The sequence below is a fragment of the Pseudochaenichthys georgianus genome, chromosome 4 (genome assembly GCF_902827115.2).
Source record: "Pseudochaenichthys georgianus chromosome 4, fPseGeo1.2, whole genome shotgun sequence".
NCBI lineage: Eukaryota > Metazoa > Chordata > Actinopteri > Perciformes > Channichthyidae > Pseudochaenichthys > Pseudochaenichthys georgianus.
Genome location: NC_047506.1, coordinates 36,738,903 through 36,810,032, shown reverse-complemented (window position 1 = coordinate 36,810,032; position 71,130 = coordinate 36,738,903). Strand labels below are relative to the sequence as shown.

The following is a 71,130-nucleotide window of genomic DNA, read 5'->3' as shown; positions in this document are numbered from 1 at the left end:
GCTCTCCCCTTCCCCCTCTTCCCCGGACGGGGGAGACGGGGTCGGAGCGAGAGTCAGAGGTGGCTGCCGAGCACGTGGTCCCCTTCTCCGTGTCCATGGCGCTACCGGCGTTGGGTGGCATTATGCTGGAGCTGCCGGAGATAATCGGCAAAGCAGCAACATGCAGAGGCCTCCCCGTTCCCCGAGGACGGGAGAGGGTGGCTCTGGATGACATGGCCGGAGTATTTTCCCAGGTTCAGACGGGCAGGAGTGACCCGATCTGGCCGCGCTTCCCCGGCATTAGGCGTTACCAGGTAGGGGCAGCGGCGAACCCGAGGACCTTAAGGGCTCCGGTGGCCACCTTTGTTCCCTTCACTAAGGTGGAGGGGTTCACGGACGAGGTTTTTCCAACCACACCCGCTCTGGAACCGAGCTTAACGGCGTTTTTCGGGGTTAGACAGGCCAACTTGGTCGCCAGACGGCGCCCTATGTTGGCCACCCCCAAAGACCAGAATGTCGCCCGCCAGGCTGACCGGGCGCACCAGTGTGCGTTCCAGGCGTCGGCAGCAGCGAACAACATCGCGTTGCTGACCAACTCGGTGGTGACGTTGGTCGAACGGTCCACCACCGTAGCTCCAGAGGAGGCAGAGGAGATCGCTAAGGCGGCGAGCACGGCACTCACGCTGTGCGCAGCCGTGGCAGTCTCTCAGGCTAGAATCACGGCCTGGATGACTCAGATCCAGCGCCACCTTTGGTTGCAGCAGGCAGCGGTTACAGAGCCAGCCAGGAAGGTTCTGCTGGACGCTCCGATCAGCTCGGACGGGCTGTTCGGACCTCAGTTCCTGGCCATGGTCGAGTCCATGAGGTTGGCATCGGAGCAAGCGGAGGACATCCGCCAGCACGTCAGCTGGCTCCAGCCAGCGGTGAAGCCGCAACGGCTCCAGCGGCAGCAGCAGCAGCCAACCCAGCCACAGCGGCAGACGGACAGACACGCACAGCAGCAACAGCCGAGGCGTCAGACTCGTCCGTCAGCGGCGGCGGGGGCACCGGCTTTTTCGATCAAAAATGTTCGGGATCGGTCAGGGGGTACTTGGCTGAGAAAATGTTTCAAAGGGGGTACATTATTGAAAAAAGTTTGAGAAGCACTGCTGTAGAAGATATACCACTTTGTTTTTGGTTACTAAAATATTCTTAAAAGCAGAAAAGTCACATAATGACAACAACAGTATTTGGCAATAAGGATATCAAATTGTAGCGTGGCATTCAGCCCAACATGAGATTAAATTTCACCATCACTTCCGTTCCTAAGAGGCGTGCTCTGGCTGTTATTTCACACTTGGTGCACCTGACATTGTGAGAGTTATTAAAAACTATTTTCTCAGACTGTAACTGTAGTGTGTGCGTGCGTGTGCGTGTGCGTGTGTGTGTGTGTGTGTGTGTGTGTGTGTGTGTGTGTGTGTGTGTGTGTGTGTGTGTGTGTGTGTGTGTGTGTGTGTGTGTGTGTGTGTGTGTGTGTGTGACACACCAGCCACCATGGGGGCGGTCTTCGGCATGGCGACTTGCCTCAGTGCTCAGGCTCGTGACGCTCCAGATGACCCTTTCAACTACTTCATCGGGGGGTGTGTCTCTGGGATCTTCATTGGAGCCAGAAGTAAGTGAAATCCTGACGCTTATTTAAACAGTTCTACCGATCCAGCAGCTCACCTAGCATTAGCATCACTGCAGCTACCTGTAGTTGACTATTAACATGACCCTGACAATCTGTTTCCATGCTGATCAATGTCCAAATCAGAATTTAAATGCAGCGTTTCATTTTGTCTTTGAAATAGCCAATACATTAAGGGATAGTTATCAGGATTTAGGGAAAGACAAGTGCACTGGGCGACATAATTATGGAAAACTACAATTTCCCATGGATGGACTACAAAAAGCACATATATATATACTTCGAGCCGTGCGTGGTTATGATCTTGTTTCATGCAGGCTATTAAGGTGGATAACTGTGAGAATATATTACTCCATTACCGAGGTTTGAATACAAATATAAGTGAAACTCAATGGTTACTTGCGCTCACCCTCTTTGTCAGCTTATTTATTGAAATGAATACCAATTAGTGTTATTGTATAAAACACCATTGAAACATGTTCGATTAAGGAACAAAGCTTAAGAAACACCACTCGACTCAGGAAACACCTTGAAAGGTTGACTTATTTGATCATTTTATTGTATTTGGCGTTATGTTCCTATTTCGCCTTCTGGTTTAATAAACTATTGAAAGTTCAAAACATATAAGCTCTTTGGCAGGTTATGGCATAGGATGCAAAATGTTTCATAAGCACCGTAACGTATAAGTCTGTTGGCTCTTATCATGGCAGCCACTCGGGTTCTTTTGGGTCATTTCAATCATACAAGCAAAATAGACAATTCGACTGCAACCCAGTTATTGGAGTTATATGTTGGTTTTGGCTACACTCTATTTATTTGTTAATTCATTTGTTTATCACCCTATATCCAGCACGTACCAAGCATGATGTAAGGTATCTCAAACTAATTGTCAGGATTCTCATGTTTTGTCACGTTTGTAGTTTTGTATGTCTGGTTATGGGTATTTTCCTCCTTGTATATTGTCTGGTCTTTTTCCCTGTGTTTTTCCTCCCGTCGTTAGTTTCCCTGGTGTGTCTAGTTGTCTGATTGTTTTCACCTGTCACTCCTTGTGTGTCTCCTGTGCTCATCAGTGTTGGCCCCGCCCCTGATTGTTCCCACCTGTGTCTAGTTATAATAATATAATTATTTTTACTTTAATCTGCATTTGGGTCCTACCTGCTTCACACATCGTAACATTACGAACCGACCAAAGATGGACCAAGCGGATTCAGATTTGTTGATGCCACAGGCGGCTGCTAAGAGAAGGAGGCGCAAAGCCAAGCTAGCAGCCATGCCTCAATGCTCCAGTACCGGCCCACGCAGCTTTGCGTCCATACTGGATTACCTGGCTTACACAGCCAGGGTCCAGGCTTCCGCTCCGGACCTTACAGCCAGGTTTATGGCCCCAGCTGCCACAGTCCCATCTCAAGTTTCCTCTCGAGTCCCCTCTCCAGTTTCCTCTCGAGTCCCCTCTGGAGTCCCCTCTGGAGTTCCCTCTGGAGTTCCCTCTCCAGTCCCCTCTGGAGTCCCCTCTGGAGTCCCCTCTCCAGTCCCCTCTGGAGTCCCCTCTCGAGTCCCCTCTCCAGTCCCCTCTCGAGTCCCCTCTCCAGTCCCCTCTCCAGTCCCCTCTCGAGTTCCCTCCTCTAGTCCCTCCTTTAGTCCCTCCTTTAGTCCCTCCTCTAGTCCCTCCTTTAGTCCCTGCTCTAGTCCCTGCTCTAGTCCCAGCTCTAGTCCCTCCTCTCGTCCCTCCTCTAGGTCCCCTCGCGAGTCCCCTCTCCCTTCTCTAGTCCCATCTCTAGTCCCTCCTCTAGTCACTTCTCGAGTCCCCTCTCGAGTCCCCTCTCCAGTTCCCTCTCGAGTTCCCTCCTCTAGTCCCTCCTTTAGTCCCTGCTCTAGTCCCTCCTTTAGTCCCTCCTCTCGTCCCTCTTCTCGTCCCTCCTCTAGTTCCCCTCGCGAGTCCCCTCTCGAGTTCCCTTCTCTAGTTACTCCTCTAGTCCCTCCTCTAGTCCCTCCTCTAGTCCCCTCTCTAGTTCCCCTCTCGAGTCTCCTCTCGAGTCTCCACTCGAGTCCCCTCTCGAGTCCCCTCTCGAGTTCCCCCTTGGTTCCCCTCTCGAGTCTCCTCTCGAGTCTCCTCTCGGGTCCCTACTCCGGGTCCTGTCCCGTTGGGGGCTCCGTTGACTACTCCTCTGCCGGAGGTCCTGCCAATCGTATGTCTGTCCCGTTGGAGGCCCCGCCGACTACTCTCCTGCCGGGGGTCCTGCCAACCCTTTGTCCTGTCCCGTTGGAGGTCCCGCCGTCTACTCTCCTGCCGGGGGTCCTGCCAGCTCCATGTCCTGTCCCGTTGGAGGTCCCGCGGTCTACTCTCCTGCCGGGGGGCCTGCCAGCTCCTTCTCCTTTCTCGTTGGAGGTCCCGCCGTCCACTCCCCTGCCGGGGGTCCTGCCAACCCTAGGTCCGGTCTCGTTGGAGGTCCCGCCGTCTACTCCCCTGCCGGGGGTCCTGCCAACCCTATATCCTGTCCCGTTGGAGGTCCCGCAGACTACTCCTCTGCCGGGGGTCCTGCCAACCCTTTCTCGTTGGAGGTCCCGCCGTCCACTCCCCTGCCGGGGGTCCTGCCAACCCTAGGTCCGGTCTCGTTGGAGGTCCCGCCATCCGCTCCCCTGCCGGGGGTCCTGCCAACCCTTTCTCCTGTCTCGTTGGAGGTCCCGCCGTCCCGCCGTCCTGCCAACCCTATATCCCGTGCCGTTGGAGGTTCTACCAGGGGCCCTGCCAGCCCCATATCCATCACCTGTCTCGCCGGGGTTCCTGCCAACTCCTGGTCCACTTCCGTGGGGGATCCTGCCGAAGCCTGTCCGACCGGCTCCGGTTTCTGTCCGGCCGACACCGGGTCCTGCCCGGTCTCCGGAGCTGTCCCATCAGCACTTTCCTGCCCGGCCTACGGATCCGGTCCGGTCGACACCGGTTCCTGCCCGGCCTCCGGAGCTGTCCGGTCTTCGCCCTCGAGCCCGGCCCTCTGAGAGCCGGAGTCTTCACCTTCAATCCCGGTCCCCTGAGAGCCACGGCCTTCACCCTCGATCCCGGGCGCCTGAGAGTCACGGCCTTCGCCCTCGAGCCCGGCCCCCTGACTTTCCCGGCCGCGGTGGCCTTCGCCCCTCCATAACCCCCACCTTGGACTCTGTCTTGCCCCCGGGCCGTCCGCCCGAGTCCCCCTTCTCGGCTTCTACCTTACCCCCGGGCCGTCTGCCCGAGACCCGTTCCTGGTCCTCTGCCTTGCCCCCGGGTCGTCCGCCCGAATCCCCCTTTTTGGACTCTGCCTAACCCCTGGGCCGTCCGCCCGAGACCCCTTCCTGGTCCTCTGCCGTGCCCCTGGGAGGTCAGTTCAGTCCCGTCCTCCAGACCCCCTCCACCCCCTGTGTGTGTGTGTGTGTGTGTGTGTGTGTGTGTGTGTGTGTGTGTGTGTGTGTGTGTGTGTGTGTGTGTGTGTGTGTGTGTGTGTGTGTGTGTGTGTGTGTGTGTGTGTGTGTGTGTGTGTGTGTGTGTGTGTGTGTGTGTGTGTGTGTGTGTGTGTGTGTGTGTGTGACACACCAGCCACCATGGGGGTTCTGTCAGGATTCTCATGTTTTGTCACGTTTGTAGTTTTGTATGTCTGGTTATGGGTATTTTCCTCCTTGTATATTGTCTGGTCTTTTTCCCTGTGTTTTTCCTCCCGTCGTTAGTTCCCTGGTGTGTCTAGTTGTCTGATTGTTTTCACCTGTCACTCCTTGTGTGTCTCCTGTGCTCATCAGTGTTGGCCCCCGCCCCTGATTGTTCCCACCTGTGTCTAGTTACCCTGTGTTTAAATCCCCCTGTCTCCCAGTGTTCAGTGTCGGTTCGTCTTGTGATTTGGCTTGTCCTCGGTGAGTGTTCTGTTCTGCCTGTGTATATATAGCCTTGGAATAAAGGAATTATTTTTACTTTAATCTGCATTTGGGTCCTACCTGCTTCACACATCGTAACACTAATGACCTATTTGCAGTGGTGTAAAGTAACATTTACATTTAATAATAATACATCTTATTTCTATAGCGCTTTTCTTGAACCCAAAGACGCTTGACATTTGGAAGGGAGGGTAGACAAACAAAACAAAAACAAAGCCATAAAGAAACAAAACAAAACAGAAAAGCAGTCAGGAGGAAGTTGGTTGAGGGGGGGGGGGGGGCTTATGGATACAGAGTTGAAGAGGTGGGTTTTGAGTCGGGACTAGGAACAGGGTGAGGGACTCAGACTCACGGAGGTATTGGGGGAGGGAGTTCCAGAGCTTCGGGGCTGCCACAGAGAAGGCTCTATCCCCGAAGCTCCGGAGTTTGGCCTTGGAGATGGAAAGCAAACAGGCTGAGGTGGATCTGAGGGACCGGGGTGGTTGGATGAGGAGGTCAGTGAGGTAGGGGGGGGCAGATGGTGGAGGGCTTCGTAAGTGAGGACCAGGAGTTTGTAGTGGATGCGGTGTGAAACGGGGAGCCAGTGGAGTTCTTTGAGGACCGGGTGATGTGATGCCATGATTTGGTGTGGGTGAGGAGTCTGGTGGCTGCGTTCTGGACACGCTGGAGTCTACTGGGGGATGTAGTGCTGATGCCGTAGAGGAGTGAGTTGCAATAGTCAAGGCGGGAGGAGATGAAGGCGTGAATGAGTCGCTCAGCTGCAGGGCGGGTGAGAGAGGGACGGACTTTGGCAATATTGCGGAGGTGGAAAAATGAGGGTTTTTTTAATTAATTTTTTAATTTACTCAAGTACTGTACTTAAATGTGACTTAAATCAGATTTTTGTTCCACCTGGAGTAAATCCACAAGCTACCCTGCAGTATACAAAGTCATTCAAACTAGCTGCACCTTTACCAGCTTTGATAACACTTTAATGATCAATCATTATAAAACATATACAATTTATATTATTCTGAAATGGACCAATCTGCACAATGACTACTTTTACTGTCGCTACTTTCACTATATTTTGATGAGAATACTTTTATACTTTTACTTGAGTAACATTTTGAATGCAGGACGTTTACTGTAACATAGTATTCCTACACTCTGGTACTTCTATTTGACTTAAGTGCAAGATCTGAGTACTTCTTCCCCCCTGGTAATTCAACCAGTTTTAAAACTGTCATTACTGAATTGAAGTCTATAAAACAAACCAGTCTCCTCTGCTCTTCTTCTGTGTGTGGACCTTAACCCCCCCTCTGTGTGTTTCCAGCCCACAGTGCTATGACCGGGACGTCAGCCTGTCTGGGTCTCGGTGTGTTGGCCTTCTACACTAAAGTGGGCAAGATGGAGGGATGGAAGCTGGCAGGAGCTCCCGTACGATGAGCGGAAGATGCTACGTTTAACCCTGTTGTAAAAATTGTTTATGTAATAAAGTACTTCTGAATTGACCAGTTATTGATGTTAGTCGTATTACAGTAATATTCTACATTACACGTAGATTAAAACATAGAGGTATATGTAGAGTGACATGCAGTCACATGTAGGAGTTTCACATAGTGTGTGGGTATGGAGCCCTGGTCCTGTGTTCTGTAGCCGGCTGTAAAGATGTTCATTCATGCTGTAAAAGTGTGCCTTTTAACATGGATGGCCATGGAGATTCACAGCACACACCTACCCAAAGTGGAGCTAGCAAGAGATGTGTGTACACAGAACCAGTGGGAATACACATGTGTGCAAAACAAATTATCATTACGAAAATGCCCTCGTATGTAACCCTAACCCATCCTTAAATAACTTTTGCGGCAAAATTAACCAAACAAAAAAGTTTTCCAGAGGGAAAAATCAGTTCATCACATTAATTACTTTTTTATTTTCAGCACGTGGACTCGTGGTGAAAGACAGTTTTTCCAGTTTCATCATGATTTTCAGATGTGCAGTTACTTCAACTTCACAACTGAAAATCATGATGAAACGTAGGATAGCTTAAGTTGTGTGACAATGTCAGTCCTTGGAGCTTCACATATATGGAGATAACTTCCTGCCATAACTCCACAAACTAAACATCTTTTACAAATGCCCTTTGATTCACTAAGAAACATCGTGTGGTTTGCAAATACAAACCACCATCCACAAACTAATGCATTTAGTTTTGCATTAGGTATTCTGATTCTGAGTTGCAAATTAAAAATGTACCTATCAAATAAAAACATCACTTTTTTCTAATAAATCATTTCCCAGAAACAAACAGGATTTTCTCACAAATGTCCTGAGTGAGTCTTCACAGCAGCAGAGGGCGCTACTGAGTCATTTAAACGGAGGGGGGTGGGCAGAGCAACGGTTTGTCTCGCGTTCCGATACCAGACTACATTTTACAATATTTGGCCAACAGGTGAGTTTGTTGTTGTTTCCGGTGAAAAATCTAATGTTAAATAAACTAAGTTACTGTTTTATGAGTAGGATGACATGTAGCAGACCGCAGGAGCTAGCTTACACTAAGCTAGGCTAATTTTAATTTATATATATAATTGGTATAATATAACTCCTGCAGCCTGCTTTTATCATCCTACTCATAAGACTTTTTTTTCAGCAAAAGACATTACACTAACACATTATCCCCCAAAGAAGAGATACAGCAAACTTACAATACAAATAAATGAATACTTAAATTAACAAGGGCGTGTGGCGCAGTGGGTAGAGCGTTGGTGTTCGGATCAAGTGAGCACAGGTTCAAACCCCACTGCAGTCAGCATGTCGTTGTGTCCCTGGGCAAGACACTTCACCCCAAATTGCTCGTGTGGGCATTGCCCACAGTATTGAGTATGTAAGTCACTTTGGATAAAAGCGTCTAACAAGTAACATGTAATGTAATAACACACACATATACATGTTGACAGTGTTCGCTGTCAAAATAATTCAGAAGAGAAAACTCAAATCAACATTATTTATTACCAATAATGTAAATGGCAAATTGAAATTGTTAAAAGTAGCTGAACAAGCAGGTAGACGAGAAGCTACATCAAATTCAATTCAATCATATCTAGCATATAAATTGACAAGGTTACATCCAGTTCCTCTGCGTCAGGCTTTCCCTTTAAAGCAAGGTAAGCAAAGGTTAATTTCTCTAAGGCCAGACAATGAGAGATATTTAACATTGTAAAATGTAGTCTGGATTAGTGTAAAGTAATTAAAATTAGCTGCACCTTTACCAGCTGTGATAACACTTTAATACATCAATATTCATTATCAAAACATAATATATATTATTCTGAAATGGGCCAATCTGCATTATGTATTCTTTTACTTTTGATGCTTTAAGTATATTTTGTTGCTTGTACTTTTTTACTTTTAGTCGAGTAATATTTGATTGCAGGACATGTACTTGTAACAGAGTATTCCTACACTGGGGTAAGATCGGAACATCTACCAGCTCTGACCTTTGCAAAAATGCAAAAAATGGCTTACTTACTAATGTCAGCTTATAATTATTTAAACCACGTGCAATTACACACAATTGTTTGCAATTATGGAGCTTTTGGATTTGACAGTGAATGTATTGATATTAGTCTGTTACAATATCAACTGCACAAATAAAACATGTGTAGACGGATAACTACAGGTTAGGATAAGTGAAGATATAATTCAGCTATTAGGGTGGCTCTGCTCATGATTAATTGTTTTGAGTGAAAGGAATAAACCAAGATATTCAAGATCGAAAATGTGTCCTCTGCTCAGAGATGTTATTGATAGGAAAACGTGCCTTTCATTTAGCATATTCAGGCAGTAGCCTACCCCAACAATAAAACACATAAGCACATGCTACAGTTTAAAAAAGCAGAAATAAAATCTGATCTGACAGAAAATGCTCTGTTTTAGTTTAACATACCCACGCAGCTCACACACACTATTTTATTAACATATAGATTCACCTACTGAATTAAAAAAATAACAAATAAACCAAAGAAATGGAAACCATAAAGCAGTTTCAGGGCGTTTAGATTCACACTTAAAGTATTAGCCTACAGCGCAGTACAGTTTACAGATAAGAAATTAATACTGACCCTTTTACACTATATGCTCCTTACCAAACCAGGTGTCCACCTAAACTGTAGAACAAAGAAAACCACATGAGACACCCAGGCTCAGGAGAAACTGCATTTCCCACAAGCCCTCTGAATTCCTGATCCCTCCCCTTCTGCTGGAACCTTATCGGATGGAAGTGATTTGTGTGTTGGCCACCGCCCTTGGGAACTCTGCAGTGCAGTCTAAAGGCCATTAGAGGCAGACCGTTTTGCTGATAACAGTTTGCTTATAAATATTGTATGATAATTATATTGTGAGACACATGTAAGTTCCTCACAACAGATTGTGTTAATACCTTCAACACATACACAATCAAGTCCCATAGATACAGTGGATGGAACAGTATGGTGGTACTGATGCAGCCTTCAGTAACGCCTTAATATTAAGCTACTGTTGTATTTTTGTAACATGATAATCTGTGTAAGCAGGGTGGGTCTTCATCGTGGACTCCCCCTCCCCATTCTTACATGCTCAGTACACTGTTGGGCTGTGGCTGCGCACAGCCTGCTGGGGGCTGTCTGGCTACATCAGCATCAAAAGGACTTCCTGCTGAACTCTCTGGAGAGCAGCCAACCACACACAGCCCTCTTAAAGACACATGACGCGGTGAAAGATGGGGGAAATCAATGTCGGGCTGCATTTCTTCCTGTGTGTTATTAAAGCAAATGTACAGTGTTTTGCTAAAACTCCACATATAAATGTATCTTGTGAAATATAGCATATTCATGCTCCACCCATGTAATACAGTAGATTCAGTACAGGTTTGTTATGTTAATGTAAATGTACGGTTCTCAATGGGAGGCTCTCATTTCTTATTCATATATTCCGCCCAAAGGCGTAGACCTACAGTTCACCAGCAGTGAGGTAAGAGGCAGGCTGGTAGATGGGTGGCCATGCCTGATTCTTATTGTTTAAGGATGATCATTTCACCCAGAAATCCCACATAATATTAATGTAGATACTTTGCATTAAGAGTATTATGTGTGAATGGGTGAATGCTGACTTGTATCTGTCAAAGCACTTTGAGAGATGGCATGCCCTGGAAAGGAGCTGCAGTATATAAATGCAGTCCCTGTAGTATAACAAAGGAAATGGATCAAATGGCATTTTGTGTAGGGGAACACGTCAAAGGCGAAATGACTGTCTTAAATTAATGTTGCGCGATTCTTTTGCTTTGTATGCTATTGGTTAAAATGGAATTGGAGTATTTCATGTATTTCTAAATACTCTCCAAACATTTTTACAAGGCTTCATCTCTGTTTAAAGTATTTCTGTTCTGCTTCTTTCTCAGCTGAGCCCTTGTGTTTTCCAGCATCTTTTACAACACAAGGGTGTGACCCACCAGACACACTTTGATACCGTGTCGATGGCCTCAAGGTGTGGAGGTCTGCAGCAGAATGTGAGCCTGGCTGAATGCTGCGGCAGTCGGTCAGTAACCTGATCTGAGAGTGAATCAGTGTTTCTACATGAGCTCAGCTGCTCCTGTCTACTGGCCCAGCCCCTTTACCCATCCCATAATATCTATATAGGGACAGTCAACTATTCCCACAGCTTATGCATTATTGTTCTTTCAGTGAATGTAAGTGTTAGTTTATAATTGTTATAATTAATTGTTCCATATAATTACACAGTTTGTTATGCCTGTTATTATGGGGGTGACAGAAACATTTGGAACCCACTGGCTACATGTTCAAAATCCCATTTAGATGGAATCTAATAATGATCTAGAGCTAGATTTTGTGGTCCATTTGTTTCATGTTTTGTTGTGTTTTTGTGTTTGAACATTCGGGACAGTTGAACAATTGAGAATCAGCTAAAATGTCATTATATGTTAAATCAAGAGCCACATTTCTTTCCAGAAACATGTCCCACAAAGAGTGAGTTGAGTTTCTGTGTTTTTTCTGTCCAAATGACATCAGTGGATTCAAAGTGATTCGTGGTTAAGCATTAACGTCTTATTGTTCTGTCCGTCCCAGCAGCTTCTGATCCTCCGTGAAATATTGATCTAGCCGCTTTAGGCTGGGTGCTGAATGCTGCAGTGTTTTGAGAGATGCTGAGTCATGGGAGCACTGCTTCAACAGGGCTTCAAAGAAACACAGGGTGGTACCTTTCTGTAAGCACACTGTAGGAGGTGCTTCATCATGAAGTACTGTACTCATACAAAGCATCAAACGGCAACATCTCCTCCCATTACACTGAAACGTTTTTGCATGTATTAAGCTACAGCTGTCACCACAAACCACTCAATGCACTTCATCCCCCTAAAGAAAGAGATCTATGAATTACTAATAAATAATAGCACAAGTCAACAGACTGAAGAGGAACAAAACTGAGTGAGATCAAAGAGTATGCACAAAGTCCTGGGGCTGTCCTTACATCCTGTTTGGCTCAGTCATGAAATATGCCAACATGTTAGTCAAGCTTAGTTAGTTAGTATTAAGTTAAAGCATCTACCTAAAGTGGTGCAGTGCTCGTGCATTTTGTAGGCCAACTCTGAAGTAAGCATCGCAAGGGCTCCTTTGACAAAAAGCAATGTGAGTTTTCCATTGGATCCAGAAAAGAAACAGCTCTGTGGGGCTGTATGACGCGCCAGTCGAATACACTATGCTTACCTAATCTGCAAAGTAAGTGACAAAGCTAACGATTACCAAGCAGGTTTGCTCATTAGCCTACTTTGTAATATGCAATCGTATGCAGAGCCAAGATAACGAAAAAGGGTCAAATCAAAGGCTACAGTAGCTTAACCTTGTTGGTCGGTGTCTACATGTCAAATGGTGAAATGCAGATTGCAAAGAATGGCTACAGAACAAGCCTCTGTTTGTCAGATTACAATGCACACACATGAGCATGAACTATATACTGTATGGTAAGCATAGCATTGGTGTTCCTGTGAATATATCTAGGCCCAATAACTATTCATGCCCTATTGAAAGCCTTTACCAGTCTGTGCAAGAACTAATCTACATACAAATGTATGGCATGCGCATGGATACTGTGCTGAAGGCTAACGATTATATACAGCCCTGAACTAAGGCCCAGAAGTCTGCTAAACTGAGCAGGAAAGCTTATCATCATGGCAACAACAATCTGGTATTGATACTCCCCCAGATGTTAGAAACATGGGCCATGTAGGAGCACCGGCGAATATCCACTTTCTCGCCTGACATTCAGATTAACTATTAAGCCCATCAGCCCTTATTCCACAACTCTGCTTTATAACAGATAATACAGTGCACACACTTAAAAACGTTGTTTCCAGGAATCCTCTGCCTGAGCCAGCCTATGTACATTGTTATGTTAAACTTACCCCAACGTTTTATGTTATAAGTGTATACTATGGCATGGGTCCCCAGCACAACTACAGGATGCGCAATTCGCACAATAAGCATAAGTTGCGTTCATTAAAATGGATGCCATTATAGCCAATGTAAACACAATACCAAAAAAAAGACTTAACTGATAGGGAGAATTCTGGAACGTTTCTGGGGGTTATTGATGATGCTGAATCGATTTCTGGCATTTAACAACATTTCAGTTTCAACCAGAAAGTGGCCGTATATTTACTTTCTGTGGGCTGATTTTGACCATGAGTAGTGTTGCGATTTGCGACCATTGGATATAGAGCATGAGATGAAAATGATTACCTTTACTGTTGACTAATATTTTTCAAATAAATAGGCAATCTATCCAATCAAAATGATCCCCTAAATCTTCAAAATCGAATTAAAATAAATATGGGGGAGTAAAAAGATGTTGACTCTTAAATGTAGCGGAAGTGATAATGAGCAATACAATGAAAATACCCCAACAATTACAAATATCAAAAAGTAGGCTAGATACAATAGTTGATTACATATCGGCTACTCAGTTACTTTCGATAATGACCTCAGTTCGATATTATATTATTTTTGGGATATGAAACAGTTTTTGAAACACTTCGACACGTTTATATCAACGCCGTGAATCGATATTTGCACGTGTGCATAATCGATCTGATTTCTGGTACATCCATGGTAGTAGTGAGTGACTGTGACAATGCCTTCGTCTGCAGGTTACACGTTTATATTATACATCCATGGATTAGACGTTATTCACACGTTTGAGGTGAATGTGATTGACAGGTGGATCCGACCAATCGCGGAGACGCATTGGTAGCTTTGATTGGTTTACATTTCTGTCTGTTAATGACGCGTTCGTAATCAGCCAATAGATATTCGAGTTGAGGAGAGAATGGGCGGGCCTAGTTGTTGTATAAATCCGAGGTAGGAGCCGATGAGCTGCACTCTGCACATAGAGAAAGGCGCAGTCTTACATTCAGACTCTTACCCCACATCGAAAAAAATATGAGGGAAATTGTGCATCTTCAAGCCGGCCAGTGCGGCAACCAGATCGGTGCTAAGGTAAGTCCACTTGTATTCGCCCTGAGTGAGTAATTTACATTCAGAAATATCGTGTTCTCTCCTCTGGGAGCCGGTGCTTTGTGCTCTTTCGGGTGGGGCGCCGCAAGGGGGTGAAACGTTAGGACGATTCTAAGGGCCCGTGACTGACAGGGGCCCAACTATTTTAGAACATTAAGAAAAAAACGTTTAAGTAACCAATGTGATATCTTTTCATGGGGCCCAAAATCCCTGGCGGCGCGCCATGACCACGCCCTTGCAACATCAAATTGGGCCTGCTTGTGAAAATTGCAATTTAGGTTTTTAGCAAACACTTACAATTGTTAAGGGTTACCGTTATAATTACAATTCTTCGTTCAGCAGCGGTTACGCCTACATCAGATGGAGCGTACTTGTGAATATTGCAATTAAATGTTTAATAGAACGAATCAAGGGCGGTAAAATGTCAGCTTCTTGACTAATAAAATGATTTTCGCCATTTGATAAAACATGTTTTGACATAAATATTGATTCTGTCCGTCCGCTTGTTGCTTGCAAACACCGCTTTATCACTAGTGTTCCTTCGGCAGCCGTTACTGCAATGCGTAAAAAGGAAGTGAGTAGGCTACTGAAAAAAAGAAAAGCACTACAAACTAGTAACTTTGTATTAAAACTACAATGACGTTGGTAGTTAAAACGTAATTTTCTTATTTTCTTTTTCTTTTTTACAACAGGCACGTCTAAATCAGGCTCACTGGGTTATGCCATACCGAGCTGCGTCGTGCTTTTGCATGAAGCAGGCTTGGTGGTACAGTGTCGAGTGGAATTTTTCAAATTCATAACCCGTGAGTTGCAGCCAATAAGGGATTAGGGCGCGCGTGTCGAAGTCGGCACAGGTGGGACAAATAGGTTCATCCACGACAATTTATCAACGTTTAGAACAGGCTGATAAATACACAGGTAACTGTAAATAAAATGGACGAATCAGAAACCGGTTTATTGCCAAGTGGGTTAACACATACGAGGAATGTGTCTTGATGTTATGGTGCATACATTTACATGCATGAAAATAAAACAAACATTGGAACTGGGTGTTGAAAGTCATTTTGGTTGGAAGAAATAGCTAACTGTATTTGTTTGTGTCCTATAGTTTTGGGAGGTGATCAGTGATGAACACGGTATTGACCCAACTGGTACATACCACGGTGACAGTGACCTGCAGCTGGACAGGATCAATGTCTACTACAATGAGGCCTCGGGTAGGTTCTAAACAGCCATGCTTTCTTATTGGCTATTATGTAAATAAACACACATGTGAAAGAATCTTAATTTTAGCCATGTTCCCTTACTTCTAACCTGTGGTTTCTAGGTGGTAAATATGTGCCCCGTGCTGTGCTGGTTGATCTTGAGCCAGGCACCATGGACTCAGTAAGGTCTGGACCTTTTGGCCAGATCTTCAGACCAGACAACTTTGTGTTTGGTAAGTGATATTTATTAGGATTGTTCAGAGCATGGCAACTGATTGTTCACACGGAATGCAGCATCTTCATTTATGATTCTTGTCTTGCAGGCCAGAGTGGTGCTGGCAACAACTGGGCCAAAGGTCACTACACAGAGGGTGCAGAGCTGGTGGACTCTGTCCTGGATGTTGTGAGGAAGGAGGCAGAGAGCTGTGACTGCCTTCAGGGCTTCCAGCTTACACACTCCCTGGGTGGTGGTACGGGCTCTGGTATGGGAACCCTGATGATCAGCAAGATCCGTGAAGAGTACCCTGACCGCATCATGAACACTTTCAGCGTGGTGCCTTCCCCCAAAGTATCAGATACTGTTGTTGAGCCCTACAACGCCACACTATCAGTCCACCAGCTTGTAGAAAACACAGATGAGACCTTCTGCATTGACAACGAGGCCCTGTATGACATCTGTTTCCGCACACTCAAGCTCACAACCCCTTCTTACGGTGACCTGAATCACTTGGTCTCTGCAACCATGAGCGGCGTCACCACATGCCTCAGGTTCCCTGGACAGCTCAACGCTGACCTGCGTAAGCTTGCTGTAAACATGGTGCCCTTCCCCCGTCTGCACTTCTTCATGCCAGGCTTCGCCCCCCTCACAAGCAGAGGCAGCCAGCAGTACAGATCCCTTACTGTGCCCGAGCTCACCCAGCAAATGTTTGACTCCAAGAACATGATGGCTGCCTGCGATCCACGTCACGGCCGCTACCTGACAGTGGCTGCCATCTTCCGTGGCCGCATGTCAATGAAGGAGGTTGACGAGCAGATGCTGAACGTGCAGAACAAGAACAGCAGCTACTTCGTTGAATGGATCCCCAACAACGTGAAGACCGCTGTCTGCGACATTCCTCCCCGTGGCCTCAAGATGGCTGCTACCTTTATTGGAAACAGCACTGCCATCCAGGAGCTGTTCAAGCGCATCTCTGAGCAGTTCACAGCTATGTTCAGGAGGAAGGCCTTCCTCCACTGGTACACCGGTGAAGGTATGGATGAGATGGAGTTCACTGAGGCTGAGAGCAACATGAATGACTTGGTGTCAGAGTACCAGCAGTACCAGGATGCCACTGCTGAGGAGGAGGGAGAGTTTGAAGAGGAGGGGGAGGAAGATCTGGCCTAAAATCCCTTTTCAAAAATCTAAATGTAAGATTTGAAGTTCTTGCCACATTCAGTGTTCTGTCTGATAATGTTGGCTTAAGATGGAATGTTGTCTCAGTGTTCTGTCTGCTTTTACGTTTGAATAAAATTTAATGTTCCAAGATCTTTCAGTGTTCTGGCTGCTGTTCCAGTTAATATATTAATCTGCAAGTGTAGCTGCTTACTATTTTCTCCCGAAATTAACAAATGCACTCAAATGTAGGTTCAAAGATATCAACTGTGTATATATGACAATACCATACATGAGCTCATTTTTGTTGTTGTCACAAATATGCTTAATAAAGGAAATGCACAAACGGAACATGACAAGAGAACAATGCCAGATCACATGCTGCAGCATAAACAATGGCTTCCTCGTGACCATTCCAAAGGCTGAAATTATCCTTACACAACGTATCATAGTTGTCAGTAGTCATGTGAATAATACAGATTTCTATAGTTAATTACCGATCCGACACGTTTCTACACACTTTTAAAAGATATATGAAGTCATTTACATATTGCAGGCAGCTCACTCCTGCAGGTAGTGGCAAAGGTCACTAGATGGCAGTGTTGGCTAAGTAGGTTGATGCTGAGGGCCAGCGCCAGCAGAGTCCAGCCGCATCCTTTCTTCACCTGGCCCACCAAGCCCTGCTTCTCTCCAAAGCGTGATATGAAACCATTCTGTCAGAAGCAAAAGAGTAGATGAACGTTTACAATTAAAAGTTTACATTTCACTACAATCTTTACTGTGATATTTAGATTTCCTGTTCAAAGGATACACCATTAGGATCCCATCAAAAACAGTATTTAGGGAGGATTTGCTTCATGGAGTAAGAGAGCAATCACATAACGTTCAGCGTTGCCGTTGGGCGTGAACTTATTTGGATCAGTGTTTCTGTAAAAGTGCAAATGGTGGCTCATTACAAACCACACACAGTGCGTCGATGTCCTCCATCGAACATTATGGAAGTACAGTGGAGGAAATAAGTATTTGATCCCTTGCAGATTTTGTATGTTTGCCCACTTACAAATAAATTAACAGTCCAGAAATTGACATTATATAAAAGATACAAATTGATTTGCATTTAACTGTGGGAAATAAGTATTTGATGCCCTTGCAAAACATGTCTTAGTAGGCTACTTGGTGAAGAAACCCTTGTTGGACAGCACAGAGGTCAGACGCTTCTTGTAGTTGGTCACCAGTTCTGTGCACATCTCAGGAAGGATTTGTGTCCACTCCTCTGAAGAGCCTCTCCAAATCCTGAAGGTTTTGAGCAGGGGCGTCGCCTGGACCTGAAAACATTCGGGGCTTAGTCCACAGTGGCGGCGGCCGCGGCGCTACAGTGGAATTTTCTACTGCAACACTCTCCACACGCACACACACAGTACACCCGCGAATGTTACAATGAAGGCTCGATAATCAGCTCACGGCCAAACCGGTATCACTCCGATACGTGAACATGTGACGCTTTACCATTGCTGGGAGACGTGAAGATGTCACGGTTGGTTTCGTCTTTTCAAAGCGTGACAGCTACACGGTATTGTTAACAGTGGAGAAATAACCGCAAACCCCGACCTAATGATTTATTTTGTAATAGCCACACTCAATTACGCCGATTTTCTTGTTGCCCCAGCTGATCGACACCTCTTTTAGCAGAAACAAAGGCTACATTAATGTATTAAATCAATGTTAATCCATGCGTGGAGATGTAGAACAAACGGACGTGACTTGTGAATAGACGTTGATGATTGGATGGTTATCCGCAATGCATGCTGGGATTTGGTGTTTATGTGATGTGAATTCTGAAAACGTTTTTAAAAAATACAATAATACTTTATTCCGAGTGTACTTGCTTTTCTCTTTGAAAGTCATCATATAACGGCATTGTAATACACGGTTCGGCCATATTTGCAAAATTTGCCTCTGAACCTTGACAAGTGCATGTTTCAGGCTTATAAAGTAATGTAATGTAATGTTATCAATTAACATCAGGGGTCACAAACATAAGACCAGTTGTTAAATAAAGCTCTTCTGACCTTAGCTGGCATGTGTGTATATATATTAATGCTGCCCACATGGGCACAAGCAATTTTCACCCATTTATTAATTATATGTTTTACATTTGAGTGTTTCCTATCCCCTAAACCTCCAGGGATGTACACAGTTTAATACTGGCAACTTCTTATTATGGGAAATACGAAAACGTCTTTTAAAACTACAACTCCCAGTAGAGACATGCCATAGAGAACATGTTGTGAAACACAATAGCCAGCAAAACTGGATTTGAACGCGGTGGACCCGTTCAAATCCAGTTTTGGACAGTCTGCCGTGGTTCCATCCCCCTCGGAGCACACTCTCCAATCACAGAGCTTGAGGACTATCACAGGGTTTGTCAAACAGAGCACATGGTGTAGTCCAAACGATAGCTGGGGATTCTGGGTAGTGTAGTGTCTTCTGCCATCCTTTACTCCGAATAAATATTTGTTTCTCCGAATCGAAGGGGAAAATACAAAAGCATTGCACACAATTTAAACCAATCAATGTTGTGTAATTAACAAGGATAATCTGGTGTTTTTTAGTCGATGAGTAGTGCAGATATCACTGTAAAATCAATCGACAGTAAGGGGAATACTTACTTCCGGGTGTACAATTCTCCGTTATCCAATGAGAATGGACGCTCACATTGCCTTTAAGAGCAGCCGACACAAACGAATGCCGTGCTTCCATGAGCGTCAAATCCCGCCGCAGATGGGAATACATTGCAATCAGTTGAAAGCTATTTGCGTCCCTTTATGAAGCTGAAGGAGCCTAGAAGCGTCACAACTGCACACCACAGACACTGACCAAACGTCGCTCCTAGACGATTATGGAGTGAGAGTGTGTTGCTTGGGTCCCTTAAGGTTATTTTTTTTAATTTAAATGACATACCCAACATGGATATAGCTTCTTTTTTTCACAGCAGTATTGGATCAGTTCAGTTGTGCAGCATTGGATCAAAACAAAATAAAGCTTATCAGTGGTCCACCACAAAATAACCATGTAAACAAATTGAGTGCAGATAGTGCAGTAACAAAACAAAAATAACTCTACTGGAAAGAGGTAGCTTGACTTGCTTCACAAGTTCACATTCAGTCACAAATAATAAAATAAAATAAAATGTGGCTTAGTGCAGAATTCTAGCCTTAAGACTAACTAGTCTAGTAATAATGCAATGAACAACAGCAGCTTAACATAACATGAATAAACAAAGTATTATATTTCCATCTTACTGGAGTAACACAATTCAATAGTAATCAGCAGCGAACCACTTCAACACGTGTGTTTCGGTGTATTCACGGCATTAATTTTGTTATTCTACAGTATTGTTGTTTTATAGTTATTTGTTAATGTAACCCAATTTGTGTTCTTTGAAATTGAAAACGATATCGCATTGTGTTTGTTACTTTCGTTGGAGTTGTATATGTCTTAAGTGTAATTTGTCTTGGCTTCCTATTTGTGGACATGCTTTTATTTTGAAGGAGAGGTAGCGCTGTTGACAGGAAGTTGTTATTACTTTGGAAACAACGTGACGGAGATTAACGGAGAAAAGTAATATCTACAGACGGAGAAAGTAAACGATAACGTTTATGGTTAAGTGTTAGCACCCCTCGAAGAGGCACAAGCTCTTACGTTGATATTGGAGATTTCAATAAATTCAATTTGGAAAAAAAAACGGGGGAAAAAATGAAAAAACAAACAAAACGAATTTCCGAATAACGAAATTGAAACCTGAATAGTACTCCAACGAACGAATATTCGGATATTCGGGTACAGCCCTAGTGTACTCGCCGTGTTGTTGTTGCTGTTTGTTTGAGATGGGTCTGGCTGCAGACCGCAGCAAGGAGGCGGATCCTATAGGGGCGTTTCCTAACTTTTTTTATCCAATAGCAACCTAAGGGATTCCAGCTGCTTTTATAAATCCTCGCAGAAGAAGTCATTGTTCTAGTGATGGGAATTCCGGCTCTTCTTGGTGAGCCGGATCATTTGGCTCCCAAAGGGCTCTTCAGTTTAGAGATACTTATCTCTCTAGGGCTCTGGTCTAATCATAGATATATATATGGTCATTGGAGCGAGGGGCGGGGCGAAACTCACGGAAGTGATTTCAAAACAAAAGCATTCGTTTGTTAAAATCACACTTTGAATCACTACAGTATCCTGCTGAAGGACCTGTGATTATTATAAACAAGGGGAATTTAGCTATCACAACGAAAACGGCCAAGACACATATTGAGCCCAGAAAATGGATGTTATTAAGGGATGTAAATATAATAAGCCTATGTCTAAAATGGACAACATTGTTAGGAGATTTAAACTATACAGCGATTCTGCACTGCGGTCAACTCAGCCGTCTCTCGAGTTTGTTTTTTCAAATCAGCTGCTCTTCATTCCTGCTATATTTGACGAGTGATACAAATATGTTTTACCACAAGTTCTTAAGGAAACTGACACTCTTGGACTCGGTTCTAGTTTGACTTCTACCAGAAATAAAATGAAGTACTTTTGCTGTGTACTTTGTGAGTAATCCTCTGTCAGAGTCCCCTCCTTAGTACATAATGCATGTTTGTATGTCTTTGATGAATGATAACAAATATAATTTTACCATTAGTTCTTAATGAAATTGATACTGTTTGACTTTTTATTAGTTAGCCTACTACTTACAATATGTTGAAGTACTTTTACTGTGTATTTTTTGAGAAATACTCTGTCAAAGTCCCCTGCTGAGAACAAAATCAAGCCACTTCTGCTAAGTTTGATGAGGGAATTCTTTTTTATTGCCATTAGTTCTTCGTGAGATTGATCCTGTTGGACTCAGTACTATTGAAACTACCCCCACAAGTACTATGAAGTACTTACTGTGTACTTTTCCAACAATCCTCTGTCAATGTCCCCTCCTGAGTACAAGAATGCATGTTTCTCTGCAATTTGAATAAGCGTTAAAAAACCTTTCTTCATGAGACTGATATTGTTGGACAGAGTATTTTAAGAGGATGGTAGACTGCACACTGACCCACTCTGTCACTCTTGTTGGCCTCTTGATGATGCTGCTGTCTTTTAATATATGATTATTTCTCAGCCGCTAATTCGTCACAGATTATTCAGTCTCATCAGCCTCATCCTTCCATCAGTCCCAGTCAACGCATCAGCCTCCAGCACAATGTTAATGTTACATCACCCATTATAACAATTTGCTTTCCTTTTTCTCTTCTCTTAACGGAATAGTCCTGTCTTTAAGTATAATACAATGTAAAGTCCTTTTCCTGCACCATTTTAAGGCTTCAAAACAGGCATTTTAACTGTATGTGTTTGGAGAAAAGACACAATCAATGGCCCAGAATTGTACTTTATAAACTCTGAATCTTGTGGTGCTTGAAGAATTACACACTGGTTAACTGGTTATATATGCCTTTTTTGGAGCCCTTTTTTGCAATATTTATTAAAATGTCAGTAGTTATTTAAACAAACCACTATCTGAGGATAATACAAGCAACCATAAAACACCCTTTACTAGAGCCATTGAAGCCCATGAAGAATTTATCCTTTCACAAATCTTTTCAACGTAAGTTAAAATTTTAAATATTCTTCATTTGCAGTATTTTTTTAAAAAAGTGTTCAGAAAGACTGCATCAATTATATATGATTATCAATATTTGTATTAACTAACCAAAGTCAATTTAAATAGCGGGCAAAAATGGGTTAATTGCCATGCATGTGGTGTTTGATATAGTTTTACGTTCAATTTCAACTATTTTAGGCAGAAAAACGTATATTGACTAAACCCTTTTTTAATAATTTACTATAATTTAGAAAGGTTTTTGTGAGAAATCATTTCAAAAGTAAACTTATTTTTCATTTTATATTTAAATTTGAAATGTGTGCACACAACATTATTAATTTATATATTTTTATCAATTTTTAAAATGATGAATCCATTTATTTTAATGTATTTCCTTGAGGCTGGGGAAAATATCCAGCATGTAGTTCAACATGCAAATGTTCTAATGCAAGTAAGTATAAGTATAACATGGAAAAGTAAATAAAATACGTTTCATAGGAGGATGTGGATTTATTTTCTCTCACCTTGTAATTACACTATCAAACAATCTATAATTTAGCTCTGGCCTTCATTCACAAAAAAACATTTTGTTGAATTGGACACATTTTTCGAACGTCTATTGATTGACATGCAATGACTGGGACTGAAGGAAGAATCTGCGAGGAATGAACTAGGAGCAGAGAAATAATCATATATTAAAAGACAGCAGCATCATAAGAGGCAACAAGAGTGACAGGGTGTGTCAGTGTGCTGAAGGACAGACCAGCTATCCAGGCCAGACTCTAAAGACTTTCCAAGGTGTAAAATGCTGCTGCCGGAGTACTGACTGGAAGTATTGCTGATATCATGTCTACCATCCTCTTAAAATACTCTGTCCAACAATATCAGTCTCAGGAAGAAAGTTTTTTTTAACGCTTATTCAAAATAGCAGAGAAACATGCATTATTGTACTCAGGAGGGGACAATGACAGAGGAGTACTGGAACAGTACACAGTAAGTACTTCATAGTACTTGTGGGGGTAGTTTCACTAGTACTGAGTCCAACAGGATCAACCTCACGAAGAACTAATTGCAACAAAAAATAATTCCCTCATCAAACTTAGCAGAAGTGGCTTGATTTTGTTCTCAGCAGGGGACTTTGACAGAGTATTTCTCAAAAAATACACAGTAAAAGTACTTCAATGTATTGTAAGTAGTAGGCTAACTAAAACAAAGTCAAACAGTATCAATTTCATTAAGAACTAATGGTAACATTATATTCTTATCATTCATCAAAGATAGCAGAAAAACATGCATTATGTCGGCTACTAAGGAGGGGACTTTGACAGAGGATTACTCACAAAGTAGGCTACACAGTAAAAGTAGGCTACTTTATTTCTGGTAGAAGTCAAACTAGAACCGAGTCCAACAGTGTCAGTTTCCTTAAGAACTTGTGGTAAAACATATTTGTATCACTCGTCAAATATAGCAGGAATGAAGAGCAGCTGATTTGAAAAAACTCGAGAGGCGGCGGAGTTGACCGCAGTGCAGAATCGCTGTAGCCTATAGTTTAAATCTCCTAACAACGTTGTCCATTTTAGACAGAGGCTTATTATATTTACAACCCTTAATAACATCCATTTTCTGGGCTCAATATGTGTCTTGGCCGTTTTCGTTGTGATCGCTAAATTCACCTTGTTTCCCTTTGTTTATAATATTATCACCGCTTTGTTTTGAAATCACTTCCGTGAGTTTCGCCCCGCCCCTCGCTCCAATGACCATTAGACCATTTAGTAAGGTAAAAAGCAAAAAGGCCTCTCAAACGCTCTTCCGTTTACGTGTTTAATAAAGAAAAACAATTGGACGGTAGATACACGGATTATACAATCATACGTATTGGGATCATTTGTATTTAAATTCCAACTTTGGTCACGAAGAATATGTTTCTCTGTTGTCCACGTTCATAAAGCATAAAACAACAGCATCAGAGCACGGTGCAGAGTCTAGATGAGTTTACAGTAGTCCCTCGTTCTTATTATACATCCATGTTGTACATCAAATACTTATTTCCCACAGTTAAATGCAAATCAATTTGTATCTTTTATATAATGTCAATTTCTGGACTGTTGATTTATTTGTAAGTGGGCAAACATACAAAATCTGCAAGGGATCAAATACTTATTTCCTCCACAGCCTGTCCTCCTACAAAAAACGACCATATAGGTCGATTGTTCAGCAGCTAAATACGACCCAGAGTCACGTTTTAAAGTGTAGCACCTCTAGTGGTCGTGTAAGAAACAACATGCTCCTGTCGATTGCAAACGCTCCGGAGGGTCATTTATTCACAAATAACCCTCTCTGGAAAATCCTAAATTGTGGAATAGTTTGGCCATTAAAATGCTTTTTTATTAGATTTCTAGCGAGAAGTGTATACTGTACTTTTATAATCTACGTCCAGTGGATGTGTAGGATCTACAGTTTGATAGATATACGAAGATGATTTGAGGTCTCGCCAGGAGCATGGGGCAACTTCCATGTAAAGTTAGCGTGGGTGAAAACAGTATTTCCGGTCTCGAAGTTTTCATAATAAAACCGGAAGTATTCCCCACACTGTCAAATGATTACACAGTGATATCTCCATTACTCATCCACTAAAAAACATCAGTTTATCCTTGTTAATTACACAATATTGATTGGTTTAAATTGTGTACAATGCTTTTGTGTTTTTAACCTTCGATTCGGAGAAACAAATTGTTTTTTCGGAGTTTAGACACTACAGAGTTTCCAAAGACACTACACTACCCAGAATCCCCAGCTATCGTTTGGGACTACAACATCCGCCTTGCTTTACAAACCCCGTGATTAGCCCTCAAGCTCTGTGATTGGATATTGGAGTGGCAGTGCGACAAGGTTACGCTGTCAAACAGCTCTTTGAAATGGAATGGAACCACGCCAGACTATCCAAAACTGGATTTGGACGGGTCCAGCCCCCGAGTCCAGCCCGGCCCTCCCCCCCAGAATTACACTTGCTGGCTATTGTGTGTTTCGCAACATGTTCTATGGCACGTCTCTACTGGGAAATGTAGTTTTAAAAGACGTTTTCGTATTTCCCACAATTAGAAGTTGCCAGTATTAAACTGTATACATCCCTGGAGGTTTAGGGGATACGAAACACATTGGTGTTATCAAATTTAAAACATATAATTAATACATGGGTGAAAATTGCTTGTGTCCATAATGGGCAGCATTAATACCACATGACAGCTAAGGTCAGAAGAGCTTTATTTAACAGCTGGTCTTATGTCTGTGACCCCTCCTGTTGTTAATTGATAATCGAAGGGGAAAAATACAAAAACATTGCACACAATTTAAACCAATCAATGTTGTGTAATTAACAAGGATAATCTGGTGTTTTTTAGTCGATGAGTAGTGCAGATATCACTGTAAAATCAATCGACAGTAAGGGGAATACTTACTTCCGGGCGTACAATTCTCCGTTATCCAATGAGAATGGACGCTCACATTGCCTTTAAGGGCAGCCGACACAAACGAATGCCGTGCTTCCATGAGCGTCAAATCCCGCCGCAGATGGGAATACATTGCAATCAGTTGAAAGCTATTTGCGTCCCTTTATGAAGCTGAAGGAGCCTAGGAGCGTCACAACTGCACGCCACGGACACTGACCAAACGTCGCTCCTCGACGATTATGGAGTGAGAGTGTGTTGACCCTGAGAGGGAAGAGGACAGCTCTTCTTCCAATTTATTATGAAACCCAGACTTTGACAGATGCGATACGAGATGTACCGTCTGTAAAGCGACTTCCTCCCTGGAGCGAGCCAGCAAATTGCAGGTCGTCCAGAGGAAACCACACCCTCATCCCTCCTCTGTGTAGCCGCTCCAGCCTTCTCTACACAAAAATGGGAGGAGCCAGAAAATATCCGAACGGCAGACGATTGTCTGGTCTGATATTCCCTGAAATGAGAAAACGCAGGAATTTCCTGTGTTTCGGGATGAGGGGTACGTGGAAGTATGCATCCTTCAGGTGGAAGTGAACCAGTCATCCTGGTGAACACATTCCAGCACCTGTTTGATCGTCAGCATGTGGAATACTGACAGATCGAGGATGTCTCATTACCCCAGTCTTTTTCGGGATTAGAAAAACAACGGGAGTGAAAACCCCTGATTTTCCTCCCTTTGAGGAACCCTGGAAATATCCTCTTTCAACAGGAGTTCCAGCTGCTCAGATTGGAGCGCAAGACATAGCTTCTGGGAGGACAGGAGTGTTTCCTGTATCCCATTGTACTGTGAGGGGGGGGGAGGCGAACTGCAGGGTGTACCCTCTGCTGATCAGCCTGCTCATCCATCTGTCCATCAGACACACGCGCTGCCACTCCGAGAAACACTCTGAGAGCGGGCGCACATGCTCGAGATGTGTTGTGGTCGTCATGACGACGAGCCACGCCAGAGCCCTCGCCGCCGCTGCCCATGAGGCAACCCAAGGTGGGCCTAGAGCAAAAGGGCTGTGAGGATGCCTCCACACGCTGCATTTCACCCCGACTCTCATCATGAGGCGCGTACACGCTCAGAGGATGAGTGGAGGTGTGTGCAGTGACATCCACATGAGGCGTTACCACGGCGCTCATGGGCTTATTGTGACCGTGTGTAGGTGGCGTATCTCGGACAGAGGAATGCCGCGAGGTCTGTGGTTTAATAACCGAAAACTCATAACCACCAGGCTTTTGTAAAGAACCCTGCTGGCTATTAACCGATATAGGTCATAGGCAGCTGATACACCCAGAGTGGGGGATATGTGAAACACATTTGAAACTGATGACTCAGACAACATGTTGGGAAATAAGCTTCTTTTATTTTCCTCACACTCCCTCCCAAACCGTCAAGGTCGGCTCTGTTTCCTCGGCGGCTCTCGTGGAGCAGACGATGAACGGGAGTACCTCACTCCCTTTTGACCCCCCCTCTCTGCTGGTGGGGGGGCGGAGTCGCGGGACGGTGCCCCTGCCGCCGCCGACGGACGAGTTTGACGCCTCGGCTGCGGTTGCCGTGAGCGTCTCTCTGCCTGTCGCTGTGGCCGGGTTGGCCGCTGCTGCTGCCGCTGGTGCCGCTGAGGCTTCGCGAAGCCATATACGAAATAGAACGGGGGAGTCGCCCCGTTGCGGTACAATCAAACATGTGTTGATTTGCACAGACAACAGGCCACGGCTAAGGAAGCAGCCTACCTCAATCGCCAGGGAGGAGTACGATCTGTGCAGCTTCTTAACGCGGCTACTGTTCTGAGCGTGCACACACGTTGCTCTCCATCAGAGCAATGTATATTCCAGGTGAACTTTACAGAGGGGCTCGCAGAACGCAGCAGCCGTTGTATGCGAGGAGTATGGAGACTCAGACCTGTGTCACGCACACTGGCGCCTCAGTGGGATTTGGCTTTGGTGTTACGCGCACTAAAGCAAAGCCCCATTTGAACCTGATCAGGTTCCCCTTAAACTGTATTCAGCCAAAGTAGTACTGCTTTTGGCTCTATCAGAGAAAAGGGTGAGTGATTTTTCTGCTCTCTCTGTGGCTCCGTCAGCTCTCCGGATCCAAGGAGATGGCAGTTCAGCTGTTTTACGCCCTAACCCGGCTTCATGCCTAAGGTCATCACAACTCTTTTAGGTCAAGAGTGATCACCCTGGCTGGCTTCTTTCCCCCTCCTCACAGGTCGGAGGAAGAAGCCACGTCTCATCTCCTCTGTCCTGTGCACGCGCTGTCTTGCTATGTGGCGCGCACGGCGGCCTGGCGCCGTTCTCAGTGCCTGTTTGTGCACTATAGAGAGGACTCGATCGGGCAACCTCGGTCTGCACAACGGTCACACTGATTTTTTCTGGGTGAGTAGATGGGCTGTCCTTCTATCACCCTGCAGTGAGATGAGTCTTGCATCAGGGAGAGATTTCGTTTTATTCTTATCTAAACACAGGGCTGATAGCTCATATATGGGATTTCAAAGGTCTTTTATTTTGAAACTCCACATCAGAATGTCCTGATTTTCTCTGGGTGAGTAGATGGGGTGTCCTTCTATCACCCTGCAGTGAGATGAGTCTTGCATCAGGGAGAGATTTCGTTTTATTCTTATCTAAACACAGGGCTGATAGCTCATATATGGGATTTCAAAGGTCTTTTATTTTGAAACTCCACATCACAATGTCCTGATTTTCTCTGGGTGAGTAGATGGGGTGTCCTTCGATCACCCTGCAGTGAGATGAGTCTTGCATCAGGGAGAGATTTCGTTTTATTCTTATCTAAACACGGGGCTGATAGCTCATATATGGGATTTCAAAGGTCTTTTATTTTGAAACTCCACATCAGAATGTCCTGATTTTTTCTGGGTGAGTAGGTGGGCTGTCCTTCTATCACCCTGCAGTGAGATGAGTCTTGCACCAGGGAGAGATTTCGTTTTATTCTTATCCAAACACAGGGCTGATAGCTCATATATGGGATTTCAAAGGTCTTTTATTTTGAAACTCCACATCAGAATGTCCTGATTTTTTCTGGGTGAGTAGATGGGGTGTCCTTCGATCACCCTGCAGTGAGATGAGTCTTGCATCAGGGAGAGATTTCGTTTTATTATTATCTAAACACGGGGCTGATAGCTCATATATGGGATTTCAAAGGTCTTTTATTTTGAAACTCTACATCAGAATGTCCTGATTTTTTCTGGGTGAGTAGATGGGGTGTCCTTCTATCACCCTGCAGTGAGATGAGTCTTGCATCAGGGAGAGATTTCGTTTTATTCTTATCTAAACACAGGGCTGATAGCTCATATATGAGATTTCAATATGAGATTTCAAAGGACTTTTATTTTGAAACTCCTTACATTTTACATTTACTCGTGGTAGTTATACGTAGTTTGGTTTATTGGTTTATTGGTTTAATTATTGATCACATTATATAGTACATATTTCTTAATTTAATATGTTTGGTTTGTTTTTATAGATGCTTTTGTTATTGACCGAATAAGCGCTGGGATTTTACCGTAATGCTTCTAATATTCGCGCACCCCAATATCACGTGCGGGCTGGCTTGACTGTGTTTTCCCAAGTGGAGGCTGGCTTGACCGCAGTCATATGTCTCCTCTGGGGTGGATCCCCCAGAGAACATCAATGCGCACTCCACCAGAGGAATTTCCTCCTCCACGGCGTTGCACGGAGGAATGTCAGTGGAAGATATTTGCACTGCTGCATCTTGGTCTTCCCCCTGTTCATTTATTCATTTTTATTTGAGGGATGTCTCCCATTCCTCTCTGACACACCCTGTACTGGGTGTCCTGTCGGAGTGAGTGACGTCAGGGATCCAGCTGTGCGCCTCTCTCCTGCCTCTCGGCACGCGGAGAGCGGCCCTTTTCCCCTCTTATGAGATGGATGTTCCTTTTTCCTCTGACACACTTTGTACGGAGTGCCTGGTCAGAGTGAGTGACGTCAGGGATCCAGCTGAGCGCTCTCCTACCTGCCTGACATGCAGAGAGCAGCTGTTCCCCCTCTATGATCGCTGGGCACAGATTACAGGTACTGAGACAACGAAATGCAGTTTAGCTTCTAACCAGGTGCAACAAGCAGTGAAGTGTAAAGTAATGTACACAATCTACAGAATAACATAGAATGAATTGAATGATGAATAAACAGTGGGGTATGAATACACTAGATATCAGCCTGTGAGCAGTATGAACAGTGTGTATGAATATACTAAGATATATAAAGTATGAAAACGGTAAGCAGTATAGTATAAAATATATAGATATTAATTTCATGATGATAAACATTGTGGAACAATGATGAAAAATGGGAATGGATGTGGCGACGTAAAACTGACACAAAACAACAACAAACTTTTGCCAGCCAATTGGAGAGTTTCATCAGCAGCACGTGGTAAAACCCACCAATGAGCACTCAGCTCGAGATACCAGCGAGCCGTTTCCCATCAAGCATTTCGCTTCCGCAGCTCGTGGTGAGCAACTGCGCCAACTCGCCTCGCCTCGCTCTCAAGGCTGCGGGCGTCTTTGTCCCGCGAGATTTCAAAGTCTCATGTGGGCGAGCCTCCAGAGCAAGTCGGACAAAATGACTAACCATCATGCAACGCACTAGCAAGACGTTGATCGCAACTGCGCAGGTCTGCGCAGGTCTTGCTTGTCTCAAACAAGACCTGCTCTCCACGAGCTGCGGAAGCGAAATGCTTGATGGGAAACGACTCGCTGGTATCTCCAGCTGAGCGCTCATTGGTGGTTTTCACCACGTGCTGCTGATGAAACTCTCCAATTAGCTGGCACAAGTTTGTTGTTGTTTTGTGTCAGTTTTATGTCGCCACATCCATTCCCATTTTTCCTCATTGTTCCACAATGTTTATCATCATGAAATTAATATCTATATATTTTATACTATAATGCTTACCGTTTTCATACTTTATCTTAGCATATTCATACACACTGTTCATACTGCTCACAGGCTGATATCTAGTGTATTCATACCCCTCTGTTTATTCATCATTCAATTCATTCTATATGTTATTCTGTAGATTGTGTACATTACTTTCCACTTCACTGCTTGTTGCACCTGGTTAGAAGCTAAACTGCATTTCGTTGTCTCAGTACCTGTAATATGTGCAATAACAATAAAGTTTCTCTTTAAGTTAAACCAAATCATTAAAATAAAATCTATTGTAATGTAATGATTTGGTTTAACCTTATTTATTGAATACATCATTTAAAATGGCAAGATTAAATCAAATTACATCCATGTTGTACACATCATAAAGCTTAAAGTGGCAGCTAAAGAATTAACACAGCAGCAGGTCTGTTCAATTCATGCTCATGAAGCTTCATGTGTGCGGATCTGAAGGGACTGATCATTTGTAGTCTGTCCACCTATCAGTTTTGCAAGCATTTCGCTTCCGCAGCTCGTGGAGAGCAACTGCGTCAACTCGCCTCGCCTCGCTCTCAAGGCTGCGGGCGTCTTTGTCCCGCGAGATTTCAAAGTCTCATGTGGGCGAGCCTCCAGAGCAAGTCGGACAAAATGACTAACCATCATGCAACGCACTAGCAAGACGTTGATCGCAACTGCGCAGGTCTGCGCCAACACACTCTCACTCCCTAAGCGTCCAATAGCGACGTTTGGTCAGTGTCCATGGCGTCCAATTGTGACGCTCCTAGGCTCCTTCAGCGTCATAAAGGGACGCAAATAGCTTTCAACTGATTGCAATGTATTCCCATCTGCGTCAGGATTTGACGCTCATGGAAGCACGGCATTCGTTTATGCCGGCTGCCCTTAAAGGCAATGTGAGCGTCCATTCCCATTGGATAACGGAGAATTTTACACCCGGAAGTAAGTACTCCTCTTACTGTCGATTGATTTTACCGTGATATCTGCACTACTCATCGACTAAAAAACACCAGATTATCCTTGTTAATTACACAACATTGATTGGTTTAAATTGTGTACAATGCTTTTGTATTTTTCCCATTCGATTCGGAGAAACAAATATGTTTTCTGAGTAAAGGATGGCAGAAGACACTACACTACCCAGAATCCCCAGCTATCGTTTGGACTACACCATGTGCTCTGTTTGACAAACCCCGTTTTTTTCACCATTCATTCCGATGGCTGGCGTCTATGTCACGTGATCTTCAAATGTCTCCCTGCAGAAAAAGAAAACATGGCCGAACTTCGTTTTATTCTAGGTGTAAAATGCCTATTTTAAAGTTAGTTTGTCCATTAAAATGCGTTTTGATGTCATTTGATGCGAGAAATATGAGTTGTTATTTCAGATTATGTGTGCAGTGGATGTACATGATCTTTAGTTTGCTAGTTATTACGAAGATTACTTCAGGAAATCGCGACGTTTTCATTGTTACCAAGGTGGTTGCTAGGGACGCTGCTATCGATATTATTTCTGTTATGTTGTGTAACTGTTTAATGGTGTTATCTTTATTGCTACCCCCTTCCCCGTCAATGTATAGTGTTGGTCCACAGCCTAAACATATTAGTTTAACAAAATCCGCATCTAAAGATAGCCTACGTTATTTCCCCCCTGTGCAATTCCAGTCTCACATCTCAGAGCACATCGTCATTAACAAATACCGGAAACAGACCAAAATAATAATAATACCTTATTCCGAGTGTGCTTGCTTTTCTCTTTGAAAGTCATCACATAACGGCATTGTAATACACGGTTCGGCTGCATTACATATTACATATCTGCCGTAGTTCTGTATTTATAGAGCCCTGATGAGAAGACAAACATGAGGAACTGAAAACGTGACGTGGATCATAAATATATCAGCCATTAAACAACATCTTACATTTCTTTTCACACAATGCGTCTCCTTGCAGTATCAACACTAATTCGGCTCACTTTTATATTTGATCCAATTGGTAGATAGGCTGTATTTACACCATAAAGGTGCACAGTTGAAGGGACACCTGGTGGTTAAAGCATGTTATTGAATTTCAATATTTTTATTATTAGATATTAATACGATCCCTATAAAGTATTCATTACTCGTTATTCTCTACTAATTGTTAATTAAAGACTGTATGTAATGACTATTTTGCACATCCCTTTCAAGATTTCAAGATTTTCTAAGGTTTATTGACATATCATATAGGCCTAACACAACTGTGGTGTAGTTCTGCACTGAATGAAAAACTTGGGTTGCAGGTTCCTCAATAGTGCATTACAAGACATCTATCAATATTTGTGCATACCTCCAGCAATGTTAACTATGTTGAAGCACTTATTTTAACTGATATTATACATAATGTATTACTCTTATAGATGTATGTAGATATTTCATCTCCGGCCTTGTCAGGTATTGAACAATCAATAAATAAAGAACACAGAATTGTTGAATATAAAACACAGAATTTATGTGATTATACTAAATGTTTTCAAATAAACACAACTGCATATTTAACTGTTACACATGCTGATGTAATGCAAATGTTCCAACTTGGGATCAATAAAGTATATCTTATCTTAAGCTGATCGATGGCTACTGCCATATTTGCACAATGTGCCTCTGAACCTTGACAAGTGCATGTTTCAGGCTTATCAATTAATGTAATGTAATGTTATCACAGGGGTCACACACATAAGACCAGCTGTTAAATAAAGCTCTTCTGACCTTAGCTGGCATGTGGGTATATATAGTAATACTGCCCATAATGGGCACAAGCAATTTTCACCCATTTATTAATTATATGTTTTAAATGTGAGTGTTTCCTGTCCCCTAAACCTCCAGGGATGTACACAGTTTAATACTGGCAACTTCTTATTATGGGAAATACGAAAACGTCTTTTAAAACTACAACTCCCAGTAGAGACGTGCCATAGAGAACATGTTGCGAAACAGAATAGCCAGCATGTGTAGTTCTGGGGACGGGGTGGAGGAGGGGGGACGCGGTGGACCCGTTCAAATCCAGTTTTGGACAGTCTGCCGTGGTTCCATCCCATTTCAAGTGCTGTTCGAGAATTGGCTTAACCCTCGGAGCACACTCTCCAATCACAGAGCTTGAGGACTATCACGGGGTTTGTCAAGAGCACATGGTGTAGTCCAAACGATAGCTGGGGATTCTGGGTAGTGTAGTGTCTTCTGCCATCCTTTACTCCTGGGAATGGACGCTCACATTACCTTTAAGGGCAGCCGACATAAACGAATGCCGTGCTTCCATGAGCGTCAAATCCCGCCGCAGATGGGAATACATTGCGGGAAAAGGCCGGCTCAGTTCGCTGACGGCCCGCCCTTTATTATTATATGTTTTAAACGGCATCATGTAAGTTGCGCTGACAGGCGACAGAGGTTCACAGTGAGACCATTGTCTCTCTAACTGTGTGTGACCCAACTCAATAACACACATCATATGGAATGCCATGTGATCTTTAATGAATATCAGAAATACGCTGTATTAAACATTCTGCTATAACACTGAATGAAATTGATACTGTTTGACTTTGTATTAGTTAGCCTACTACTTACAATACATTGAAGTAATTTACTTCTAATTTACTTTTTGAGAAATCCTCTGTCAAAGTCCCCTGCTGAGAACAAAATCAAGCCACTTCTGCTAAGTTTGATGAGGGAATTATTTTTTGTTGCCATTAATTCTTCGTGATATTGATCCTGTTGGACTCAGTACTAGTGAAACTACCCCCACAAGTAGGCTATGAAGTAGGCTACTTACTGTGTACTTTTCCAGTAATCCTCTGTCAATGTCCCCTCCCGACTACAAGAATGCATGTTTTTCTTTTAATAAGCGTTAAAAAACATTTCTTCCTGAGACTTATATTGTTGGACAGAGTATTTTAAGAGGATGGTAGACACGATATCAGCAATACTTCCAGTCAGTACTCCGGCAGCAGCATTTTACACCTTGGAACTTCTTTAGAGTCTGGCCTGGATAGCTGGTCACAAATATCCTTCAGCACACTGACACACTATGTCACTCTGGTTGCCCTCTTATGATGCTGGTGTCTTTTAATATATAACTATTTCTCAGCCGCTAATTCGTTCCTCGCAGATTCTTCAGTCTCATCAGCCTCATGCTTCCATCAGTCCCAGTCAACGCCTCCAGCACACGTCCAGTGTCTGACTCCATATGATATTGTCCTGATGCTGTAAGGGTGATGCCCCATGATCACACAATGAGTGCCAAGGACCTCATATTATGTCATTAATGTTACATCACCCATTATAACAATTTTCTTTCCTTTTTTCTCTTCTCTTAACTGAATAGTCCTGTCTTTAAGTATAATACAATGTAAAGTCCTTTTTCTGCACCATTTTAAGGCTTCAAAACAGGCATTTCTACCGTATGTGTTTGGAGAAATGAAACAATCAATGGCCCAGAATTGTACTTTATAAACTATGAATCTTGTGGTGCTTGAAAGAATACACACTGGCTAAGCCGGCCAGGATAAATGCCGTTTTTGGAGCCCTTTTTTGCAATATTTATTAAAATGTCACTAGTTATTTAAAGGGGACCTATCATGCAAAATGCACCTTTGTACGTCTTTTATACATGAATATGTGTCCCCGGTGTTCCAGGGAACTCACCAAGTGTCAGAAAACACAACCCTCTCTATTTTCCTCCTTCGCCAAATCTCTAAAAAAGGGGCTGCAACGGATCTGAAAAAAACGGATCCAGATCTCAATACTTTTCTACGTCACAAAGACGTGCTCCGCTTATTGGTCAACTCTCCACCTATCAGGGGAATGAGCCACGGCCACGTGTATTGCCAAACCTCTCATTCGCATATAGGCTATCGGCAGGCTAAATCAACCCACATCTGTGTTTTTGCCTGCTCTTGCCAGGATGTCTAAGCCAGTTAAACGTTGTGCTGTTGTTGGCTGCAAGACTCGGGACAGGGATATGCCTCCAAAGTAATGCTAAACCCGGGATCAATACCAACCATCCGGGACCAGGCCAGTGAGGACACATCCAATTTTAAAGCTGTAAGTTTTTATTTAGCGGTGTTTTTCCTGATAAAGCTATCTCTAGCTTGTAGCATGTAGCTTCGTCGTATCAATGTCGCCTCAAACCCAAATAGTAATCGGTTAGGTGTTTATATATTTTTGTATCATTTTATTTTGTATGCTCCGCAGTCTTTGCTTTGTCTTTTATTTGAATTATCAGGCATTTGCTAACATGTTCAGACATACTGCCGTAATGGCGATCTGTGTGAAGGCTGTAAAGCCACGCCCTAGGCGATAACACAAGTATTTATTCTCCTATTTATTAGTATTTTGTATCCTCTAAAATCATATTGAGTAAGTTATAATAACAAACGTAATCTTCTGTAGGCAAGTGCCGTTTTTTCCAGCGTTATATGTAAAAGCTTTTGTGATTGTAGTCTGTAAGAACGATCAGATATCATCGATCTGTAAGCTACGCTAATGAGACATGCCGTGTTTTGCAGCGTTATATGTAAAAGCTTTTGTGTGTTTACTTGTTTGCGCACATGAATATAAATGGGGGTGTGTTAGGATACAACACTGTGTATGTATGCGAGGGTCAGAAACACAGCATGCACGTTACGGTTCAAAACTAACTCAGATTGAAAAAGGCTAAGCAAAGAGCTTTGCTAAATAGAGAGTTTTAGCCCCATCTTTTGGGATTTCAGACTATATCTATCCAAATAGTATTTTCTCATCCTGAATACTAAGTTGAGATGATTTTGTTCTAACTATGTGTTCTTCTTTACAGGCCAGCACCTCACATACTTACTAATTAGTGACAATTTGTACATCCTTTGCTATTATTTACATTTTTTTTATCATAGCGGAAATGAAAGACTGTACCTGGCAGAAACGCTGAGCGTGCACACGCCACTACATCCACTGGAAACCCTCTGTATAAACTGCAGTTCCCAAAGGCCAGGAAGGGAGAATGCAGAGCAAAACCAGTAAAGACTGACTCCACATTCCGTAAGTGTTTAAAATATTCATTATACAACTATTTACAAATATAAAATAAAAAAATTAGAAAGAAGTTTCAGTTTTTTACATGCATATACTAATCTAAACCACATTTTTTGTTGTGCTTTTTTTACCATTGCACAGCCCTACGTGGCCAACTTGATGGACCTCATCTTCGACCAAGTCTTTGTGGACCCTGCACCATTATGAGCGACCTGACAGGGAGGAGGTCATCGCCGGGTATGCTACACGGTTCAATTTGGCTGCTGTCTGAACCCAACATCGACATTTCACGGATCAGGAAACTCCCTGCGTATCCTGAGGACAACGCAGGCCGGAATCACCACTCTGATCCTGCGTCCAAGGAAGCCCCAGCACCAGCTCACAAAGCTTCTGTAAAACTATTTAGTGTCATTTATACAAAATACAAGTAGGCTACATTTAGTTTTTTTTTTTATGGGTTTTTTTAACCGTTGATTTTGACGATAAAGTTCGAGTTGATATCAAAATGTGTCGTGATTATTCATGTTTGGATGGGTAAAGAATATTCTGATTTCAAAAGCATAAGGTTGTGGACCTTTTTGTTGTACACATGGGTGTGTTATGCCATTGCTGTGTAGTATATAATATAATAGTACATGTACAATGACAGAATGAAAGATTGCATAAAGCCATATACACCAGTATTTATTTCCATGAACAATATTAGCATTCGTTTTACAATTTCAGTCAAAACAAACAAACCACTCACTGCTCTATTTGCCTCAACTGTAACATGTTCAGCTCTGTAAATATTCAACGCATTTTGCAGGGAGAACACATTTAGGCACACAGGCTCCAATCCAGGATGGTCCACCACACAGGTTACAGAGTCCTCAAGTTACTGCATCCGTCTTGACACATTGTGATAAACGTATATTGAATGACATGTGAAAAATGTATTTAAACAGACAACTTAGTAAAGCTGTCAAAAATGTTACCTGTGGTATCTCCATGCAGCACACATTCTCCGTTCAGAAGGCATCGTGGCGCAATTTGCACAAAGAAGTCAATAACTGAGCTTTTAAAAACACATGAAACTACACACATTGCTGACAACTGAGGTGTTGTTGGAGTTATACTTTGAATCATCCTAAATTATTCAACTTTCCAACGGTTGTTGCACGATGTTGGAAGAAAAGGACTGTAAACTATTAATAAACGCAATGAGGCCATTGTACATATGCTGAAAATATGAATGTCTCCCTTTATAAATATATATATCGCTGTTTTTGCGTTACAACTGTACACATTGCATTCTTGCTAATTAGCCAAAATATGAACGGAATAAGGAGCAAGCATCGTAACAGAGTAAAATAAATAGGGACAACAGCTTGTCAGCTAACCATTCAGAAACGTCTTGCTGCAACCGATATTTTTGCACCTCCACCAAAACCTCCGCTGCTTCAGGGTCAGTTTCTGGATCAAATTGATAATATGCTTGAACACATGCATTGCTCTGAGATGACATGTTTATTCGACACTCGTAATCACAGCAAGCATGGTAACGTGACTCTCGCCGGCTCATGCCTGCTCTTCTGCAGGGGGGCGTGGTCAGCTGCTGCTCAGAATTTTCAAAGACGGGCTTGGAATAGAGCGAAAATGAGCGAAACGAGGTATGGCTAAAAAATGATCTGTTTGGTATTTTGAAAAATAAAATGTATAAATATACCTTATATAGGTATGGTCATACACTATATCATTTAAATATAGCATGATAGGTCTCCTTTAAACAAACCCCTATCTAAGGATAATACAAGCAACCATAAAACACCCTTTGAGAGCCACTGAAGCCCATGAAGAATGTATCCTTCCACAAATCTTTTCAACTGCTGTATTAATAAAGCTGCCACGTGTTTTCAAATGTGTGCAGAACATTACAAATATTCCTCATTTGCAGTATTTTATTTTAAAAGTGTTCAGAAAGACTGAATCAAATATGCTATATCTATAGAATATCGATATTGTTCTTAACTTCAATCAAAGTCAATTTAAATAGCGACTTTCCAAGGGGTAAAAATGCTGCTGCCGGACTACTGACTGGAAGTATTGCTGATATCATGTCTACCATCCTCTTAAAATACTCTGTCCAACAATATCAGTCTCATGAAGAAATGTTTTTTAACGCTGATTCAAAATAGCAGAGAAACATGCATTCTTGTTCTCAGGAGGGGACATTGACAGAGGATTAGTCAAAAAGTACACAGTACGTACTTCATAGTAGGCTACTTGTGGGAGTAGTTTCACTACTAGCCTACTGAGTCCAATAGGATCGATCTCACGAAGAACTAATGGCAGAAAAAATTATAACAAACTCGAGAGACGGCTGAGTTGATCGCAGTGCAGAATCGCTATAGGCTATAGTTTAAATCTCCTAACAATGTTGTCCATTTTAGACATAGGCCCGCCTATTATATTTCCAGCCCTTAATAACATTCATTTTCTGGGCTCAATATGTGTCTTGGCTGTTTTCGTTGTGAAAACAAATGGACCGTAGATACACGGATTGACTGTCCTCATCTGCGCTCTTATTTTGAAAGACAACTTCCGGTAGCAGAATATGAAAAAACGGGGTTTTTTTTGTTTCTGTTTTCTATTGATTTTAGTTTTTAGTTTTGAGAAGTAGAAAATGAAAATCATCCCGTTTTTTAAATTTAGTAAATCCCTTTTTGACAATGATAAAGAAAAACGGCTTGTATTTCAATTTTGGTTTTTCAATTTTAAAACGAAAATCAAATATCCAGTCGTTTTTTGTTTTTGAATTTCCATTTGTGAAAAGAAAATCCAATGACCAAAACATACACTGACCGCTCTCTTACTCCATGAAGCAAATCCTCCCTAAATACTGTTTTTGATGGGATCCTAATGGTGTATCCTTTGAACAGGAAATCTAAATATCACAGTAAAGATTGTAGTGAAATGTAAACTTTTAATTGTAAACGGTCATCTACTCTTTTGCTTCTGACAGAATGGTTTCATATCACGCTTTGGAGAGAAGCGGGGCTTGGTGGGCCAGGTGAAGAAAGGATGCGGCTGGACTCTGCTGGCGCTGGCCCTCAGCATCAACCTACTTAGCCAACACTGCCATCTAGTGACCTTTGCCACTACCTGCAGGAGTGAGCTGCCTGCAATATGTAAATGACTTCATATATCTTTTAAAAGTGTGTAGAAACATGGTAGAAACGTGTCGAATCGGTAATTAACTATAGAAATCTGTATTATTCACATGACTACTGACAACTATGATACGTTGTGATAATTTCAGCCTTTGGAATGGTCACGAGGAAGCCATTGTTTATGCTGCAGCATGTGATCTGGCATTGTTCTCGTGTCATGTTCTGCTTGTGTATTTCCTTTATTAAGCATATTTGTGACAACAAAAATGAGCTCATGTATGGTATTGTCATATATACACAGTTGATATCTTTGAACCTACATTTGAGTGCATTTGTTAATTTCGGGAGAAAATTGTAAGCAGCTACACTTGCAGATTAATATATTAACTGGAACAGCAGCCAGAACACTGAAAGATCTTGGAACATTACATTTTATTCAAACGTAAAAGCAGACAGAACACTGAGACAACATTCCATCTTAAGCCAACATTATCAGACAGAACACTGAATGTGGCAAGAACTTCAAATCTTACATTTAGATTTTTGAAAAGGGATTTTAGGCCAGATCTTCTTCCTCCCCCTCCTCTTCAAAGTCTCCCTCCTCCTCAGCAGTGGCATCCTGGTACTGCTGGTACTCTGACACCAAGTCATTCATGTTGCTCTCAGCCTCAGTGAACTCCATCTCATCCATACCTTCACCGGTGTACCAGTGGAGGAAGGCCTTCCTCCTGAACATAGCTGTGAACTGCTCAGAGATGCGCTTGAACAGCTCCTGGATGGCAGTGCTGTTTCCAATAAAGGTAGCAGCCATCTTGAGGCCACGGGGAGGAATGTCGCAGACAGCGGTCTTCACGTTGTTGGGGATCCATTCAACGAAGTAGCTGCTGTTCTTGTTCTGCACGTTCAGCATCTGCTCGTCAACCTCCTTCATTGACATGCGGCCACGGAAGATGGCAGCCACTGTCAGGTAGCGGCCGTGACGTGGATCGCAGGCAGCCATCATGTTCTTGGCGTCAAACATTTGCTGGGTGAGCTCGGGCACAGTAAGGGATCTGTACTGCTGGCTGCCTCTGCTTGTGAGGGGGGCGAAGCCTGGCATGAAGAAGTGCAGACGGGGGAAGGGCACCATGTTGACAGCAAGCTTACGCAGGTCAGCGTTGAGCTGTCCAGGGAACCTGAGGCATGTGGTGACGCCGCTCATGGTTGCAGAGACCAAGTGATTCAGGTCACCGTAAGAAGGGGTTGTGAGCTTGAGTGTGCGGAAACAGATGTCATACAGGGCCTCGTTGTCAATGCAGAAGGTCTCATCTGTGTTTTCTACAAGCTGGTGGACTGATAGTGTGGCGTTGTAGGGCTCAACAACAGTATCTGATACTTTGGGGGAAGGCACCACGCTGAAAGTGTTCATGATGCGGTCAGGGTACTCTTCACGGATCTTGCTGATCATCAGGGTTCCCATACCAGAGCCCGTACCACCACCCAGGGAGTGTGTAAGCTGGAAGCCCTGAAGGCAGTCACAGCTCTCTGCCTCCTTCCTCACAACATCCAGGACAGAGTCCACCAGCTCTGCACCCTCTGTGTAGTGACCTTTGGCCCAGTTGTTGCCAGCACCACTCTGGCCTGCAAGACAAGAATCATAAATGAAGATGCTGCATTCCGTGTGAACAATCAGTTGCCATGCTCTGAACAATCCTAACAATCACTTACCAAACACAAAGTTGTCTGGTCTGAAGATCTGGCCAAAAGGTCCAGACCTTACTGAGTCCATGGTGCCTGGCTCAAGATCAACCAGCACAGCACGGGGCACATATTTACCACCTAGAAACCACAGGTTAGAAGTAAGGGAACATGGCTAAAATTAAGATTCTTTCACACGTGTGTTTTTTTACATAATAGCCAATAAGAAAGCATGGCTGTTTAGAACCTACCCGAGGCCTCATTGTAGTAGACATTGATCCTCTCCAGCTGCAGGTCACTGTCACCGTGGTATGTACCAGTTGGGTCAATACCGTGTTCATCACTGATCACCTCCCAAAACTATAGGACACAAACAAATACAGTTAGCTATTTCTTCCAACCAAAATGACTTTCAACACCCAGTTCCAATGTTTGTTTTATTTTCATGCATGTAAATGTATGCACCATAACATCAAGACACATTCCTCGTATGTGTTAACCCACTTGGCAATAAACCGGTTTCTGATTCGTCCATTTTATTTACAGTTACCTGTGTATTTATCAGCCTGTTCTAAACGTTGATAAATTGTCGTGGATGAACCTATTTGTCCCACCTGTGCCGACTTCGACACGCGCGCCCTAATCCCTTATTGGCTGCAACTCACGGGTTATGAATTTGAAAAATTCCACTCGACACTGTACCACCAAGCCTGCTTCATGCAAAAGCACGACGCAGCTCGGTATGGCATAACCCAGTGAGCCTGATTTAGACGTGCCTGTTGTAAAAAAGAAAAAGAAAATTACGTTTTAACTACCAACGTCATTGTAGTTTTAATACAAAGTTACTAGTTTGTAGTGCTTTTCTTTTTTTCAGTAGCCTACTCACTTCCTTTTTACGCATTGCAGTAACGGCTGCCGAAGGAACACTAGTGATAAAGCGGTGTTTGCAAGCAACAAGCGGACGGACAGAATCAATATTTATGTCAAAACATGTTTTATCAAATGGCGAAAATCATTTTATTAGTCAAGAAGCTGATATTTTACCGCCCTTGATTCGTTCTATTAAACATTTAATTGCAATGTTCACAAGTACGCTCCATCTGATGTCCGTTGGCTTTTCAAACTGACAAGAGACGCTCTAACTGTTTTTCAAATGTAACAGTTTGAAAAGCAAGCAAACTGTCTGATTGTCTTTAGTTTTCCGCTGGCGTGTGATAGCAACATGGAGGATTTTAACATTCATTTTAATATATTTGGAGAGCACAGTAATTTGGAGGAATTGTTAGTGGCTGATGAGTCCCCAGTGAAGAAAAGAAAAAGACAAGAGGGACAAGAAAACAGCGGAGAAGTAACGGGCAGAAACCCTCCTTTTTACGCAGCGGTCCAGACATATAGCGACACATATTCAGTGTGCAGTTCCTTTGGCATTAGGGCAGGGATATCTAGATACTTTCAAAGGTTTGACATCATGAATTGTGCTACTTTTAAAGCAGGCAGCGATGTTTTCAAATCTGTAATCAGAAAGCTCCTCAAAAACGCTATCGAAGCAGTTCCTGCCGCCCGTTGAAACCGTTCAAACGGTAAAAACGGACTATTTTTCTTAGCGGATGCATGTAAATTTAAATCAACACAACTATTTTTTAAATCAATAAAATCATTTTCTAAATCCATAAAAGCATTTCAATTAATATTGGGAGTCATTTCGTTAATTTGTTGAGATTATCCCTTACTTAAAACATGACATCTTTAGGATATACCAGTTGATTACATCCATGCTTAAACATTGCATTCAGTTTAGGGAGGAGGTTTTTTTTTTTCAACTCAAATGTGGAAGCATACATTTTGTTCTTTAGCTCTCAAACCTGCCTTCCCGCCGTTTTCTTTTGTTTCTTTTTTCAACTGATAACTTGCTAAGGCAAGTTGAGTCAATGTGACAAAATGTTTAAGTTGTCAAGACAGTGAATAAATGTAAGTTTAACCTTCTAAAACTAGAAAAGCTGAGTTCAAAATGAAAAACTTGTCAGAGCTGTCAGTCACGGGCCCTTAGAATCGTCCTAACGTTTCACCCCCTTGCGGCGCCCCACCCGAAAGAGCACAAAGCACCGGCTCCCAGAGGAGAGAACACGATATTTCTGAATGTAAATTACTCACTCAGGGCGAATACAAGTGGACTTACCTTAGCACCGATCTGGTTGCCGCACTGGCCGGCTTGAAGATGCACAATTTCCCTCATTTTTTTTTTTTCCGATGTGGGGTAAAAGTCTGAATGTACGACTGCGCCTTTCTCTATGTGCAGAGTGCAGCTCATCGGCTCCTACCTCGGATTTATACAACAACTAGGCCCGCCCATTCTCAACTCGAATATCTATTGGCTGATTACGAACGTGTCTTTAACAGACAGAAATGTAAACCAATCAAAGCTACACAGCAAAAATGCCAGTGTTAAATTAACACAGTGTTGAATTTAACACCAGAAAAGTGTGTGAATATGCGTCCACTCTTGTCAGTGTAAAATTAACACTTTCGAAAGTGTTAATATTTTAACACTCACTTGTAGTTAATGGAACACTGAAACGAGTTGAAAATCAACACTGGGCAACACGCAGTAGTGTTAATATTACTCTACACTAGTGTCAGTGTTAAAGAATCAACACTACCAGACTACACTGGATCTCAATTTAGTAACACTATTGGGTGTTACAAAATGTAACACTTGAGAGTGTAGAATGTTGTGAAGATCCAATCCCTCCCAGCCAAAACCCCATAACCCACTTTACAAAAAATACAAGACAACAAATGTAACAAAATAGTTTGTATTACAAGGCAAGTACACCACAATTACATTCATAAACCTACAACAGTTCAGCATGGAGTGACACAAAATTACAGTATGGGACAATAAACATTTGGCCATCAGTGTCATTTGAAAATTGCCTATCATATGGTCTGTAGTATGGCAGGTCATCTACACAGATCAGTGTGAATACATCGCTTTTCTCCTCGATACTAAATGCATTTAAGTGATCATCAAAATATGTTGTTGAGACTTTACAAGTTAGAAGATAAGCATTGTCCTCTTTAACAATCACACTGACAATCCTGTTGAACAAAGGCATCTCATTTTCAACACCAGAACATACATACATCCCAGGCTGGTACTCTGTGCCATAGCTTTTGACCCAGGAAGTTGTGGGAACAATACAAGACATATCAAAAGTTTCATGCAGCACCTCACTGCCCTCCAAACTGCTGACCAAGACTTCAGTAATGGGGCCAAATTGGAATCTTTTAAAATAAAAGTTATCAAAATGAAAAGCCAACTGATTCTGATGTCTCTTTGCCAGTGTTTTTGTGATATTTTTAAAGTTCTTTACAGACGTTTTGAAAAAGGTGTACTTGCCTTCAAACCTCATGCACCACATGTGTATTAGTGGCCCAATCTTCCTAATACAGCTTGGGTAATGTATCATATGGTGGTGCTTGGGAATCAAATTTCGTTCTGGAAACAGAGATTTAAAAAGTGTATGATGATCAAAAATAAGATGTTTCAGTTACAATGGGTGAAAAGACAATGTTCACAATCTGTACTAAGAGGAGCAGCAAGTTCCAGCAGCTATCATTCCTGCTAACTAAATCTCCAAACATCAATGGGGTATTGCGCAAAAGACACCAGGACTGAACAGCATTAAGGCCAAGATTGTTGCCATCATCATCCAGTGTTAGCCCACTTGGCCTGTTTTTCCTCTGTGTAAATCCATAATTGAAGCTCGTGATTCTCTCTGACAATGAACTTCTGGATATAAAGTTCCTTATCAGGTACTGAAACACAAGCTTCAACTCATACTGCACCACTCCTTCCAGTAAATCATGCATTATATCTACTGCGTAGTTGTCTGTAGTATGGAACAGCCGTAGGGAATTGAGTGGACAGGTTTTTTTAACACCAAATGTTGAGGCCAAAGCAGGATTTTGTTGAATGGCAGCACAGTGTTCTGAATGAAGGGCTTTAGAACGTAAAGTTAAACCTGGATGATCTTCACTGAAAACTGATTGCATCTCTCCCTTTTCAGTTAAACAAAAACGACAACAGTACTTTGCACTAAATGATTCAACAGAACCAAAAAGGCCATGTATAGCCAAGTTGTCACCTGTGACCTGAAACACTGAACCTTTCACAGGTGTGGTTGAAAAAGGCACCTGCATTCCTTCAACTTCTAAAATCTTTAAATCGTCGAGAAGTGGCTTTAGAATAGCGTCAAACCCATATTTCTTTAAGTCTTCTGAGTGAAAGAGAGATACAAGATGAATGTTCATCAACACAGAATTAAGCTTTGGAGGGACATTTCTCAAAATAAAATAAACAGCCAAGTTTGTGCACACCCTTTTTTGAGCCTAATGGATTAGCGGTCTCAAAATCATCATAGTAGAGCTGTATCTGCATAGCATGCTCTTGTTGTGAGAATAAACAGTGGTTCCTGAAGTACGCGCCATCGTTTACATCTCTGTGAAAGCCCTCCTGGTGTTGTTTAGCTCTTTGAAAACTGTTACAAAGTTCCGTGTTCTTAAACATGGATGAAAGAGACCCCATGATGGGTACATACATGAACTTATAATTGACAGGAACTTGCCTGTATAGTCCTGTGGTTTTATCTCTGCGTGTATCAAAACGCACACCAAGAATATACTCGACAGGTTGAACTATTTTCCATTTCTCCTCAAAATGCCTCATCCGTTTAGATTCTGTGTTAAGACATGAAAAAGGATTCCCAAGCTGATCAAAACAATTCTCAACTTTTTCTAGGGTTTCTTTCGATGCTTCAGATGACAAACATTCAACAACAGCTTCTTTTGCATGGGCATGGATGTCCTTAACCAGTTCCTCCATCGAACCAACTAAACATTGCACAGTACTTTCAGGAAGTCCTGATGCTTGTACTTGAGCAATAACTGAGCTGCACATGTCTAGTCATTTCTTTTTCTCCATCGGGATGTGTGTAGTGACCATCACAGGAGAATCCACATTAACTGGCTGTGAAACAGAAGCTCCAGCAGAAGCTCCAGGTTCAAACTCAACATGGCTGGCGACATCTGGATCAACACTGTGTTCATGTGCTCGAGATAGGTGCCGCTTGTAACCAGAGTATGTGCAAAACACAAATAAACATCCAAGCTCTCCACAGTGCAAACGCAAAGACCTTCCTGGGTACAAACCATGCTGAAACTTCAAATGTCTAAATAACACTGAACAGTTTATGTGGTGTACCTTGCAAATGTAACATGTGAACATTAGTTCAAGTCAGAAAGGACTGCCTTTCAAACTGAACTGTGAAGAAGTCTTGCTCTAATTTCCTTGACTCGAGGACTTTCCTTCACACTTCCAACATCAATGCCATACACGGTTGTCTGGATGAATGTGTAGAAGTTGCATAGTGCTTCATCATAAGACACAGCAAAAGCAAAATGTGCCTTGAAGAGCTCGTCAAAGGCAGCAACTCCAGTCTGCGTCTTACAAGGAATGGCCTTTTGGTCCATGACGATGTAGAAATGTTGGATGCTGTCGTTTCTTTCTCCAACACACAGGAGAAACGGCTGAGCAGGGCCAGTGTCCTTGAGGAAGGTCTCAATGCTTTTCCCGACCTGAGAGAAAAAGAGACAGCGAATGAATCACAAGGAACAGAACTTGGAATTTGGAGAAGAATTAGGATAAAATCTTCAAATGACTGGAAGAGCACAATTATTTTTTCCTTTCACAATTACTTTCAAATTAGGACAAAAGCTGCTCCCGTGTTGTAAAACACCAACCCGGTCTGAACATTTAAAAAAAATCTGCAACATGTCAAGCTACTTCAAAATTACTATCAGATCTTTACAATCAAACATCTGTTGTTTTCTAAATGGAAATATATATCAAAAACGTTTCGAAAGAACATACCCTTAAGAACTTCACCAGGCGGCCAGCAGCATCCTTTGCACTAATCTTGACTGGTGACTTCTTGCCCTTGGATGTTGGCGGCAACAGGTGAAGAAGCAGAAGGATGGCAGCCAGCTCACAGTCCCATACTACAGACAAATAATTTACACCATTTCAATTACTTGAATGACTTTACCAATATTATCTCATGTTTGAGCCTATTTTTCACAGATCATTGATGCTTTGATGCTTTTTGATGACAGAGCCTTCTCCATCGCTGCCCCCACCCTCTGGAACTCCCTCCCACAACACATCAGAGACTGCACTGACCCCCCCACTTTCAAAACACTGACCAAAACACACCTCTTCAGACTGGCTTTTAATCTGTGAATTATGCTGTGTTGCTGTTTTAATAACTTTTAAATGTTATTTTATCATGTTTTATCACCACTGTAAAGCGTCTTTGAGCACCTGGAAAAGCGCATTCGAAATGCAATGTATTATTATTATTATTATTATTATATGTTGTGTTTTTAGAATAATGATTGATAATAGATGGACCTGAGTCTCCCCAGAAGTTGATTTCCATATCGCATTAATTTAATATTGTATACAAAAACTGGCCAGCAGTTATGTTAAGTACATGGGATATGGAGCAAAGCAGCCAAAACACGAAAAGCTCTGGTATGGTCCAATACTTTAGATTAGATAGGGAACACTGAAGACACCAATTTACACTTACCACCATCATCAGATTCTTGTTGTGCAGACAAAAGAAGCTCATCCACGTGCAAACTTCCAGGAAGATTTTTGCAATCTGCAATGATCCTCGGTTTGAAGAACGTTGGCCATTTCGCAAGAAATGTACCAGAGACTTCCTTGCCAAAGAGCATAGTGAAGTCTTGTTCAATCTTAAACACAAAACATGACAGGGAAAACTACATTAGTGAGCAAAATGAACTACCACAAAGCTTTTCAAAAGTCGTTATTTCTTACCAAGCCTGATGTGTCCAGGAATCTTGGAAAAAGGTCTAGGACAGTGGAGGCTGTGGCTCGGTCTTGAACAACCTTTTGTCTTTGCTGAAATGTTGCCTTCATTTTGTCTTGGACCAGGGTTATGTCACTTGAGTGCCTCATCACCGACATCGCTTCATTGCATTCATCACCTGATAACGGCCTCACAGGTGAATGCATGCTGCGATGAGTCTTAGGTCCGCCTTGAAAAGAGACCTTGGATTTCTCGATTTCTTGAGCCGAGTTGCGCTGCACAGTTCTCAGCCTCCATGCCAGGTAACCAGAACCACTCTGGTGATCATAGAAATGCTCCTGTTGATTTAATTAAAAGTTAATCCATCACCTGGTTAAGATCAAGGAATGATCCTAAACATGACCTGTGTCATGTGTGTTCGATTTAATGCATGCAAGAGCTGTGGCATGGTTATGGGTTAAATAATTCAACTGTTACTTAAACACTCGGCCCCCTCCTCTTCATCATCATCATCCTCCCCCTTGGTCAGATTCTCCGCCAATACAACCTGGACTTTCACTGTTACGCTGATGACACACAGATTTACCTCAGCACCAAATCCCCCAACAACCCCCCCCCCCACATCGAATCCTGTCTGACTGCAATAAAATCTTGGATGCAACACAACTTCCTCAAACTCAACAGCAGTAAAACTGAACTCCTCCTCCTCGGCTCCAAATCCACCCTCAACAAAACCCCAACCTGACAGTCACCATTGATGGCCCCCCTGTTTCCCCCTCCACCCAGGAACGCAACCGTGGCGTTATATTTGACCCCACCCTCTCCCTCGAGCCCCACATCCGTCAAGTTGTAAAAACCTCATTTTTCCACCTCCGCAATATTGCCAAAGGCCGTCCCTCTCTCACCCGCCCTGCAGCTGAGCGACTCGTTCACGCCTTCATCTCCTCCCGCCTTGACTATTGCAACTCACTCCTCTACGGCATCAGCACTACATCCCCCAGTAGACTCCAGCGTGTCCAGAACGCAGCCACCAGACTCCTCCCCCACACCAAATCATGGCATCACCCGGTCCTCAAAGAACTCCACTGGCTCCCCGTTTCACACCGCATCCACTACAAACTCCTGGTCCTCACTTTCAAAGCCCTCCACCATCTGCCCCCCCCCCCCTACCTCACTGACCTCCTCACCCTCTACCAACCACCCCGGTCCCTCAGATCCACCTCAGCCGGTTTGCTTTCCATCCCCAAGGCCAAACTCCGGAGCTTCGGGGACAGAGCCTTCTCTGTGGCAGCCCCGAAGCTCTGGAACTCCCTCCCCCAAGACCTCCGTGAGTCTGAGTCTCTCACCCGGTTCCAGTCCCGACTCAAAACCCACCTCTTCAACTCTGTATCTATAAGCCCCCCCCCCCCTCAACCAACTTCCTCCTGACTGCTTTTGTTTTGTTTCTTTGTGGTTTTTTGTTTTGTTTGTCTACCCTCCCTCCCTAACGTAAAGCGTCTTTGGGTTCAAGAAAAGCGCTATAGAAATAAAATGTATTATTATAGCAGAAAGTAATATATTAGCTTTAAAAACTAGAGCCGGGACTCGATTAAAAAAATTAATCTAATTAATTAGAGGCTTTGTAATTAATTAATCGAAATTAATCGCATTTTAAATCGCATTTTTTTAAATCGCATTTTTAAGCACAGGGCCATCTAAGCTAATTTACAGATGGCCCTGAGCCCAATAGAGATTGCCCTGAAAAATCCATGCGGACGAAATGGCACGAAGGGTTTGGGGGGCCTCCCCCTAGACATTTTTTAATTTTTGCAGGTCTTAGATGCTGTCTGGTGCATTCTCTAGACTGAATTATAAGATGAACCACCACAATATTATATTGTACAATTTCAATTGTATTCTTCATTTCACTTGTTTGTTTGTTCTTGTTTGTGATTGCTCGCTTGCATGCCCTGCATAGCTTTAAGAAATACTTAAGTTGTTGGTCAAAACACTTTCCATCTGATGAAGGCAAATGCCTTCCCAGATGGAAAAAAGTAGAAAACATTACATTCAGTTATAACTGCCAAAACAAACATTATTTACACTATTATGGCCCCTGTTAAAAATGTTTGTAATGTTATCTACTGTAAGTTGGTCGAACGAATGCCTCCTCATCCGGAAGCTGACCGAGCAGACCCGAGCAGCAGTCGAGAGGAGCCGAGCGCATCCGCGAAGCACACGTCAGAGTTCCCGTTAGCCGGCAAATCTAAATATCTTCGGTCAAAATAATTTCCCTTTAGAGCAATACCGCTTCAGTTGCGCCACTTATGTGACAGATAAGAAGAGTATGTGACAGACAAGAATAGTCAACTCTAATGTCTAATACTTAATGTGGAGAAAGAGATGTCCTGTGTGGGTTGATTGTGCGTTGATCTGTTGGTAATGCCTCGGGGCTCCGGTGGGCATGTAAACAAATGCATAATGCTGTGCTATACTTTGTGGCCTCATCCAGTTGCATAGCGACACTTATTGTGTAGTTGTCTTTTAATAAGCAGGTAGTCCTATCATTAGCTAGAACTAGCTGCATCTGATCGATATGGACATAAACGCGAGTGAAGTCTAATCTGACGGGAGAGAGAGATCAGCTGCTGCTGACGAGTCGAGACTCGACACGCAGCTCTGCATGATCGCATGCAGCGGTGAGCGGAACAAAAGTAACACACACTTCAGGTTAGAATATCACACGTAGCTATTTTAATTACCTCTCAAACTACCTAAACTAGTTATACTGTAGATATGTTTAGTTTTACTGTCGGGTCACTCATTACTGGATCCGCGAGCTGCATGATACTGGCATAATAGATTGCCCGATCGGGCAACCAGCAGGTGAGGCTTCATTGCCCGAGCTAAATGCTAGATGGCCCCGGGCCATCGGGCAGTCCTTAATGTCGAGCCCAGTGACAATCCAGTGAGCTGGTTATTCTCTCAGACGTGGACTTACTTATCCTGGCCCTGAAACCAGTCGTCTGGTTGAGTGTGGGTTGGGTCAGGGTGTGGTTCCTTGCACTCGGAGTCGGGCTAACGTCCACGCTAGCTGCTACATGCTTTACATTTAGGTGATACTTTAGGCTTGATGTGCTGCGGTGATATGCACATTCTTTTTTGCATAATTTGCACACAACCGTGCTCTTATCGACGCTTCCATCCGTCCGTTTTTTTAAAACAAAATGTCCCATCCACGGGGCCGACCAAAGCGGTCTCATCAGCTTGTTCGTTCATGTTTGACTATTGATCACCGTGGTTTGTTGTTGTTTGAAGTCCCATGCTGAAGTCATGAACGTTAGTTGGTGCTCCAGTATAATCGGTACGCTTGAAACTCATCCAGTGAGAAAGGTTCCGCTGTGCAAAAATAAGTGCGATTAAAATGCGTTAATTTTTTTTAACGCGTTAATTTTTGTGTAATTAATTAATCGTAATTAACGTGTTAAAGTCCCGGCCCTATTAAAAACAAAAGCATATTAATATCAATACTTACATAACCATTCTTTGAATCGGGGTCTTTTAAATTTGGGAACAACGTTGTAATGCCAAGTGCGTAGGTAATGCGGACATGGACTGGAGGGATCCTCCTGAGAAGAAACAAATGTATTACAAATATTTATAAAGACAGAAAATGAAGAAAATGTATCAAATCAAAACAAGATTTTAAGCATACAATACTTACCCATGGCTCTCTACCATGTCTGCCACAAGTATATTGATCATTTTTCTTCTTGTACCATCACAAAGACTCTTTTTTTTCTCATATTCCTTGATGACTTGGTCACCACCTGGCTTTGAATGCAGGGCTGCGTTGACAATCTGAAACAACAATTGCCTAGCATTCAGCACAAACATTTCACCTAGCTAACAAGGACATATGAAGAGTTTGGTTCCAAAACGCGATAAACGCCACTTTTGAAAAAAATGAGTTCCCGCCGAAATCAGTATTGCATTTCGTCGGTATTGAAAAGTCAACATTCAATTTTACGCAAAACGCGATATCCGCCGTGTTATTCTGTCCTCTTTTCTCACTTTCTTTCCAAACAGCGACAAACGCCAGTCTCCCTTCTCTACAGAATGCGATACATCCGCTCAACAAATCACAGCGCACCATTCCACGCACCTCAACCAATCACAGAGCATTCCACGCAATGTAAACAATAATGGCGGCTCCCTGAATGTACCGGCTTTCGTCATTATCTACATCAACAAACAATAAAACATGAATAATTTTGACGGCATTGATGAACCTGTGGTGGTTTCTGCGGTGGGGAAGAAACGCAAGCCATCGAAGTGTAATCATGTACGTGAGGATATTAAGAAAATGAGACACTCGGGAGGAGGAAAAATGCCGGCTGTCGCTTGTTATCATTCTCACACAAAAGCAAACTTCTGTCACGCAGACACATTGACCCCAGGGGATCTATTAAAAAACTTTCAGTGTTTTTACTCTGGATCTACTAAAATCGAGCAGGATCAAGTCCTTTTGCAGCTGATCACTGTCAAAAAAGTTCAGCGGAGAAAGGTTGGCAACAGCGATATGCAGAAGGATAGGGAGGTCACTAATGAATATCATTTGCTGACCGAAGATCATCCCACAAAAATTCCTGTCTGCAAGGCCACCTTTTGCAGCGTTTTGGGTGAGTTTAATTTACGAATGATATTATTCATACAGGACTGCCTGCTCTTAAAACGACGCTATGTTGATGTGATAGGCTGGACTACACAGGCTAGATAATGACAGCTTAATTCACAACAAGCACCTCACTGGCTTTTCAATGCAGCCTGATGTGTAGCCTAGGTTATATCATGAAGTGAACAAGGCACAATTAAGCTTTTCTTTTGAATCTTTAATGTTTAAGTTTCTTGTTATTTTTTCGTTTGTTTTCATGTTAAAATGTAGCCTACTTAAGGAATTAGTATCACTTAGCCTATAGCTGTCTGATGTATTGCTTGGGCACAAATGTCCTAGCCTAGTTGGCTGGTCATCTGCCATTGTTATTTGATCAGTGGCGAGCCGTCAGGGCCCTCTAGGCCCTCTGTGAGGGCCTAAGATATTCTGAAAAATAATATTTGAAAACATTAAAAAAAAAAACATTTTCTTAAAAAATATTTTTTTATATATTTTTTTGTTGTTACATTTTTCATTAGTTTTACCAAAATAACTTGATTTAATTGTATTTAAAATAATATTTCCAAAGAAATAAATCCTTCGAATCTGCCTGTTCAGTTTCTGTTGGAATGTGAAGGGTTAAATGCCGTCTCTGCGAGTTCTGTGAAGACGGGAGAGCTTGTTGGTCCCTCTCTACATTCACAGAGGGCCCGCTATAGTAACTCAATGAGAGAGTAATGTCAAAAGACAGTACGATTGACCAATCATATCTTCCCTCTAAATGGGCGGGCTTTATTTTCGCGGACTTTATGACAGGTTCCGCCCGCTGTGAAGTCTATGCAAGTGGTGCAGTGACGCGTCCTAAAACCCGGAAGTAAGCTTCGCTCGGATTCCCTCGACAGAAAGCAGTGGGATTTCTCCAGAGGATTTTGGAAAATAGCTGGAAATAAGGTCTGTGGAAAACGAACCCGTTAGATAAATGCACGTTTTGTTCAGCCGGATAATATCCACATGTCTATCCTACTTTTATTTATGTTTTTATTAAATCTAATCGATAGATTTATGATTAGCATAAGTTCGTTCATGATGGCTCACTTCAGTGATAGTGATGACATCGTTGCGAAATTATTAACCGAGTCATTTTCAAGATTGAGTTACAATGATAAACTGGAGTGGCAAAGGATCAGCTGAATGACCCGCAAGTGCTTCATCCAAAAGGACAGGAGGATGGACTTTGTGTTTCAGTGATTTATCATCAAAGGTAGGCCTTTTTTCAATGCGGGCCGCGTGCCGACTTAATTCATTTGTAATTGCTACTTGGCTGTGGGTGCCCTGTCATGATAGGTGTAGATATAAATGATGTTGTTTTGTGTGATAGAGGGTCGCTGTCATTGATGCGTTTTGCACCCCGGGCCACTGTTTTGATATTCCGCTGAAGTCTACGTTGAGACGTAATATCTCTTCTTTTTTTTCGAGGAAAGGGGGGTCAGAGGGCCTAGGTATAAAAGTCACGGCTCGCCACTGTATTTGATAAATATGCCTACTGCAAGATTAATTAATGTAGAAAAGTAGGCAGTAGCCTAAGTAGGTACTTACACACACAATACATAGGCTACATAAATAGGACTATCAGGCTATAGGTTTGCATTTAAAATGTATGAATAACTGCTATTTAGTTGTCTGATGCACTGCTTAATCACAAATGCCCTTCTTGGCCATGTCATCTGTCATTGTGAATGGATACTGTGAATTAATAAATGAAGCAATGGATGACATAATTAATTAATTAATAGATACATAAATAAATATATAGATGAATACATACATACACACATACATACTACAAACACACCTACATACATACAAACAAAATGTAATTTTTCTGTCATTGCAGGTATTGGCAAGGATCGTGTGTCTCGAGTGGCACGTTATTATGCACTCAACGCTACAGCCAGACCAGAACTCAGGGGTGGTGCTCGTAAGGTGGCAGAAAATGATGCCAAGAAGCAGCATGTGATGGATCACATCAAAACGTTTACATGTAGGGCTAGCCATTATGGAAGAAGGGGAGCACCTGGCCGGAAATACCTACCCTGTGACCTCAGTGTGAAAAGAATGCACGAGCTATTCGACCAACAAAACCATGATGTAGTCAGCTACTCCCTGTATTACACTGTGTTTCGACAGCACTTCAACCTTGGATTCGGGCATCCTGCCACAGATGCCTGTTCTTCATGTGCCAGGTTTCAACTGAGAGTCAAGGACCCCAGCTTGACTGAAGAAGAGAAACGCAGTGAGTCTGCATCCTACATCCTACACAGGAGACGAGCACGGGTGTTCTATGATTTGCTGGGGCAGGTAGATCATGATGCAGTGACCCTTTGCTTTGACATGATGCAGAATTTGGTACTCCCTAAAACCGCCATAGGTCAGGCATACTATTCCAGACAGCTCTACATGTATCTCTTTGGTGTCGTTATTCACCATGGGACGGGAAGTAAGCAAGCTGTGGATGATGTTCATCTGTACACATGGATGGAGCATGAGAACAGAAAAGGTAGCAATATGACTGCTTCAGCTCTGGACCACTGTTTACGTCAACAGTTGAGTGGTGCTCTTCACCACGCTCAGAGGCTGCGATTGTTCAGCGATTCTTGTTTTGGTCAGAACAAAAATATTAACCTGCTGTCCATGCTGTTTTCCTTTATGAAGGAGGCCTTTCCAAGAATCAGTGCCGAGTATGTGTTTCCTATAAGGGGGCACAGTTCTCTGCCCGTGGATCGTGTGTTTGGGAGGATTGAGCAACAGGTTCGAAAGAAGGACACCATTCTTATGCCAGAGGAATACTACCAGATTTTGCGCAGTCATGGCAATGTACACGTCTATGGTCAAGACTGGGAGGCTTTTGATTTCAAAACAGAAACACAGGCTTTTGTAAAGTCACAGAAGTCATTTAAGCTAAGTGAAGCAAGAATGCTGGAATTCAGGAAGGAGAAACTAGGATTCAAGGCTGTGTATAGCGGTGAATACTGCTACCACTCAGTGCTGAAGAGAGGAAAGAAGTGGACAAACTTCAAGCCAAGTCAGCTTCCCAAAGAAAGCACAGTGAAAGAAGCAAAAAGGAAGGATGTCCTGAACTTGCTCTCTGAAATTGGTGTGAGTGACAATGTGCGTGCCTTCTATGATGATGCACTCTCAGTCACAGATGAATGAGGTTGACAGTGACAGTCATGAAGAGTAGCTGCCCATTGTGCCAGCCTTTTGAGAGTGGCCATTCTACTCTTAATGAATGGTAAGTTATTGAATGTTTTACACAGAAATAAAGTTATATTAATTAAATGGATTTATAGTATGCACAAGACTTGTGCAAATCAGTTTTCAATCTTCTTTACAGTTCTTGACACAGATATAGTTATATGAATGCAATGGATGTATAGAATGCACAAGACAATCGTACAACGTCCAGCACTAATATGAATGTAACATGGCAAAGATGAATGTCATTTTGGAATTTCTGTGGTCTCATGTGATATTGTTGTTCTTGTTCATGATACATTTTCCTCACATGTAATGTTTTATTGTTGTAATGAATGTGTAGCATTAACACGATGACCCGTTAAATACATTTTGGGAGCGATGACTGATGTATTTTTGGCCCATATATAAGTTTAGTATTGACCAAGTTCAGAGGTTTTCATATGTATCAACTTACTTACTGTTATGTATTTTTGCACAGTTTCAATATGAAAAATAAAATGGATCTATTGCATTTTGGAGGGAAAAAAACGTGTCATGGATTTATTGCATTTTGTGAAAAAATGGATCAGTTTTTAAAATAAATCTTTGAAAATCAAATTCTGGATTTTAATTTGTAATGTTATTATAACCTTAAGATGCTATGTGAAAGTTTGAAACAGAAAATAGTGGTTTTCACTTGCCACTTTTCTTGGTAAAGAAAATACATTTTTACTCAAATTAATCTACATGGATTTATAGCGTTTTGGAACCAAACTCTTCATATATTAATGTCGGTTCGTAACAATAAATCAGGGCTGAAAACAGCGTTTTAGGAAAAATGGATATTGGATACACAGCTTTCCTCACTGGCATCTTGCCCCTTTCACACAGAACATTCCATTTGAGCATTTCATGGGAATTTCCCTTGTTTTTTTAAGACACTTACTATTGGTACAAATAATTATGAATTATGTGCAGCATCAGTTAAAACACACCAGATAACTTACATCTCTTGCACTGCTGCTGTCAGGGGGTCCTTCAATCAGCTGTCTTTTCCAAGCTTTGGTAGATTCTAGTCTTATTGTTGAGTCCGAGCTTGATGATGACCCATCAGATAAGAATGATCCCTCTGAAGAAGACTCTTCAACATTGTACACACACACACACACACACACACACACACACACACACCAAGGTTATTCAAATTATTATAACATTTTATTACCATTGCATTCTTCAGTGAAGGCCTTGAAAGACACCCGAGATGAATTCAAAAGCTCATCAAAGATGTCAGAATCCACTTCCACTCCTGTAGAATCCTTTAGCATCAAGGAAGTCAAACCTGGCTAATTGAATTTTGCCAGCACTGAAACAAAGGATAATTTGGACCATATCATAACTCACAAGATAAACATACAACACTGAAACTCTTGAAAGCAACCATGATGCAAGACACTTTAATTACCTCCTTGTAAGAACTCAGAGTAAATGTAGACATCCTCTACTTTTGGTACCCTGACCCATTTGCTCACACTCTTGTATTCGACAGGAACCAGCATGTCACCACCTTCAAAGGGAAAATGACTTATATTATCATACATATACACAGATACATATACACACAAACATATATGTATATAAATACAGACACACATATATAATACATACTGTATGTACAACCCATACTATGAAGCATACAACTTGTAAAAACAGCCTGCACATTTGTTATAGTTAGCTAAGATAATATAACTGGTTATTTAGCTACAATTATCTAAAATACACTTGGTTATAAAGTTGATTGTACTATATCAGCATGTTTAAGCTAGGAACTAGAAGAGGACCGCTGGGCTCACGTCAGGGAATGCATGACTGCTGGGATTTTTGTGCTAATCTGCTTAATTACGGGACGGCGGGGAAATAGGTGAACATGTGACAAAGCAGCGTTATAAAGTTAATAGCTTAGATAAATAAAGCTTACAATAGTCCACAATCGTTTCCCTCCCCCCGTCACATACATAGGAGAGCGCCGCAGTGTTCACTCGCATTCGTTCTCTGCTTCAGTAGGAGGTTGCTGTTGGGTGGTTGCTAATTGCAAGCTAATAATGCTAGTAGTAAAGCGACCGTCGACTCCACGAGGACACACGGTGATAGCGGTTTATAACTCTAGCTTCCAACATGGCGGAAACACCCCATAATGAAACGCGGCTAACATCGGTCCGCAAGCCCGGGACGGTGGGATAAATAGGTGAACATGTGACAAAGCAGCGTTATAAAGTTAATAGCTTAGAGAAATAAAGCTTACAATAGTCCACATTCGTTTCCCTCCCACCGTCTCACACACACAGGGGAGCGCCGTGGTTGCTAATTGAAAGCTAATAATGCTAGTAGTTAAGCGACCGTCGACTCCACGAGGACACACGGTGATAGCGGTTTATAACTCTAGCTTCCAACATGGCGGAAACACCCCACAATGCAACGCGGCTAACATCGGTCCGCAGGCCCCCGGACGGAGATGGGTCTGTCTGCAGACCGCAGCAAGGAGGCGTTTCCTATAGGGGCGTTTCCTAACTTTTTTTATCCAGCTGCTTTTATAAATCCTCGCAGAAGAAGTCTATAGAGGCTTCTCAATACTCAAATTTCCCCTCCTCGATCCTCCGGTAGTGACCCGGAAATGAATTTCAGCGCGCCATTTTGAAGGACGTCTCATTTCTCTAAATGCACACCGAGGACCGAGGATCGAGCATCGAGGAGGCTCTCTGGAGGAGAGGATACACTGATGGTTCCTCCACGGCTCCTCCGCGGATGCATTTCCGGGAACGGTGGAGGCGTGACGCACGGCCGGACTTATCTCAGCCAATGACAGCTCTGCATGCATCCCCTGGATATTATTTGAGAACCTGCTCTCATCGCAACGCGATGTTTACAGTGAGAACAGCTGTGAGGTCCTGCAGAAAGCAGAGCAGAGTGTAAAATATATATCACTCAGTATAACAGACCTACTCTCTTTATTTGCTTTAGTTTAGTAGATATCTACAAAGAGTCCATATTTTTCTAAAACCATTTAGTGCTTCACATAATAAAATACACAACGGCTGTAGCCTGATTATGCTTTAGCAGCTGTAGGTGTGTGTGGTACAGTATGTAGGTGTGTGTTGTACAGTGTGTAGGTGTGTGTTGTACAGTGTGTAGGTGTGTGTGTTGTACAGTGTGTAGGTGTGTGTTGTACAGTGTGTAGGTGTGTGTTGTACAGTGTGTAGGTGTGTGTGTTGTACAGTGTGCAGATGCCGCGGACAGACGGGTCTCAGTTGGTTTGGTGTCCTCTGCTTACTTTTAATACTTGCAAATACAACTTTTGGCCCGTAATTTCAATTCCCCATTTCAGCGACCAGAGAGAGGGGGGGATATATCCAGTCTCTGATTGTGTTACGTTATTATGAGAGTGCTCTCATACTTTAAATTACATATATTTATATAAATATATTTGTGTGTGTGTGTGTGTGTGTGCATCTGTATCCTGTTATTGTCTCATTATACCGCACTCTCAATGAATTCAAAGTAAATATGTGAGGGAACAATGTTCAGCTGATCTAACAGAGATTATAAAATATGACAAAACACTCGACAGCTGATGCAGCTGTTGCCACGTAATAATGAACGGACGTCGCTTTAATATGACCGCTCAGAGGAGAGGAGTTCTCATTTCTTTAAACGTCTGCTGCTTCCCCTCCTCTCTCCTCGGCTCCCCTCCTCGGTCCTCCGCTCGCATCTCCTGTGGGCGGGTCTAAGTCTCGAGGAGGGGAGTCGAGGAGGGGAAATTTGAGTATTGAGAAGCCTCTATTGTTCTAGTGATGGGAATTCCGGCTCTTCTTGCTGAGCCGGATCATTTGGCTCACCAAGAAGAGCCGGCTCTTTCGGCTCCCAAAGGGCTCTTCAGTTTACCACATATTATACCTTTTAATTAAATCAAATGTAGCGCTGTTTTGACTAATGATTTATATGTGTACACATATATCACTTAAATTATTCAAGACATCCTTTGTACTAAAGTATTCAAAAGTAAAAATTACATGTTTAATATAAATTATTTGCTGTGGCCAATTGTTTTCATTGCATTTACAGACCCGTGTAACTCTCTGATACCACCCAATTAATGCATTGACTTGCTTGTAGAACCACGCTACACAAAACAGAGGGCAACACCTATAAAAACTATTTTAAAAAAGGGGCTACTGTATCAACCTATATAAAGTATATAAATATAGTTTTTCTCCCTGCAGGAGAGGGGAGCGTGCTTTGAGATCAACTGCTAGGCTGCAGCGGGGAGAAGAGGGGGACAAAAAGTAGGAAGAGAAGTAATCAGAAACCCTCCTTTTTACGCAGCGGTCCAGACATAGGGCATTAGGGCAGGGATATCTTTCAAGGTTTGACATAATGAATTGTGCTACTTTTAAAGCAAGCAACGATTTTTTCAAATCTATAATCAAAAAGCTCCTCAAAAACACTATAGAAGCAGTTCCTGCCGTTGTTACGTTAGTTCAAACAGTAACAACGGACTACTTTTCTTAGCGGATGCATGTCAATTTAAATCAATACAGAAAACTATTTTTTAAATCAATAAAATCTTTTTCTAAATCCATAAAAGCATTTAAATTATTATTGGGAGTCATGTCGTTACTTTGTTGAGAATGTGGCCATGTGTAATAAGCGGGATAATGTCCACATTGCACATTGCATAATGTGCCTTCATGCCGATCTAGATCCCTCCGCAAAAACAAAACAAAAAACGTCTCGTTCGCGGGCGAGAGCCGGCTCCCGTCGTTCACTATAGGAAACGCCCCTATAGGAAACGCCTCCTTGCTGCGGTCTGCAGACAGACTCTATTGCCCGGACGGCGGGGGGAATAGGTGAACATGTGACAAAGCAGCGTTATAAAGTTAATAGCTTAGACTAGAAATAAAGCTTACAATAGTCCACATTCGTGTCCCTCCCCCCGTCTCACACACACAGGGGAGCGCCGTGATTGCTAATTGCAAGCTAATAATGCTACCGTGGATGTCGTCGACTCATAGGCCTACGCCATAATCCACAACCTTACATTATAACAAGATACCAGTTTCAAGATACTTTTTATTTAACTTCTCCTTTTCGCATATTGTAAAAACAACTCACCTCTGTCCCCTAATGCGTCTCCTGTTCGTGTCGAATGTAGGTCTACTCTCCTATAATTCAAGTTTACTCATCAGTATAGTTGCAATGGTGAAATTCGACATAAAAAAACTATTTCAAATTGGATTAAAAAGTTACAGATACAAAACATACATATCAAGTAAATAATTATAATTTACAGACATTATTCATGGTTACATCAACCGCAAAACATACATTTTAATCGAGTGAAACTTACCGCTTTGGTTAGAGAAATGGCTGTCGAAGGTCTTGGATGAAGCTCCTTTGCCGGAAATTGAGGGGTTTGGTCAATTCAACACTCCGCGTGTGAGAGTCCTCACAACGACCAAAATTGACACCAACACTTTCAGGAAAAAACTCTCGGAGTGATAGCTTGACTAAACTAAGTGTTACAATAACACTGAACCCTGCTGATTAACACTAACACTGAAAATATAACACTGGCACATTTGCTGTGTACCAATGCGTCTCCGCGATTGGTCGGATCCACCTGTCAATCACATTCACCTCAAACGTGTGAATAACGTCTAATCCATGGATGTATAATATAAACGTGTAACCATAGGCGGCGCGTGAGGCTCAGGTTTGGGAAGGCTAAATAGCTTTTTTTACCTGATGCGGCCCGCCTCCGGCGTCTATAGAAAAGAGATCAACTCAGTGAAAGCACCGCCTGCTGATCAGAGCTCAGTGTGCGGAGTTTAAATCTATCAAGTCATATTACAGGATAAAGGAAATACAGTTTAAACTGCCGTAGGCCTAAGCAGGGAAGACGGCGACGTGTCGCACTTATCATTCATATCACATCATCAATCAGATCATCGATCATTTAATATCATAATGTATCATATATTTCCTTATCTGAGTCAGCTTCTCGAGCCGTATCTGGCCGTGCAACACTTTACATTGTCACATACTGTCATTGTCACATACATTGTCACATACTGTATGCAGAAGTATTATTTTAAGCAACACATTAGGTTGGCGAAACACTCAACTCAAATGTAATTAAAGTCAGATCCACTCGTGTCTAGATGGGGCAGTGATATCATAAAACTGTTGTACGCTTTCAAACACTTTATAGTAGTTTATTTATTTTTTAACCAGTTGTTCTGTATTCACCTTGCAGGTGCAACTATGTGGCTTGTATCCTGGATTATATGTTTAAATCATGGATGTTTAAAGTTCATATTTGTCTAATATTAGTTTACTTTTCATTAATGAAGTATGACGCTGCGCTGTCAGTGTCAGTACACTTGTCCCAGATACGGCTCTGAATGGATGTTTAAAGTTCATATTTGTCTAATATTAGTTTACTTTTCATTAATGAAGTATGACGCTGCGCTGTCAGTGTCAGTACACTTGTCCCAGATACGGCTCTGACTTGTCCCTGTTTGTGATTGGTCAAATGTTGCTAACCCCGCCCCGTTCACGTGAACGCTTTCAGCTGGAGAGAGAAACCCTGGCTTGATTTACCAAGTTGATAACCAGCGTCGTAGGACCGTTTAGTGAGATCTCTATTGTTAGGGTTAGTTAAGATAACTCAAAGATATCCAGGGTCTGTTGAACTGGCTTCGTAGTACAGGTGGCTGCATAGGAGCGCTAATGTCAAAGACACAAACATTATACATTATATATTTAAATGTTACCAGGATACAGTGACACAAATATTTGGGAAGGCTTAGCCTTCCCTAGCCTACAGTACCCGCCGCCCCTGCGTGTAACCTGCAGACGAAGGCATTGTCACAGTCACTCACTACTACCATGGATGTACCAGAAATCCGATCGGTTATGCACACGTGCGCAAATATCGATTCACGGCGTTGATATAAACGTGTCGAAGTTTTTCAAAAACTGTTTCATATCCCAAAAATAATATAATATCGAACTGAGGTCATTATAGAAAGTAACTGAGTAGCCGATATGTAATCAACTATTGTATCTAGCCTACTTTTTGATATTTGTAATTTTTGGGGTATTTTCATTGTATTGCTCATTATCACTTCCGCTACATTTAAGAGTCAACATCTTTTTACTCCCCCATATTTATTTTAATATAGGATTACCTTGCAGGCTGTATCAATTTCCTAAAAATGTTTTTCATTTGACACAATCATGAGAAATAGGGTCCATATTGAAGCCCTATCATCAGTCATTTGATGTCAATGATGTGGTTTGGAGTATTCTGCTGTTATACTAGATGTTGGTTGATTTTTCTGCAGACTATCCTGATGGCAGCAACTCCAGTGAATACCTGGTGCAGCCGACCACGTACCTCCCTGAGAACTTCACCTACGCCCAGAACCTGCCATGTCCAGAGCGATTACCTTCTATGAGTGAGTACAGACCTTTTACCTGACAGGAAACAGGAAAGGGTTGTCGCAGCTTCCTCCCTTTGTTTCCATTAAGCAAGTAGACGCTTTAAACAGACAGTTTTAATGCGTTATCTTTCATTCATTTGTTTTTACTTGTTTGACTTCCAATTGATATTTTGCAACCTGCATGTCGTCAAAAGAAAATGCTAAACTTTTCACATGTTCAACAAAGAAAATTGGCCTTTTAAAATAGTCAAACAAATCAAAACAAAAGAGGCAAAACTCCCATAAAATAATAAACAACTTAGATCGTCTTTCTTCCTTTACTTTGTGTAGGATAATATTACTAAACGGTATAAAACTGTTTCTCAACTGTGTCTTTCGCACAGATTGCCTATCTATGTGTCTCTTAAGAGGCTTGCGCCGTGGGAAATGTAGTCTTTTATACTTCCATGACTACTGAGGTAACGATTCGGTGACAATATTTGACCTTTTTTACAAATTGAAAGACGGGCTCTAACATGTCGTTTCAGGAAAGCCATAATTTAAAATCTACTGCACTTCAAGCTTTGCTGCTTAATTGTTCTGTTGTAAAAATACAACACAAATATAAAGTAAATGAGAATTAGCTAATAGCGGTCAGACCAATGAGCTAAGTAGCACAGGAACGAGAGAAAAACAAAGCCCTATGTTTTACGCTGTAGAAAGTTGTTATTTGTTTTAATGTGAAGCTGATTTATGTACCCCCCCCCCCCCCCCACACACACACACACACACACACACACACACACACACACACACACACACACACACACACACACACACACACACACACACACACACACACACACACCACACACACACACACACACACACACACACACACACACACACACACACACACACACACACACACACACACACACACAACTCTCTCCACAGGGCCTTATTGAAGTAAACATGACAGAGATCCCCATGGAGGAGATAGAACTGAGGTCCTCCAAGTATTTTGACATTGAGTTTGGAGGCCACTGGAAACCAAAAGACTGCAGACCTCGCTGGAAGGTAGGCCTTTTAGAAGTGTATAAATAATATATGTCCTTCAAACTTTTTTTAAACCAGTGATGCAAATGGATTCCTCTAGGGGAAAAACAACAAGAAAGCAGATGAATTTAGTCGAAGGTTGGCTCTTATCTCTTACTCTAATATTTTCCTTTTAGGTGGCCATCCTGATTCCGTTTAGAAACCGTCACGAGCATCTCCCCATCCTCTTCCAACATCTTATCCCCATGCTGCAGAGACAGCGGCTGCAGTTTGCCTTCTACGTCATCGAACAGGTGTGTGGCCCGCACTGCATGCTGCTGTATGAACACGTTGTGCATTACAAGACAGCTTTATTAACGTGTACTCAACTCATGGCGTGTAGAGTGGCAGCCAGCCCTTCAACAGAGCCATGCTGTTTAACGTGGGATTCCTGGAGGCCATGAAGGACTTGGACTGGGACTGCTTGATCTTCCATGACGTCGACCACATCCCTGAGAATGACCGAAACTACTACGGCTGCGGTCAGATGCCACGCCACTTTGCTGCCAAGCTGGACAAATACATGTACATGTGAGTGTGTCATCAGATATCTTTTAAGAACATAAACTGTTTGTCCTGCTTAAGTTAAGTATTGATTTCCTTTGGTGGCAATGACCAATAGATTTCAAAGTGTTTGGACAGGCTATGAACTATACAGATCATGTTGATTTTAACACTTTGTTTGTTTTTGTTTCCAGTCTTCCATATAGCGAGTTCTTTGGTGGTGTCAGTGGACTCACTGTGGAGCAGTTTCGGAAGATTAATGGCTTTCCCAATGCATTCTGGGGCTGGGGAGGAGAGGATGACGACTTGTGGAACAGGTTAGTCTACAAACAAGGTTTTTACAAAGTAATGAGAGCCCTTCATTTAGTTACTCAGCAGTGCTTGTGTTCTCGTTCGGTCATCGGACTGCTTTTCTCTTCTGTGCTTTTCACATAAAGAGAAACACAACGGTGATCTGTAATAAGGGGTGTATTGAGACAGAAAACATACAGCATGCAGAGACCTACCTTAAGTCCGTTAGTGTGGATTTTGATGCGCTAACCAAAGTCCGGCCAAGCATACCGTTTTTGTTAGAACCACAAATCTATGATGACATGATGCGTGGCACTAAAACACTCCCCTCGGTCCTCAGGAAAGCTTAGATGTTAAGACTTTCCTTCCAGACGTTTGATAGATAATCGAAACTCGGTATCGCTCACATTACACACACACAGGCAACCATCGTCGTAGGATGACAAATACCTTGCGGACCAAGAGGCTAATTGTTTTAGCATCTTCCATCTACATTTATCAAACTAAATGATCTGCAAAGGATCCTCCCCCCAAAATACAAATATGAACCTGAAAATGAGCTGAATATGTTCTCTTGCCTTAGAAGGTGGCACCATGTTTCCTAGAACATACTTTAAAGGTATAACGTATTTACTCCGTAATTATGGTTGCCATTTTAAGCATTAATCAACCTTAAGCCAAGAAAAGAGCTGTAAGCTGTTTTGCCATGGTTGAGACAATTGGAAGTCTTGTGATGCAGCTTCATCAATCCTCTCTTTTCTAAATAATATTAGGAGAAATATTAGAAAGATGTTTTCAGCAGTGTGTGTGCAGCATCTTTGGTGCAGGACCATAGCAGAAATGTGGTTCACTTTATGATACACTTCTGGTGTTCTTCTTTTCTTTTGAAAGTACAACAGCAGACCCTGACACAGGCTCCCTGTGGTGTCCATGGTTACTACTGAAGGTATCTGCACAGTACCATAGTTAACCTAGTGTAGATATCTCCAGAGGAGTAGATGATACCTTTTTAGATACCAGTTGTAATGTATTCACCCATATAGGCAGCATGAATGTCTTTGTGGTAAAAGACCTGGACCTGTGTTTATCAAGCGTCTCTCTTCCCAGTAATCCTGCTGAGAGTTCAACTGGGACTTCTGACAGCTGAGAGGGGTTGGAGCTGCTGCTATGATATTCATCTGCTCCCCAAACCTTCCAGTTTGAATTTGATGTTTTTACCACTTCAGTAATGTCTGATACTGAGTAGTTGTATGTCCTGGTCTGATATTGTTGGAAGTGCTATGGTTGTGGTCATTACCACTGTTCTCATATACCATTGCCCCATAGAATGGTGCAATAATGATGTGTTTTTGTAGGTTGACCCGGAAGTGAGCATCGCGGGGGGAAAAAGGGATTTTAGAATATTGCAGCAAAAGATCTGTGGCATACATTTGTTTAGCTGGATAATCTCTACATATTAAACACCACTTTTATGATTTTGGAAGCATAATGCAATCGGCAGAGGTAAAAAGCTAACGTTAGGATATGGTGTGGTGGAAATGTTGTAAGACTAACAAATAATAATAAAATGGTGGGTAAACCTTTCCATTATACCGAGATGAAGAGTCTTGAAGTAAACAGTCTTTTAGGGAGTTTATTCTTGCAAGAAGGTAAATCGTTACAGATTGTCAAGCAGTCTGCAGCGGAGTACACAAGTCAGGAGGTCTGCAGAGGGTCTTATATTCACATGTTCACACCAAGAATAGAAGAGGAGGTGCTAAGACGGAACAAAAAAGATAAACATACCATATATACCATTCTTTTAAACACAAATAATTAGCCGCTTTCAATTCAATTCAATTCAAAACCTTTATTTATCCAGGTGAAATCCCATTGAGATCAATGATCTCTTTTTCAAGGGAGACCTGCAGCAGTAGGTTCCACAAGAAGACACAAAAACATAAACAACAGAACAACAAAAGGACATCATACAGCAAAATGTACAGGGATTACAATTTACATATTTAACCACATGTACAGGTACCAACAGCATCTGATTGTGTAGCATCCAACCGAGCTTTAAAAACATGTAGTGGTACTAGCTTGGTAATTTTCCATTCTTTTTGCAGACTGTTCCATGTTAGTGGAGCTGCACATCTAAAAGCTTTCTTCCCTAAGACAGTCCTAGCACTTGGCTCATTTAATAAAACCACAGCATGCGATCTCAGGCAATAAGTACTTTCAATTCGCAGAGAGATCAGGGAGCAGATATAAGATGGTAGTTTATCCACACCAAGTACTTTGCCGTACTTAGTTCCCAGCACTTAGTTCCCAGCACTTAGTGTGAAGAAAACTTCTGTGCAGCAATGCAGAACCAATGTTCAGGAAAGGATGGAAGCTGGGAAGTCTTTAGTCAAACACTGTTATTTATTGAGAGAGAATACGGCCGGAGAGTTCACAAGGTATATTCACAACTTTCATTATGAGATCCCAAGCAAGCTCTGAAGACAAAGGGACAGGAACACATCTATACAGCAGAACAGGAGGGAACTAAGAGCCCGCCTTTTCTCTAATTAGTACCAGACATTTGGAACAAAAGCACCTCTGTTTTGCAACTCCTCATGTGCCCCAAAACCCCTCACCCACAGGAAAGGCAAAAGACCTTTTGACCCGTGTCTTCCTGAGAAGTTACACAGGAACATAAAGAAAGACTGAGAATCTCTAAATACACAGATCGGATTAAAATATTCTTTGACAGTTCCTTTCTTTTTATCAATTTATTGATAACCAATTAACATTAGTCTAAGAATATTTCAGTCACTACTTAAATCAATAAACGTCTTCAGAGTTGTGTGGGCTCACATACATCAATTACATCAAAAAGTAAAACAAGATTGAAAACATTTCAATCACCATGAATGAACACAGTCAATCATAATAGAAAAATCATCTCTCTTCAGTATTTGACTTCTTTTGTCAAAAGGCACAATAATAACACACATGAAATACAAAAATATAATAGTAAAATATATGTTTAAAAAATAAGATCTTTTAGCATTTATCACTCAGTTAATCTCATTCATCAAACACAAATTCAAAATCAGCTTACATCTCAAAGATTTACTTCAAGGCAATTACTTATTAAAACACAATTAGGATTATAAGAAATCCAATTGAGGTATAAAATCAGAATCATGAGAGATCCAGCTAAAATTCCCAGTTAAGGTATAAATTCACAGTGATGAATCGATCAATCTGTAATCTGTAAAGTTGCAGTGTCCTCAATCTTTAACATTATCTTTAACATTACTTTAACGTTTACTTCAGTACGCTTATTCAAGAGTAAGGCACTTAGTAGTACATACATTTTATTCAAATACATTTGTTCAAAATCTGAAAAGGAAAAGTTAGACAAATATTCAAAGACTTTTGTAAAACCTGGAAAGGAAGTTTTAAATATTTAAAACTTGAAACATCATTGTAGGTCTTTCTGTGCATGGATAATACATTGAAGAGTAGTGTTGTTAAACCTGATGGCTGGACAATTAAGGATATTAACATTATCTGTTATAATATTAGAAGTACCTTATTGTTCAATACCTTATAATCTGAAAATATCAATTAATTTATTTTGTGTAGTGTGAAAGTGTAATCTGATCTGACAAAATATATTTATCACCACTATTTAACACATGTCGGAAATATAAGAACTATCATTAATTGTACATCTGTAAACATCTGGTCATTCAATTCAAATGTTATCTTTGTACAAGAGCTGGAAAAACATGTCCTCCTGACTCATTCTCCTCCTCTCTTTATGGCACAGAATGTCTGGTGTGTGAAGGCATCCTGATACTGTAGATTAGCACTGAGTGCTGATTGGCTCAAAACTCTTCTTCATCAGAGCGCCATATTTCACTCCCCCAATTGCTCTGCTTTAGTGGCTCATTCAGTGAGCACTTTATGATCTCCCAGTGAACCAGAGGCTCATCTGCCTGCATTCCTTCTGCGATCTGCTTGAGAGCAGAGCCTATTCCAAATGGCCCATCCAGATGCCCCGCCCCGTGATGGGAGATGTTAGGAAGAAATCTGCCCCTCCAAGAAACATGGAGCCTCTGAAGCCATCGCTCGTCTGAAGGTTGAGCAGAAGATGAAGAAGCATCCCATCCCATCAGAAAGTTGAAGATTAGAATCCTCTCTTGAACGACCTCGTGCCTCCTTGCCCGTGGCTGGGGGTGCCCTCTGCAGCCGGAGAGTGTGATCCTCTCTCTCTGACCCTTGGCCTTCAGAGCTGTCCTAGTTATTGGGTTAACACTTGATAGGGATGTTTTCCTGAGTGCAGACAACTCAAAGTAATGGATTAGCACATTATCATTCAATTACAAAAATAGGATAGGCCCCTCAGAATTATTTGGGAGCCTTCCTGACACATGCATAAATGTAAGGTTTGTGTTAGTCATTTAACATGCAAGAATCATATACTCATCAGTCCAAAGCAGAGAAATGTTATTTTAAGTTGAATGTGAGCTAGTCCCTGTGGATATAACCCTTTCTCAATGATTCTAAATGTTAAATTAATTCACCATTTACCGTTTGATAAAAGATTAGTTTATCAGGAGTACATTTCCTCTTCCATAAAACATAGGTTTGAGAAATGAATGTTCCAATATGAAATCAATTACTCAATATAATTGACTCTCCCCTCCCTTTTCTTACATATGTCACATAATGTAATAACAACGTAGGAGTCTATTTAAACATGGTATTGTCTATAAGCTATTAATCGAGAAAACTCAGTATCAGTATGCAACTCGCAAATATCTCTTCTCTCTTTCCTATGCCTCTCTTCCCTCTATTCTCTCTTTCTCATCCCTCTCTCTTCCTCATCTCTCTCATCCTCATCTCCCATCTCTTTCACATCTCTCTCTATTCTCTCTTTCTTGTCTTACTTCCCCATGTCTTTCGTCTCTCGCTTACCCATCTCTTTCTCTCTTACTTCAGTTAGATATGAAATAAAAAATACGAGTCCATGTAAGCATGGTAGAGGTCATAATCCATCACTCGAGAAGACTCAGTATCACCTGTGCGCAGCTAACAAAAAACAATTGTGAGAAACATATATTATGCAGGAAATGCACACCGTTGTTGAAAACACAAAGCATAGCCGATTTGGGAGGAAAAGCTTCAACCCCTTTAACATCTGAGTTACCACTGAAGGCATAGCATGAATGATAGTGGGCGTCTGAGGGTGTCATTACTGAGAAATGTCAAACACATTTAAAACCTTACATTTGAAAACAGGTTTGCATTCCTCCACTTAAGGTGACGTTATCATTGGAAACAATAAAAACGAACTGTTTTGATGTAGAATCTATAAATTGAATCGTTAGAGCAGAACAGAATGGTTGTATTGTAGCCTGAGTTCCGTGCAGCCTCTAGTTTCACCAGGTGGAA

At 42.3% G+C, this 71,130-nt stretch overlaps 5 protein-coding genes and 1 long non-coding RNA gene across 7 annotated transcripts; 3 read left to right on the top strand and 3 right to left on the bottom strand.

Moving 5' to 3' along the window:
• The first annotated feature begins 1,512 nt into the window (after nt 1-1,512).
• On the top strand, nt 1,513-7,032 carry LOC117445823 (NADH dehydrogenase [ubiquinone] 1 alpha subcomplex subunit 11-like). The gene is made up of 2 exons (XM_034081698.2): nt 1,513-1,630; nt 6,855-7,032. Exons 1-2 carry the CDS (start codon nt 1,513-1,515, stop codon nt 6,965-6,967), a joined length of 231 nt encoding a protein of 76 aa, XP_033937589.1. The 3' UTR covers nt 6,968-7,032.
• Nucleotides 7,033-13,929: 6,897 nt separating this feature from the next.
• On the top strand, nt 13,930-16,812 carry LOC117445235 (tubulin beta-1 chain). Its single transcript, XM_034080739.2, has 4 exons — nt 13,930-14,064; nt 15,191-15,299; nt 15,410-15,520; nt 15,611-16,812. The coding sequence occupies exons 1-4, from the start codon at nt 14,008-14,010 to the stop codon at nt 16,669-16,671; spliced, it is 1,338 nt and encodes a 445-aa protein (XP_033936630.1). The 5' UTR covers nt 13,930-14,007; the 3' UTR covers nt 16,672-16,812.
• A 23,475-nt stretch (nt 16,813-40,287) lies between these two features.
• Nucleotides 40,288-43,852, bottom strand: LOC117445265 (tubulin beta-1 chain-like). The gene is made up of 4 exons (XM_034080795.1): nt 43,728-43,852; nt 41,803-41,911; nt 41,582-41,692; nt 40,288-41,494 (listed from the first exon to the last, which is right to left on the bottom strand). The coding sequence occupies exons 1-4, from the start codon at nt 43,782-43,784 to the stop codon at nt 40,431-40,433; spliced, it is 1,341 nt and encodes a 446-aa protein (XP_033936686.1). The 5' UTR covers nt 43,785-43,852; the 3' UTR covers nt 40,288-40,430.
• Nucleotides 43,853-44,368: 516 nt separating this feature from the next.
• Nucleotides 44,369-52,284, bottom strand: LOC117444989 (uncharacterized). Its single transcript, XM_034080382.2, has 6 exons — nt 52,154-52,284; nt 51,965-52,058; nt 48,459-48,788; nt 48,205-48,373; nt 47,484-47,611; nt 44,369-47,188 (listed from the first exon to the last, which is right to left on the bottom strand). The coding sequence occupies exons 1-6, from the start codon at nt 52,192-52,194 to the stop codon at nt 46,865-46,867; spliced, it is 1,086 nt and encodes a 361-aa protein (XP_033936273.2). The 5' UTR covers nt 52,195-52,284; the 3' UTR covers nt 44,369-46,864.
• A 4,994-nt stretch (nt 52,285-57,278) lies between these two features.
• On the bottom strand, nt 57,279-58,724 carry LOC139433787 (uncharacterized). The gene is made up of 3 exons (XR_011643184.1): nt 58,623-58,724; nt 57,786-57,887; nt 57,279-57,461 (listed from the first exon to the last, which is right to left on the bottom strand). It is a non-coding gene; the product is annotated as an uncharacterized lncRNA (long non-coding RNA).
• A 6,041-nt stretch (nt 58,725-64,765) lies between these two features.
• On the top strand, nt 64,766-67,263 carry LOC117445616 (beta-1,4-galactosyltransferase 5-like). 2 transcript variants are annotated; one of them, XM_034081381.2, is made up of 6 exons: nt 64,766-64,884; nt 65,040-65,156; nt 65,246-65,433; nt 65,601-65,723; nt 66,589-66,643; nt 66,805-66,848. In XM_034081381.2, the coding sequence occupies exons 1-6, from the start codon at nt 64,780-64,782 to the stop codon at nt 66,805-66,807; spliced, it is 591 nt and encodes a 196-aa protein (XP_033937272.1). In that variant the 5' UTR covers nt 64,766-64,779; the 3' UTR covers nt 66,808-66,848. The 2 variants fall into 2 exon arrangements, with proteins under 2 accessions (XP_033937272.1, XP_033937274.1); XM_034081383.2 differs by lacking the exon at nt 66,589-66,643 and having other exon boundaries at nt 66,805-67,263.
• The last annotated feature ends 3,867 nt before the right edge of the window (nt 67,264-71,130 follow it).

Coding starts and splice junctions, on each gene's coding strand:
- LOC117445823 (XM_034081698.2), top strand. CDS start 1,513: ATGGGGGCGGTCTTCGGCATGGCGACTTGCCTCAGTGCTCAGGCTCGT. Junction 1,631..6,854: donor GATCTTCATTGGAGCCAGAA/GTAAGTGAAATC, acceptor GTGTGTTTCCAG/CCCACAGTGCTATGACCGGG.
- LOC117445265 (XM_034080795.1), bottom strand. CDS start 43,784: ATGAGGGAAATTGTGCATCTTCAAGCCGGCCAGTGCGGCAACCAGATC. Junction 41,693..41,802: donor CTACTACAATGAGGCCTCGG/GTAGGTTCTAAA, acceptor TGTGGTTTCTAG/GTGGTAAATATGTGCCCCGT. Junction 41,495..41,581: donor ACCAGACAACTTTGTGTTTG/GTAAGTGATTGT, acceptor CTTGTCTTGCAG/GCCAGAGTGGTGCTGGCAAC.
- LOC117445616 (XM_034081381.2), top strand. CDS start 64,780: ATGACAGAGATCCCCATGGAGGAGATAGAACTGAGGTCCTCCAAGTAT. Junction 64,885..65,039: donor ACTGCAGACCTCGCTGGAAG/GTAGGCCTTTTA, acceptor TTTTCCTTTTAG/GTGGCCATCCTGATTCCGTT. Junction 65,434..65,600: donor CTGGACAAATACATGTACAT/GTGAGTGTGTCA, acceptor TTTTGTTTCCAG/TCTTCCATATAGCGAGTTCT.
- LOC117444989 (XM_034080382.2), bottom strand. CDS start 52,194: ATGATCAATATACTTGTGGCAGACATGGTAGAGAGCCATGG. Junction 48,374..48,458: donor TCCTGGACACATCAGGCTTG/GTAAGAAATAAC, acceptor TTTGTGTTTAAG/ATTGAACAAGACTTCACTAT. Junction 47,189..47,483: donor GCCTGGTGAAGTTCTTAAGG/GTATGTTCTTTC, acceptor TTTTTCTCTCAG/GTCGGGAAAAGCATTGAGAC.
- LOC117445235 (XM_034080739.2), top strand. CDS start 14,008: ATGAGGGAAATTGTGCATCTTCAAGCCGGCCAGTGCGGCAACCAGATC. Junction 14,065..15,190: donor GCAACCAGATCGGTGCTAAG/GTAAGTCCACTT, acceptor TGTGTCCTATAG/TTTTGGGAGGTGATCAGTGA. Junction 15,521..15,610: donor ACCAGACAACTTTGTGTTTG/GTAAGTGATATT, acceptor CTTGTCTTGCAG/GCCAGAGTGGTGCTGGCAAC.